Source organism: Lagenorhynchus albirostris, chromosome 6 (genome assembly GCF_949774975.1).
Source record: "Lagenorhynchus albirostris chromosome 6, mLagAlb1.1, whole genome shotgun sequence".
Taxonomy (NCBI): domain Eukaryota; kingdom Metazoa; phylum Chordata; class Mammalia; order Artiodactyla; family Delphinidae; genus Lagenorhynchus; species Lagenorhynchus albirostris.
Window position 1 is genome coordinate 18,495,356 of NC_083100.1, and position 60,842 is coordinate 18,556,197.

The 60,842-nt window shown below is 51.9% G+C and overlaps 4 protein-coding genes across 8 annotated transcripts; 2 read left to right on the plus strand and 2 right to left on the minus strand.

Moving 5' to 3' along the window:
* The first annotated feature begins 5,778 nt into the window (after positions 1–5,778).
* On the plus strand, positions 5,779–25,134 carry PTPRN (protein tyrosine phosphatase receptor type N). 3 transcript variants are annotated; one of them, XM_060151273.1, is made up of 23 exons: positions 5,779–5,926; positions 7,371–7,421; positions 7,668–7,781; positions 10,897–10,993; positions 12,695–12,956; positions 13,041–13,395; positions 13,827–13,958; positions 14,562–14,596; positions 15,288–15,562; positions 15,756–15,842; positions 16,172–16,251; positions 16,421–16,485; positions 17,140–17,358; positions 17,792–17,992; positions 18,093–18,240; positions 18,402–18,475; positions 18,683–18,760; positions 18,873–18,992; positions 20,060–20,226; positions 23,253–23,306; positions 23,940–24,004; positions 24,225–24,298; positions 24,510–25,134. In XM_060151273.1, exons 1-23 carry the CDS (start codon positions 5,812–5,814, stop codon positions 24,579–24,581), a joined length of 2,940 nt encoding a protein of 979 aa, XP_060007256.1. In that variant the 5' UTR covers positions 5,779–5,811; the 3' UTR covers positions 24,582–25,134. The 3 variants fall into 3 exon arrangements, with proteins under 3 accessions (XP_060007256.1, XP_060007257.1, XP_060007258.1); XM_060151275.1 differs by having other exon boundaries at positions 5,831–5,926; positions 7,304–7,421; XM_060151274.1 differs by lacking the exon at positions 15,756–15,842.
* Positions 25,135–26,859: 1,725 nt separating this feature from the next.
* Positions 26,860–34,091, minus strand: DNAJB2 (DnaJ heat shock protein family (Hsp40) member B2). 3 transcript variants are annotated; one of them, XR_009541064.1, is made up of 10 exons: positions 33,952–34,091; positions 33,552–33,652; positions 32,798–32,907; positions 31,687–31,740; positions 31,366–31,488; positions 30,527–30,598; positions 30,199–30,301; positions 29,939–30,009; positions 27,983–29,093; positions 26,860–27,773 (listed from the first exon to the last, which is right to left on the minus strand). XR_009541064.1 is itself a non-coding variant. In XM_060152044.1 (10 exons), exons 2-10 carry the CDS (start codon positions 33,614–33,616, stop codon positions 27,763–27,765), a joined length of 837 nt encoding a protein of 278 aa, XP_060008027.1. In that variant the 5' UTR covers positions 33,617–33,652; positions 33,952–34,091; the 3' UTR covers positions 26,860–27,762. The 3 variants fall into 3 exon arrangements, 1 of the variants encoding a protein (XP_060008027.1); XR_009541063.1 differs by having other exon boundaries at positions 30,527–30,619; XM_060152044.1 differs by having other exon boundaries at positions 28,887–29,093; positions 30,527–30,619.
* Positions 34,092–39,594: 5,503 nt separating this feature from the next.
* Positions 39,595–55,624, minus strand: LOC132522468 (tubulin alpha-1D chain-like). Its single transcript, XM_060153167.1, has 6 exons — positions 55,609–55,624; positions 55,046–55,111; positions 54,849–54,916; positions 41,822–42,044; positions 41,345–41,493; positions 39,595–40,602 (listed from the first exon to the last, which is right to left on the minus strand). The coding sequence occupies exons 1-6, from the start codon at positions 55,622–55,624 to the stop codon at positions 39,595–39,597; spliced, it is 1,530 nt and encodes a 509-aa protein (XP_060009150.1).
* Positions 55,535–59,610, plus strand: LOC132522080 (tubulin alpha-4A chain). Its single transcript, XM_060152045.1, has 4 exons — positions 55,535–55,625; positions 57,403–57,625; positions 57,937–58,085; positions 58,566–59,610. Exons 1-4 carry the CDS (start codon positions 55,623–55,625, stop codon positions 59,535–59,537), a joined length of 1,347 nt encoding a protein of 448 aa, XP_060008028.1. The 5' UTR covers positions 55,535–55,622; the 3' UTR covers positions 59,538–59,610.
* The last annotated feature ends 1,232 nt before the right edge of the window (positions 59,611–60,842 follow it).

Here is a 60,842-nt window from a genome sequence, read left to right on the forward strand (position 1 = left end):
GGTAACCCCAGAGGATGCAAAATGGGACAATAAATGGTGTCTAATATACCTTAAAAGCTGGATGGAAAAGTATCCAAAATCTTCTTAAAAGCGTCAAGGAGGGCTTCCCTGGTGGCGCAGTGGTTGAGAGTCTGCCTGCCGATGCAGTGGACACGGGTTCGTGCCCCGGTCCGGGAAGATCCCACATGCCGCGGAGCAGCTGGGCCCGTGAGCCATGGCCGCTGAGCCTGCGCGTCCGGAGCCTGTGCTCCGCAACGGGAGAGGCCACAACAGCGAGAGGCCCGCGTGCCACAAAAAAAAAAAAAAAAAAAAAAAGCGTCAAAGAGCTAGCGAAAGAGTGAGGAGTAACTGACTCAGGTCAAGATCCAGGAAAGGAGCAGAATCCAGAGGTGGTAAACCCAATGCTCACAGTTGCTTTGGACTGGGGAAATTCTCCATTTTAAGAAGCAGACAAAAAGCTGATTTAGACAGCCTATGCAGCTAGAGTAGTAGATGTCAGTGTGAAAGGAAGAATTCGAGTAAACTGCTCTCTGTTTTGGTCTGGGACCAAGAAGCTAACTCTAGAAATAAGGGGAAAATGGAAGTCAATCTACCCTTGCTCAGATCGCAGCATGTCCTTGTAATTGTATTAAGGTTATATCAGATTGCTAGTGCTTTTAGGCACCTGCAGAAGTAAATGAAAATCCTCTAAGATCTTAAATTATTTCTACAAAAAATTTTTCAAATACTATAGTCTGCACAATAGATAACAGAAACAGACCCATAGTGATCCAATGATTGCAAAGCAAAACAATTGTGCTTTACTATGTTCAAGCATATCAAAGCCTAAGTGTAACTTTTGACAAGGATCTAGAAACCACAGAAAGTAATATGGAAGATTTTTTAAAAGAATCAAACAAGTCAAAATACATGAGGCAAAAACTGATAGAACTGAAAGGAAAAACAGAAAAATTCACTTGTATAATTGGAGACTTCAACACTCCTCTGTCAGAAATTGATAAATCAAGCAAGCAGAAGTTCAGTAAAGATACAGATGACCTGAGCAGAACAATCATTCTATTTGATCTAATTGACATTTAGAATATACCACCCAACAACAGCACAGTGCACATTCTTCTCAAGCTCACATGGAACATTCATCAAGATAGACCACCATAAAACACACCTTAACAAATTTAAAAGACTAGAAATCATACAGAATACATTCTTAGACCACAATGGAATTAAACTAGAAATCAATAACAGAAAGATAGCTGGAAAATCTCCACATATCTAGAAAACAACACCTTTCTAAACAACCCATGGGCCAAAGAAGAAATCTCAAGAGAAATTTTAAAGTATTTTGAAAAAAACAAAAATAAAATATAATTTATCACAATTTGTGGCATGAAGTGAAAACAGTGCTTAGAAGGAAATTTATACAATGAATGCATACATTAGAAAATAAGAATGATCTAAAATCAATAAACTAAGTTCACACTTTAGGAAACTAGAGAAAGAAGAGCAATTTAAGTTTGAACCAAGCAGAAGAAAACAAATAATTAAAATTAGAGAGAAATCAATAAAATTGAAAACAGGAAAATAATAGAGAAATCAATAAAACTCAAAACTGGTTCTTTGAAAAGAAAAAGAATCAAACAGAAATTCTAAAACTTAAAAATGTAAGAACCAAAATTTTAAACTAATTGAATAGGTTTAATAACAGATTAGAGACAGCTGAAAGAGAACTGGTGTACCAGAAGATATGTCACAAGAAACTTAGTCCTTCCCTCCAAAAAATACAAAGAGGCAAATGGTGGAAAATGCAGAAAAAAGGGTAAGAAATCAAGAGGATTCAGTGAGGAGGTCCACTATTCATTTTAATTAAAATCCCAGAAAGAGAAGAGAGAGAATAGGACATAAGCAATATTTTAAAAGATTGTGGCTGAAAATTTTCCAAAACTGTTGAAAGATATTGATCCACTGATTCAAGATTACCAACAAATCTTAAGCAAAATATTAAAAAACTAAAACTAAGACAGAAAATATGACAAAACTGCAGGAAAACAAAGACAAAGGAAAAATTCTTAAAAGCAGCTGTGAATGTGGTGGAGGAGGGATTATTTTCAAAGGAGCACCATTTAGTCTAATAATTAAGTCCAAGACAGCAACAATAGAAGCCAGAAGAAAGAGAAATGACTTCTTAAATGTACTGAAAGAAAATAACTGTCATCCTAGAATTCTATAATTAGCAAAATTATCCTTCAAACAGAAGGAGTTCCACTTCTGTCTGGGTTGTAGGAAACTCAAAAGATAAACACTCTCATTCTGACAACAAGAAAATAGCTGGTTTAACTATAGAATCATGTTTTCTTGAGCACATCAGAGGAAATGGTTGGGGGACACAATGAGTCTTCTAGGGTGCTGGAAATGTTCAATTCCTTGACCTGGGTTACATGGGTGTTCATTTTGCGATAATTTATTGAGCTGTTCATTTTTCTCCTATGCATTTTTCTGTTTTTTATATTTCAAAATTTACAAATTTTTTAAAAAGGAAATAAATGGGGTGAAGTGAGAAAGATGGCAGGGGCAATTGTGGAGGTGAGGAGAAGACTTTCCTGAGTATATCTTATTATATGTTTGATTTTTAAACAGCGTAAATATTTTACATATTCTAAAATAAAAGTATATAAAAATAAAAGCAAATTCTAATATTGAAAATGAACAAACTAACCAAATTATATATCAGATTAGTAAAAATGACTACACAAACAAAAGAATTATTTCAAATGACTTTAGAACACCATATTTTGATGGTATATCCCTAGGGATTATAAGGACAAAATAAACTACCCAAAGTCTTAAGTGTATTCACTGTTTTATTAGTAGAGTAATATCTATATTACCATTTGTAAATTATTGTATGCCTATGGTAGGATTAAACCGATAAATGATTATGTTAGTGTTATGGGAAACCAAATTTTTCAGTGTAATAAAGAGATACAAGTATAAAATTAAGAGTTCAGTAAAAATCACAGCTAAATTTTAATTGGAAATATCAGTGTGTGTGTGTATTTGTGACGGTATCTTAATATCCTAGCTCTGTGCACTGAAAGGACCTAGAAGCAACATCAATCACCTCAGTAGCCATTATCACCCCTAGAGCCCAGACTGTGGTCTCTAAAGTCAGTTCTTACTAAAAGCTTCCAAGTCTCTTTGGAGGAATGACTGCGTCCATGTCTAGGGCAAGGAATAAAAAAAATTAACCTGGTACATGTTGGAATGATAGAAAGCAAGGGAGCTTTCAGTGATTAATGGGACGTTTCAAAAGGAAAAAAGAATGAGTTTAAAGGAGCTTTCACTTAATTACTTACTTTAGGACAATTTGAATATTACTGTGATTGACTGATACATATTGAATATATAAAAATCCATACTTCCATAGTAATGCTCAAAGATAAAAAGTCATAACAAATATTTTTTAAAACTTAGGGACTTCCCTGATGGCGCAGTTGTTAAGAATCCACCTGCCAGTGAAGGGGACATGGGTTCGAGCCCTGGTCTGGGAAGATCCCACATGCCGCGGAGCAACTAAGCCCGTGTACCACAACTACTGAGCCTGCACTCTAGAGCCCACAAGCCACAACTACTGAAGCCCGCTGCCTAGAGTCCATACTCCACAACAAGAGAAGCCACCTCAGTGAGAAGCCCGCGCACCACAACAAAGAGTAGCCCCGCCCCCCACCGCTCGCCGTAACTAGAGAAAGCCCGCGCACAGCAACGAAGACCCAATGCAGCCAAAATAAATAAATAAATAAATGTATTTAAAAAAACACAAAACTTACTTGCCACTCTTGGCGGTAACTATTACACCAACTCATTACTCTGCAAATTAACAGTTAAAGAGAAGAAACTAAGAATGTATGCTACCTTTCCAGTTGGAATTGTATCTCAGGATATAACTAAGTGCAGTTGATGAGAGAATGCTCTTCTTTATGGAATAATATCAGCTAACAAATGTTAAAGGAGTGATAGAACTAGAAAATCACATTTTAGTCAAAGATCATCAATGAATGGCAACACCACTAGGTGAAAAGTTGCTGGGGAACTACTTTATGACAGAGATCTCGCTGTCTCTACCTTAAACCAGTGATCAATTATAGCATCACTAACAGTGGGACAGCCAGACATTATACACTTCCTGAAATGATGCAATTGGAGTCATACAGCATCACCTGTAAATTTTTTGTTTTTAAAAATTTTTTACCTGATCCAGTCAAGACTTAAGTTCTATTTTTCAGGAAATACAGGGGATATACAGGATATATACAGGGAAAATACAGGGAAACATATCACGAGGAAACAGTCACAAATCCTGAAGGTAGGGAGTTGTAAAGAAAACCTGACCTGGTATCTTCCACAAGAAAATGTCAAAAAATGGCGGGGGGGGGAACACGCACTGTTTATGTTAATTTAAAGAGAATTAAGAAATGCAATGGTGGTCTTTGATTGACTGCTACTTTGAACAAAACAGCTGAAAAAAGGCATTTTTTGGAAACAATTTGAGACATTTGAACTGAGCATTAAATGATACTCGGGAATTCTCGTAAATTTCATTAGGTGTCATAATGGCATTTAGGTTATATGGGAAAATACCCTTATTTCTTGGAAATGCACATTGAAACTTTTGGAAGGGAACTATAATGTCTATTGTTTACTTTTAAGTACTAAAAAGAAGCAAAGATGGCAAAATAATCAATACCTGTTCAGCCTAGGTGATGAGTGTATGAGTACCATGCACCACCATCTTTTTTAATTTTTGTATTTTGGAAAATTTTTATGAACAGCAAGAGAGTAAAGTGATCAATTTTGACCTTTAGAAAGCTCACTCCCAAGCTTATTGGGTGACAAGAATGGAAGCAAAAGACTCGTTAGATGATTACTGCAGTAGTCATCATGAAAGAGAGAAGTCATATGGACTCCATCATATAGAGAAAAGGGGGCTGATGGGAGACATTTTGCAGGCAGAAACCATAGGATTTTGATAGGCTCGAGGTGGAAGAGGGCGAAAGAAAGGCGAGCCAAGGCTAATAACAAAAGCCAATATACATCCAGTGTTTAGTATATGCCAGTGCAGTGGTTGTTCTAAGTGAGCCACGTGAGTTTAATTCCTGTAAATCTTCACAACCACCTTGTGAGGGAGGCACTGTTGGCACCTCCATTTTACAGATCGGGAAACTTGGGCACAGGGAGGTCAAGCAACTTGCCCAAAGTTATACCCCTAAGTAGGTGGCATTGCTAGAAGTGGAATCCGAGCACACACGCAAAACCATTCCTGCTCTTAAGGATAACATCTGTACCATTAATTGAGATGCGAAAGAGTACATATTGTATTCACCTGTATGCTCCTCTTCTTAAGGTTTATACGACCCGGCTCACGTATCTTTCTTGGCCCCCACACAACTGGAACCCTTCTCGCCAACCCTGCGACTGGGTGATAGAGGTGGTGGTCCTTGGGGAGAAGCATATGTCAAGGTGAGGCCAAGTGCGAATTCTAGAGAAGCGCCTACTATTTGGGGTAGGAGGGACGGGGTGGGTAGGACCCCCGGTAAGACAGTGCTTTTACGCCACGAATGACGCAAATCAACGCAAGAGCCGGGGGTGGAAATGTCGTCACCATCCGCCTGGGGTTGGCGGAGTTGCCGCGAGAGGGGCGTGTAGACCCCGCCTCGGTGGGTGGGGAGTGGCAGGCCCCGCCTCGGCCCCGCTGGCAGGCTCCGGCCGGAGTCGCTGCGGCTCTGGCAGCAGAGCGGGAGCGCGGAGCCCGGAAGGATGCGGCGCCCGCGGCGGCCTGGGGGTCCCGGGGGATCTGGGGGTCTCCGGGTGCTCCTCTGCCTGATGCTGCTGGGCAGCCGTCCGGGAGGCTGCAACGCCATTAGCGCCCACGGTCAGGAGGAAATGGGGGGATTGGGGGAGGATGGTGCCGGGAGCAAAACTCGGTGGGGGGCGTGGGGGGAAGTGTCACGCAGGTCGCGAGCTCAGGTAGAATGTGTGTGTGGAGTGGGGTAGGGGGAGGCACTGTGAGATGAGGAAGATGAGAGGGCGTCTGCGAGGAAAGGGGCGTAGGCCTGGAGGTGGGGCTGGGAGCTCGGGGGCGGGACCTAAGAGAAGCGGGCTCAGGGGAAGATTGCGGTTTGGGGAGAAGGAATGGGGGTGCATATGGACAGAGGGACCTAGAGACGGGATACAGGACCACAGGAGAAGCAAGTCTCTCCGAGGCGCCAAAAAGTGGCGACAGGAGCTGAGGGATGGAGGAGGGGAGGGAAGAAGAGGGAGCCCTGATCTGCCGGGAGAAGTCGGGGCCGAGAGCTCCGGGGTCCCAGCTTTCCGTACTGTATCAGGCCGAGGGAGGGGCCAGCGTTTCTCTTCAAGCCCAGAGAGGCCGATGGCTGTAATCTGATCTCTGATAAGAGAGGGACAGCTGGGGGAGGGGGCCGAAGAAGGTGAAGAGGGAAGGGTCGTCTCACGTCCCCCTCCCCACGGCCAGGCCTGGTGCTGACTCACGTCTGTGCGGACAGAGACAGTCAGCGCTGACTCACGGGCAGGGGGAGGGTGGGGGCGGGGCGCACGTGGGGTAAGGGGGCAAGCTCGCCGTCTGGCGTTCTTCCCCGCCGGGCTTGGAGGCCAATGCAAGATACTTCCTGTGGCGCCGCGGGTGAGGAGGGTGGAAGATGAAGGCTGGAATGGCGGAGAGGTCACGTCCCTTGGAGACTCCTCACCCTGTTACCCTTCCCTCCCCCATCACTGCTTCCAGGCAAGCCCTCAGCGGCGCCAGGCTCAGAGCTTCAGCACCACGAACCGCCCCAGCAGTACAGGGGCCGCGGACTGCAGGGACAGCGTGGGGAGCATTGCCTTAGAGACACCCCGCCGCTACCCCTTTCCCACACGAAGGGGAAGTGTGCTGGGGTTCCCATCTCTTCTGAGCCCCAGGCCATCATAAGATGCTTGTGGAGATTGGGAAAGGAAAGTCCCCTTTTCCTCAGAATTTGGACAAAAACTACCCCATAGTAATTCTATGAGAGTAGAAGTATCAATATGATTCTCCACCATCACGATTCCCATGCACCTGGAGGGCTTCTTCTCCCCATTACTCACTTAAGCTAACAGAGGCTTTTAGGGAAAGAATCCAGACTTGCAGATCTTTAAAATCCAAAGCCAGATCCTGTGCTTTCTTCTCAAGAGGAGGACTCTTCCTCCTCTCCTCCCAGCTTAAAGCCTTCCTTAGAATGAAAGAGTGGATCCCATCTGCTTCCCCCTTTTCTAGCCTGTTCATCCATCTGACCATTCTATGTGTGTGGGTGTCTGAGCCTCTGCTCACCTGTCCTCTACAGGCTGTCTGTTTGACCGCAGACTCTGCTCTCACCTCGAAGTCTGTATTCAGGGTGAGTGAGGCCCAAACATAGGATTTACAAAACAGGGTTGCGGGGGGTGATATATAATAAGAAAGAAGTGGGGTGGGCTAGAAGGGAGAGGGGGAACTGGGCTTGGAGAGAAGGGGGACTGGACTGGAGGAGCAGAGCTCTCTGAAGCCAAGAGAGGAGATTGAGGGAGTGCTGTCTATTTGCAGCCTGGACTTTGGAAGGCCTGTTGTCCAAGCCCCCCCACTGACACCACTTTTGTGCTCCTAGATGGCTTGTTTGGACAATGCCAGGTGGGAGTGGGGCAAGCCCGGCCCCTTTTGCAAGTCACCTCCCCAGTTCTTCAACGCTTACAAGGTGTCCTCCGACAGCTCATGTCCCAAGGTGAGGTCTAGATGCGCTGGAGGAGGGAGACTGTAACTTGGTTAGATAAGGGTGGGGAAGGGAGGGGCCACCTGACTCCAGGATTTCTCTCATGGAGCATTCCTATCTCACCCACTCTGGAACCTCACCTTCCCAGACCTTACTGGAGAAGGAGGCAAGACAAGAGTGGGGGTGGAACCCTAGAGATAGGCTGTTCACACTTAGACTCTCTGGAGGAATCCAGAGGAGGCTTCTAGAAGACACCACTGGAAGAGGCCAGCATTTATATCTTTAGGACCAACCCACTCTCTGGAACTGACTGAGGGCTGAGTACTCCAGGGCCATGAATCCTGGAGTCTTCAGCCAGGAGAATACCCCACTCATCCAATTCACTCATTCAACCAATATTTATTGGGTACTTCTACGTGGCAAACATAGTTTTAGGTGCTTGGGATATATCAGGGAGTAAAACAAAGATCTCTGCCTACTGGGGTTTACATTCAGGGGTGAAGGGAGGGAATACACTAGAAATTAGAAAACACTAGTATGTTAGAAGGTGATAAGTGCCATGGAGAAAACAATTACAGCAGGATAAAGGGATCAGAAATGGTGAGGTAGGAAGCTGTGGTATTAAATTGAGTGGTCAAGATAGACCTTATTGAGACTGAAATTCAAATAAAGACATCAAGGAGGTGGGGATGCTTTCCCAGAAGGTTATCTCAGGGAAGAGTGTTTCGGGTGGCCAGGGAGCTAGATAGAATAAAAGCCCTAAGATAGGAGCATGAGTTTGAGGAACACCATGGAGAACCCCTCTACAGAGTGGCTCTAAAGGAGTGATGGAGGGGCAGAGTAGAAGATGCAGTCAGGTAGGTAATGAGGGAAGGGATGCTCTGGGATTTTATATGAGAATGTATGGACATTGGCTTTACTCTGAGTAAAAGAGGAAACCATCACAAGGTTTGAGCATAGGGGTGCATGATCTCACTTCTACTTTAAAAAGATCACTCTTGCTGCTGTGTTGAGAATAGAATGTAGGGAGTCAATGGTAGAAACAGAAACACGAAACATTAAAAACTATCACAGTAACTCATGTAAGAGATGAATAAGCATGGACCAGGGTGGTTGCAGGGAGGTAATGAGAAATGACAGAATTCTGCCTGTATTTTTAAGGTAGTGAGCATGATTTCATGAAATATTGGATAGGGCCATGAAAGAAAGGGAGTAGTCAAGGATGACACCTAGGTTTTATTGCCTGAACAGCTAGGTTGATGTACATGTCATTAATTATGCAGAAGGATCAACTTGGGGAAAGGGGTGTTCAGTTTTGAATACACTGAGTTTAAGATATCCATTCAATAACGTGGGAAGTTGAGTATATAAGAATGGGTTTTAAAAAGGAGAGGTCCGGAGTGGAGATATGAATTTGGGATTCTTTGGCATATAGATGGTAATTAAACCCATGAGGTGAATGAAATAACCAAAAGATTGTGTGTTTATGAAGAAAAGCCCTAAAGAATTCTATTATTAAGAGGACCAGAAGAAGGAGCAGAACCAACAAGGGAGTCTGAGAAGGGAGAGCCAGCAAGGTAGGAGGAAAAACAAGAGTGTATGGTGTCCTAGAAGCTAAGTGAAAGTGTATCAAGGAGGAAGGAGTGATCAACAGTGTCAAATGATGGTGGTAGGTTAAATAAGATGAGATCTGAGAATTGACCCTGGATTTAGATAGGCAGAAGCCACTGGTGATCTTGATGAAAGCAGTTTTGGTAGAATAGTTGGGAATAGAATCCTGAATAGAGTGGATAAGAGGGAATGGGAGGAAAAGAACTGGATACAGCCAGTATAGATAACACTTTCAAAGAGTCTTGCTACAAAGAAAAGCAAAGAAATGGGGTGATAGCTGGAGGGGACTGTGGGATCAAACAGTATTTTTATAAGATGGGAGAAACTGCATCATGTTTGTATGTGAATGGGAATAATTCAGTAGAGAACAGGAGAAAATGATGATGTAGGAAATAGGGGAGAATTGTGGGGAAGATGTTCTTGAGTAGGTAGTAGGGGATGAAATCTAGTGCTCAAGTAGAGGAATTGGCCTTATACAGGAACACAGATAGTTCATCTAATGTTAATAGGCAAAAAAGCAGGTATAGATCCCAGGATATGAGTTAAGAGTAGTACAGATTATTAATCCAGAAACAAGGAAAAAGGAATGGGGGTGGAGAGTGGGAGATTATCCCTTTAAAAGAGATGACTGACCTTTCCTGAGAGTAGAGTTTCATGGAGGAAAACGGTCAAACAGGAGATCTGCCTCATGATAAGATGATGTTGATGAATGTTTAAAACAGGTGTATAGTGCTTTGGAGTTTTCCAAGCACTTTTATTTTCCTGATTGTACTTAATCTTTACTACAGACCCATAAAGTATATATTATTCTCACTTTACAAATAAAGAAAACTAAGGTTCAGGATCAATAAAAAGAAGCTGAGGGCTTCCCTGGTGGTGCAGTGGTTGAGAGTCCGCCTGCCGATGCAGGGGACACGGATTCGTGCCCCGGTCCGGGAAGATCCCACATGCCGCGGAGCGGCTGGGCCCGTGAGCCGTCGCCGCTGAGCCTGCGCGTCCGGAGCCTGTGCTCCGCAATGGGAGAGGCCACAGCAGTGAGAGGCTCGCGTACCACAAAAAAAAAAAAAAAAAAAAAAAGCTGAATAATAATATTGATGATGATTATAATAATAGCACTTATTGAAAGCTCCCTATGTGTCAGGTACTATTCTAACCATTTTGTATTGTGTATTTTAATTATCGCAACAATTTTAGGAGGTATAAACCCCCATTTTTCAGATGAGAGAACTAAGGCTCAGATAGGTTCAGCTAAGGTTACACAATTAGTAAGTGGCAGAGGACTTAAACCCAGTCCCACTGGAAGCAGTCTCACTCCCAAATCTATACCTGAGTGTGGGAAAAGGACAGCTCAAGTCACCCACCACATCTCTAGACCCCCTCCGCTGTTCCTCTGCCCTGCCAAATTCAACGCACTGCTGGGTGGAGGGTGCAGTTTTGATCTACACTGGTCCCTGTTACTGGGCCCTCAGACTTTCCCAAGCCAATCTCAGTCTCACTCTATTCTGTTCCCTGGCAGGACTGTCCTGGCACGATGACCTCACCCAGTATGTGATCTCCCAGGAAATGGAGCGCATCCCCAGGCTTCACCCTGCAGAGCCCCATCCAAGGGACAGGTAGGCATCATTTCTCATCAACTCTGTCATAGCAAGGCTGGTGGATCTGTGATCATCCTGATGGACAGAGGGAAATGGGTACAGAAATCAGCAGGCTGGGGCTTGGGTAAAAGAGGTTCTGGAGTAGTCAGTCATCTGACGCGCTCACATGCCCAACACGAGCTGAGCTCATCCCTGGGGATCCAGCAGAAGAGGGCCATTAAAAACTGTTTTAGGGCTTCCCTGGTGGCGCAGTGGTTGAGAGTCCGCCTGCCGATGCAGGGGACACAGGTTCGTGCCCCGGTCTGTGAGGATCCCACATGCCGCGGAGCGGCTGGGCCCGTGAGCCATGGCCTCTGGGCCTGCACATCCGGAGCCCGTGCTCCGCAGCGGAAGAGGCCACAGCGGTGAGAGACCCGCGTACCACAAAACAAAACAAAAAAACTGTTTTGTTTTGTGTTTTTTTTGCCTAACAAAGTCTTTTTTAAATTTTTCTTGAAGCGTAATTGATTTATGGTGTTAAAAACTGTTTTGAAACATTTGGACTTTTGGTATTTTGTTTTTGGTCTGGTTTGTCTTTTAATGAATTCATTTACTCAGCAAAAAATACAAGGTTATACTATGTGCCAATCACTGTGCTACTCTTTACGGATACAAAGTAGGAGAACAAGACAAATTACTTTTTCTCTAGTACTGACATAGGAAAGATATGTTAGCAAAGTTTCACCCACATCAGACTCAGATATGAATCAGATAATGGTAGTACTTGAACTGATTTCTGGGATGCATCAGGAGATAGAGAGAGTGGAGAAGGTATAATAATTAGTACTACATGGTATTGGCACAGACACATATATAAGTACTTATAAGTACGTGTAAAATTATGTTCCTTTTTACAGTTTTTTAAAAATATACGTGTATCTATGCTTTTTCAAATTCTTTTCCCATTTAGATTGTTTCATAATATTGAGCAGAGTTCCCTGTGCTATACAGTAGGTCCTTGTTGGTTATCTGTTTTAAATATAGCAGTGTATACAGGACATTTGGTATCTTAAAAGAAGCATCAAAGTAGTCATCATGGAACAAATTAGAATTTTGTCGGACTGAAGTTGTTTAATGTTCAGTTTTGTTACTATGTGGAATTGTATATGGTAGGAGGTACCGTCATCTTTTTGTGGTTAGGGGCTCTGAAGGCATCATTCAGACCCTGTAAAGCAGAGGAAAGTAAATGACGGCTTGGGGCTCAGACGATGACACCAGGTGAAGAAGGCAGAGTGGGGCAGGGGGAACAGAGTGAGAGCGCACAGTACTGAGTGTTTGATTGCGTACTTGGGGACACGCCCACAGGGACAGTGTGGCAAGCTGCAGACACAGTTCATCTAGAGCGGTTCCCAGCTGCCTTCCCCTTCTCCTGTTCTCCCCTCTCCATCCCTAGCCTCATGCTTCCAGCTCTGCGGCTGTGTTTCAGGGATCCAGGCATGCTTACCAGGGAGGCAATGACCTCTGCCCCAGGCTTGGCCCTCTGGCCCTTCCCCATGCTACTGTCTCCTCGCCTGAGGCTACCTCATCTCTTAAGAGAGCAGGCTCATTCTATGCTAAGCCTGGACCCACCATCTCTGCCTCGTAGGCTCTATACGCCCTCCCCCACACGACCAACACACACACACACACACACACACACGCACATAAACACACACACACACACTTTGCTTTCCTCCCCAGATCTGGCTTGGCGCCCAGGAGACCGGGTCCCGCTGGGGAGCTGCTTTTACAGGGCATCCCCACTGGCTCCGCCCCTGCTCCCCAGCATCGGCTTCCTCGACCTCCAGTAGGTAGGGGTGGAGCTGGGGCAGGCTCCCCCCTCTCCCCTTTGCAGGCTGAGCTGCTGCCCCCTCTCCTGGAGCATCTGCTGCTGCCCCCGCAGCCTCCCCACCCCGCCCTGAGTTATGAACCTGCCCTGCTGCAGCCCTACTTGTTCCATCAGGTGAGCCCTGGACCTCCGCCCCACTGCAACCCCAGTCCCCCAGCCCTGATGTCTGCTCTCATCCGAATCTCTGGTTTCCCACAGTTTGGCTCCCGCGATGGCCCCCGGAGCTCAGAGAGCTCCCCAGGAATGGTCAGTGTTGGCCCCCTGCCCAAAGCTGAACCCCCAGCCCTCTTCAGCAGAACTGCCTCCAAGGGCACGTTCGGGGCTCACCCTGGCCGTTCCTATGGGGACCCTCCAGGGCCTCCGCCTGCTCAGCTTCTCCAGGAGTCAGGGCTGCTCTACCTGGCCCAGGAGCCACAAGTGCCCAGCAGGGCCAGGGCACCAAGGCTGCCAGAGCAAGGGGGCAGCAGCCAGGCAGATGACTCCTCAGAAGGCTATGAGGAGGAAGGACTAGAGGGTCGCAGGGAGAAGCCTCCTTCCCCAGAAGAGCAGCCAGGTAACAGAGTCCGCAGCATCCGCTCCCTGCCTGTGGGGCTGCTTTCTGGGAGGTGGGGCGGGGAGGGTCCTTCCTGACTACCCACGCATTTGTTAATTTGTCCTTAAAGTCACCTGCACACTCAGCTCATGTCTACCGACCACCTGCTCTATGCCAGGCACTAGGTAGGCAGTGGGGATACAGTGGGGGCAGTAGAGTTGACATGACTCTTCTTCAGCTGGGGGATCAAGGAGTCCCTGCTGGGCCTGAAGTTTGGTCTTGACACAGGAAGCTCTTTCCCCCAAAGTGTGGACAAGGGTGGGAAGGGGAGGGCATCAATGTCCTGGTGTTTGAAAAGTTCTTAAATGTACCACCGGTCCCCCCCACCCCCAAATGCATCCCACAAGTTCATCTCGGCACCAGCCCTAAGCTCCGTGTCTGGCTCCCTGCAGATGTGACTCTGCAGAGGCTGGCAGCTGTGCTGGCGGGCTATGGGGTGGAGCTCCGTCAGCTGACTCCTGAGCAGCTCTCCACCCTCTCCACCCTGCTGCGGCTGCTGCCCAAGGGTGCAGGCCGAAACCTGGGTGAGTGTCCAGGCAGAGAGACTACCAGCCCCGTGGAGGCCCCTTGCCCCACTTCTCAAGACCACAGCAAGCAACCTAGAGGGAAAGGGCCAAGGTCAGGGGAGGGAGTTCTTTTGAGACACGGAGTCATTACCAGCCAAGGGCAGGGAGCAAGGGGTGGGGTGGTGAGCCGAGGAGTTAGAGCAGGAAAGGACTGGAGGATGGAAGCAATGGGAAAAGAAGCCAACAGGGGGTGTGAGCCGGACCAGGAGGCACGGAGAAAGCTGGGCGGAAGATAATGAGGACCTAAGGAGGGGCATGGCTACTAAAAAGGAGAAGCCAATGATTGATGGGCAGAGGGAGGACTGAGCAGAGAATAGCTTTGAGAGGTGTGGCCAATAACAGAGGGAGGAGTTGATAAAACAATGAATTATAAGGCAGATGCACAGAGGCATGAGGCCATGCTTAGGACGACACCAGCGATAGGGTCTTGGTTACTGACGCGGGGAAAGAGGCCACAGCAAATGTAACAGGCTCAGGGCCTCTGGCCTTTTCTCCCACCTGCGTTGTGTGGACCTTGGCCTTGGCCCTTTGCCCAGAGTCTTGTTTTTCCTGTCTCTGCAGGAGGGGTTGTAAACGTTGGAGCTGACATCAAGAAAGTGAGTTTGTGACACCTGCCTGACCCATAAGTGCCCAACGGCAGCAAACCCCTTGACTGAAATCTAAATCTCAGGACCAGGACCCAGAATCTGTGTCCTCCAAGCCCTCATTTCGGTGGAACTGAGGCCCAGAGGCTGCAAGTCATTGTTTAAGGTCTCACCTCAAGTTGAAGGCAGAGCTGGGACCAGAAGCTAGAATTCTTGATTCACTGCTTTTTTACACTACAGTCATCTCAGACCACACTCTGAGGGTCCCTAGGGGAAGCGGGGGGACGCGAGCAGGCGGGCTCCTGACTGCCCCGTGGCTTGAGGCACTCTGTCCGTTTCACATGTTGGATTTCTAAGATTGTGTGGCTAAACAAGAGTTGAAAAACCACGGCCTGCCTGTTCGTCTTCTCCCCTAACCCCAGCTTTCCTCACTCCGGAGCTTCTCCCCACTCCAGCCCCATCCTGTGGATTATTACTGATCATGAATAATCACTCATTCAGTCCTTTTTTCATTCATTCATTCATCCACTTGGCTCACTTTCCTGGATGCCCTCTCTGTACCCAGTGCTGACCTGGGCCTGGGGATAGGAAGAGAAACATGTCCTAAGCACCCCTGTGGGAGCTCAGCGTCCAGAGTGTGGACCCCCTCCCCCCCGACCCCTCCACAGTTAGAGACCATACCTTTGTCCTCTCTTCTGAACAGACAATGGAGGAGCAGGTGCAGGGCGCAGACGCAGCGGAGCCTCCACCGCCCACGCCCTCCCTGCCCGGATCCCCCACTGCTGGTCCCACCTCCAATGAAGCCCAGCGGGAGCTGAGCTCTGGATCCTCTGAGCCCCCCAAAGCTGCCGGCCCCCCTGCCATGCCCATCCTGCGAGAGGAGAAAAGTCCACTGGGCCAGAGCCAGCCCACGGCGGCAGGGCAGCCCTCGGCTAGGCCATCAGCAGAGGAATATGGCTACATTGTCACTGACCAGAAGTAAGGGCTCCAGCCTGGGGCAGCCTCCTGTTCCCTTGGGTGTTGGGCTGGCCCGCCTGGCAGGAAGCAGAGAGCAGAAGTCCAGATGTGGAGTAGACACGGGGCTGGGCTGCTCTGCACCCCTGGAGGTTGTTTCAAGGAAGTGGCCTAGAGGGTCCCCACTTTCCTTCCTCTGCCGGCTCCCCACCTCCAGGCCCCTGAGTCTGGCTGCAGGAGTGAAGCTTCTGGAGATCCTGGCTGAGCATGTGCACATGTCCTCGGGCAGCTTCATCAACATCAGGTGGGGCTGTATCTGGCTGGGGCAGCAGGGATCTAGCAGGTAGCTTGAAGTGGGAGGTGGCTGGAGGGGCTCAGGGTAGGAGGGGAAGACAAACTGTGAGTAAGGGGCCAAGGTCGGCTCAAAGATGTTTCCAGCTGCACTGAAGGTACAGCCACACCCAGGCCTGCTGCTGGCCCCATCCAGTATCTTCCCAACCTCAAACACCCCTGTATGGCATCTCTGATTGGTTTTAGCCCCATCTTCTAACAGGGAGAGGGCCAGAGAGGACCTCTCATTTTGAATCTGGCGTCTGTGGTGGGTGAGGCAGTAACATACCTCCTATTCGGCAGTGTCGTGGGACCAGCCCTTACCTTCCGCATCCGGCACAATGAACAGAACCTGTCTTTGGCTGACGTGACCAAGCAAGCTGGTAAGTACTCCTTGACCCCAGCCTGAGTTGTATATATCCAGGCCTGTGGCTGGTGCTCCCCTTGAAATATTCCCAGCCCACATGGACCCTGCCTGCCACCTGGCATAGCATGACATGGGGTGGAGACCACATGGGGCTGGACAGAATCTGACCTACATCCTCCCTGCAGGGATGGTGAAGTCTGAACTGGAAGCACAGACAGGGCTCCAGATCTTGCAGACAGGCGTGGGACAGGTATGAGATAACTGAAGGATCAATCAAAGCCCCAGAGGGCTCATGTTGCCCACAAGAGATGCAGGCAAACGACAGGAGAATAGGAGCTGAGATCTATCTGGCTGGTCCCCCAGCTTTGCCAAAGCAGCCCTCCCCCGTGCAGTTTTCTTTCTGACCAGCAGATGGCCCCAGCAGCTCCTCCCTGCAGGTCCAGCCTTCTCTCCGAAGTCAGCTTACTTGGAAGAATCACCTGAGATGGCCATAGCTGTCCATAGATGTTCTAGAGCAAAGTCTCAAATTCCAAGGGAAAACATGACACAGAAAGGACACTGAACTCAAAATATGCTTCTATTCTGCATCCAACACTGATGCCTCACATTCTACTCTTTGATCCCTTGGGTCTCTCTATACTTCTCTGTATCCATTTTTAAATGCAAAAACTCCTAGGGAGGGTCACCCACTAAGTCTCTGGCAGTGCAACGTGGTTGAGTTGCCTCAATGGGGATTGAGAAGGAAGATCTTCGGCCTCTCCAAGTCCTTCTGCCTGTACCGCCATGACCCTGCCTCCCAGCTTTGCCCCAGGAGATATCCTAGCAGGGAGTGGGCCATGGGACGGGGGTGGGGAGCAGCTCCTAAGTCTCCCCACACCACTTGATTCTAGCCTTGTTCCCACAGAGGGAGGAGGCAGCCGCCGTCCTTCCCCGACCGGCCCACGGCACCTCTCCCATGCGCTCCATGCTGCTTACTCTGGTGGCCCTGGCGGGTGTGGCCGGGTTGCTCGTGGCTCTGGCAGTGGCCCTGTGTGCACGGCAGCGTGCGCGGCAGCGGGACAAGGAGCGCCTGGCCGCGCTGGGACCCGAGGGCGCCCACGGTGACACTACCTTTGAGTACCAGGTGTGCAGCCCCAGACGCTTGTTGATGAGAGGGAGTGGAAGGGGCTCGGGAGTCGGGGTCTCGCCTGGGATGAGGGTGGGGAGCTGGATGTCCAGGCAGGGGCTGGAGAAGCCCCAGTGGGAGTGCTGCGGGGCCATTTTGAATGGATGGGAACTGAGAGCAGATGGTTGCTGAAGTTCTCCCCAGTGCTGTGATTCGGGGGGGGGGGGGCTCTAGGCTTCTGCTCTGTGACATCCGAGGTTGTCATAGGCACCAGCCAAGTAGAACAGCCCCGAAAAGGATGAGAGCCATGGCAGAAGACCCTACCCCAGAGGAAATGGGTTTCATTCAAAAGCAATGAAGGACAAGCCTAGGGACTCTACTGAACTGAGCCCAGGACCCTGTGGGGAAGGATTCAGGAGACCTTGGACCCTGCCCCATCCTTCTTCCGCAGGACCTGTGCCGCCAGCACATGGCCACAAAGTCCCTGTTCAGCCGGGCAGAGGGTCCACCGGAGCCCTCTCGGGTGAGCAGCGTGTCCTCGCAGTTTAGTGATGCGGCCCAGGCCAGCCCCAGCTCCCACAGCAGCACACCGTCCTGGTGCGAGGAGCCCGCCCAGGCCAACATGGACATCTCCACGGGACACATGATTCTGGTCAGGACAGGGCATCGGCCCAGAGTGGGTGAGGGGACCGGACGGTGGGAGGGGCAGGGCTGGCAGTGGGGGCCAGCGCCAGGCTGTGGTGTCCCTGCAGGCGTACATGGAGGACCACCTGCGGAACCGGGACCGCTTGGCCAAGGAGTGGCGGGCCCTGTGTGCCTACCAGGCGGAGCCCAACACCTGTGCCACCGCCCAGGGGGAGGGCAACATCAAAAAGAACCGCAACCCTGACTTCCTGCCCTGTGAGTGAGTCCTGCTGACCCACCGGCCCCAGCCCTCTGTCTGCTGGGAGCTCTGGAGGGCTTGGGGGCGGGGCCGGGCTCCTGGCTCAAGCTTAGTGGCAGAGGTGCCAGGACCCCAATGACTGGAGGGGCTTCTGGGGTGGGATGCGGGGTCTGTGCAGATGACCACGCACGCATCAAGCTGAAGGTGGAGAGCAGCCCTTCTCGGAGCGATTACATCAACGCCAGCCCCATTGTGAGTGGCCCCCACCTCCTCCCCGTTTTCATCCTGCCCCCATAGACTCCATTTCCCCACCCAAGTCCCCAGAATTGTGAGCCTGATATCCTAGCATGGCAATGGGGCTTCTCAGCCTCGCCCAGAACCTGGCCCGCTCCCTTTGACCGAGCCTCTCCATGGTGGCATTTCCCATTCTGGCTCACGATGTATCTTTCCCGTCCCCAGATTGAGCACGACCCTCGGATGCCAGCCTACATAGCCACACAGGGCCCACTGTCACATACCATCTCAGACTTCTGGCAGGTGGGCTTTTGGAGGGAGGGCTTTTCCAGGGAGTAGGCGCCCTTGTGGCCAGCCAGGGCCAGCCAGGTCCCAGGGAGGTTAGAATGGAGCTTACCTGGGTCTCTGTTCCTAGATGGTGTGGGAGAGTGGCTGCACCGTCATTGTCATGCTGACCCCGCTGGTGGAGGATGGTGTCAAGCAGTGTGACCGCTACTGGCCAGATGAGGGCTCCTCCCTCTACCATGTATATGAGGTCAGCTGGACCCCGCGGCCAGGAGACGATGGGGGTGGAGAAAATGGATGGTGCAACACTCATGCATGTGTGAACATATGTGTATATAAACATATGTGCATTCACATACATGCATATACATGTGTGTATGTGTGTGTCCAGTCTAGGGCCAAAAAGCACTTGTAAGGACCTATGATGAAAGGTACAGATATAAAGCTATAAAACCACTGAAACTAAGGTAAGAAGCTAAGAGTCAGGAGTACAGTTTTGAGACAGGGAAGATAAGTATACTCAAAGGCCAAGATTGAGACCTACTTTTATTGAGCCTAACTTAGAGCTGAGTTTCCTGGAGGCCAAAGCAAAGAAAGAAATGCCACCAGTCACATATATTGCTTATTTAAAACAGAAACAAACTTTTTCATTAGGAGAAAAGTTAGGTAGGGGGGAACTGGGCAGCGGCAAAGCAAGGGAAGGAGCAACATTGCTGACAAATGGGAGGTGACATCCCCCCCCAATAAAACAAGAGACATTAATTGCACACGTCCAGTTTCTCATGAGCACTGGATAGCAGTTTTGCATCATCAGATAAGCACGCAACAGTCTTTTTAAGTTTTAAAAATTGGTCTTGCTTGTGGTTAAAGAAAAAAATCAAATGAAAATGTAGAATTTTATCAAAGTTTACGGTGTGTGTAGCACAGACACTTTGCTAGTCTCTGTGCAGAAGAGGAAGGAGAAACTTTGAATTCAAGAGGCTCACAATATTGGGAATTCCCTCGCGGTCCAGTGGTGCTTTCACTGCCCTGGGCCTGGGTTTGATCCTTGGGGGATCTAAGATCCCTCAAGCCACGGGGCTCAGCCAAAACAAACAAATGAAAACTCACAATAGTTGTGTCTAGATGAAAAAGCCACCAGTTGTCCTGAGCAGTCCATAAGTGACACAAACAGCTAGAGTTCTTGGGGACAGTTGGAACAGTTGGGGTGGGCGGTTGGGTGAGCTTCCTGGAGGATTTAGAATCTGACTGGCCTGGGAGGCCGGGAGGATTTGGAGATGCCCTGCCGCGCTCAGGCCTGCACCCCCTCCTCCGCAGGTGAACCTCGTGTCGGAGCACATCTGGTGCGAGGACTTCCTGGTGCGGAGCTTCTACCTGAAGAACGTGCAGACCCAGGAGACGCGCACGCTCACGCAGTTCCACTTCCTCAGCTGGCCGGCAGAGGGCACCCCGGCCTCCACCCGGCCCCTGCTGGACTTCCGCAGGTGAGCGCCCCAGTGCCTGGGCGGTGGGGCGGCCCGGGGGAGGCTCCGAGGAGCCGGGGAGAGAGCTGCACAGGAGCAAGGGCCCGGGAGCTAGGCTCCCTTACCTTCCGCCAATCCATCAGGTCCTCCTAGGGCCCCAGGTCAGGTGAGGCAGATCCTCTAGCCTGACCTGGAGCCTCGGCCTCAGGTCCACTGGTGCCCCCTGCTAGACACCCCAAACCAGGACTGACTCTGACCTCCTGGACCCCCTTCCAGACGCCACCCCCCAAACCAGAACTGACGCTCTGTCTCGCTGTGCCCATTCCTCCACTGCTGTAGTCCAGCCCCTGTCTGCTCTCTCTCTGCTGGCCAGCTGTCTCCTCCCTCTCTCTTGCACTCTTTTTCTCCCTGCCTCTCCATGTCCGGTGCTTTCTCCGTAACCCCATTCCCCCCAAGAAGGGCTCACTTTGTTTCTAGCTCTCTCCCTCTCCTCGGTCCCTGCTGCCTGTTTCCTCCTGTCCTGTGCTTCCAGGTGGCCAGCACTAGTCTGTGTGTCTGCTGTCCCCTCGCTGTCTCTCACTCCCTCCTGCCATCCCCCTTCTTTATCCCTCTGTGTCTCTTTGCCTCTATTTTTCTTTCCCTTTGTCTTTCCCTCTCTTTCCCTCCCTTCCTTCCCTCTTTTCTCTCCCCCTCCCTCCCCGCCCACCTCTTTCTCCATCACTGTGTCTCAAAGTCTGACTCCCTCTTCCCCTCCATCCACGTTTCCCCCTCTCTCCACCTCTCCCTGTTCCTTCTCCCTGCTCTGTTTCCTCCACCTCCCTCCCATGCCTGCCTATTTACTCTGCCTCTCTTTGTCTCTGTCTCCCCCCACCATCTCTCATTCTCTACAGGGCTCTCTCTCTCCCTGGCTCTATCTCCCCTCCCTCCTCCCTCCTCCCTCTCTCTCCCTCTCTCACGGCTGCCAGTGTCATTTTTGTGATCTGCAGCTAGTATTCTCACTCCAGTTGCATAGTCACAAAAGTGATCATTGGCAGGTGTGGCCGCTGCATGGACAGGACATGAGGACGTGTGGGCCCAGGGACCACCCTGAAGGCTGCTGGGAGAGCCGGGGGCTGGGGAGACTCAGGCAAGGGACAAATACTATCAAAGGGAGTGCGGGAGGATCTCTGGATTCTTGGGGACTCAGTGGAACCAGGTAGGGGCTGGGACAGGAGGCTAACAGGGTGACCTGCCCTGTTCTGATGCTGAAACCATGACCAGGCCAGGCCTCCAGCATCCCCTGCCTGTCCCCTCCCTAGACAGGTGGCTGAGAAGTCTGCTGCCAAGGCTGGGGCCTCACCCACACTGTGGCGGCTCCCTGCTTCTCTGCCCCTTGCCAGGCTGGCCTGAGGTCTCTAGGCGCTAGGCAGAGAGCAGAGGGGCAGAGCCGGCGGGGGCGGGGGGCAGTTGAGGGAGGAACCTGGGGATAGTTTCTGAGCCTCAGGACAATGGTTTCTAACTGGGGTCCCCAGGGCCTGAGGCACAGGCTTCTCAAAAGCAACGCTAGGGGCATCAGAGCTATTTTTTTTGTTTTCCACATTTTAAAAATCTTTATAGAACTAGTGCATGGACCTGTTTTAAGGCTGCACAGGTTAGCCAAAAGGTTATATTTCTTTGCTTTAGGCTGGGATTATGTAAACTCAGTTGGCATTAGACACCCAGAACAAATTAATTGCTGCTTAATAAATATAGTTTGGTGAAGGTCCACCAGAGGCAAGGCAAAATAATTCTTTTAAGTCCTAGAAAGTGACTCTGAGCAAGTTCCTTGACTTCTGTCTGTTTTCTTACCTGTGAAATGAGAATGATGACCCATACTTTAGGGGTTGTTACAAAAGTCAGTAGCATAAAGTCTGTAAAATCTGCTTTAAGTGCTTGGCACGTAGTAAGGGCTCTATTAATTCTAAGTACTGTTTCTTATCATTATTATTAAATGATTGGGAACCACTGTGGCAACTTCTGTTCAACCCCAGCCCTGATATACCAGCCAATATGCTAGAAAACCATGTGGACTCCTGGAAAACCTTTCAAAGTCACCTGGCCCCTGCAAGCCTTGAGGAACCAGATGGAGGACCACTAAGTTCCAAGCTTCCCCTGAAGTACTCTAATAACCCCTCAGAAGGTCCTCCCTTGCCCTGGCCCATTGGAGGTATCAGAAATCTGCAAGTGACTCTCAAAGCAGGAATGTCATAAGGGACAAGGGCAGGTTAGACTGGGCCACTGAGAGAGGAAGAAACCCCCTGCTCATTGCTGAGCTGCTGTGATCAGGGCAGAAGAGTCGGAGGTCCAGGTGGACCAAGTCTGAATATGACCCAGCCACGGAGCACCAGTGTGGAGGCAAGACTTATCCAGGGAGACAGGCGCAGCATCATATTCAGAGCGGAGGTGTTGTCCTCCCCTCACCAGAGGAACTCTGTGCCCAGGGCTACTACCCGACCTCACTGCTGGTGAGGACCACAGGAAGCCTGGGTGGTGAGCGGAATACCTTGGGCAGTTGTAGGGGCAGAGCAAGGATGTGGCAAGATTGACACCCTTGAAGTCACCAGAAAGCCTATCCTCCCTGAACTTCTGGCAGAGGTGGCTGTTAATATTATTATGTCTTATTATTAGTCATACTATCATTTAATGAGCACCTACTGTGTGCCAGGTATTGCACTTAGTTCTTTACATGGATTATTTCACATAATCATAGTAAGAACCCTAAGAAGGAGGTTACTACTCTTATCATCCCCACTTTACAGGTAATAAAACTGAGGCTCGAAGAGGTTAAATCAGTTGTTCCAGGTGCACAGCTTGGGTACATGGCTCATAAGTGATGAGGCAAGCCCAGTGCCACCTACACTATCTCTGGTTCTTTGCCTCCAGCCCTGACTCCTGTCTCCAGCCCTCTTCCCTCCTCTGCCATTGGCATGTGGGGAGAAAAGGAAGAAAGAGAGGCCCTCAGGTGTGTGTTTCGGTTCCCCTTTCCCTCTGCTGGTGCCCCCTGACCTCACGCCCATTTCTTATTGCAGGAAGGTGAACAAGTGCTACCGGGGCCGCTCCTGCCCCATCATTGTGCACTGCAGGTGCGTTCAGGGGGGCTGGGGTGGGGATGGAAGGGGACAGGACAGCCAGGCCAGAGGGCCCTGAGGTGGGGCATTCCTGGTTCCCACCCCCTCTCTGGTCCTGCTCCCTCAGCCCACCTCCCAAGCACACCGCCTGCCTGTCCCCTGGATGCCAGCAAACCACAGCCCATGGGCCAAATTCAGCATACCATCTGTTTTCTTAATGGCCTGTGAGCTAAGAATGATGTTCCTATTTTTAAACAGTTGAAGGAAAAAAAAAAAACGTTTGACAGAGACTATACGTGGCCCACAAAGTTGAAAATATTTACCATCTTATCATTTACATAAGAAGTTTGCAGAATGAAAGCCTGGCCAGAGGCTGGAGAAAGCTATTTCCTCTTGCTGCCTCTGCCTCAGGGCAGAGCCAGGGCTATCCTTTTCGGTTAGCTCACTGCCCAAGAGACACCCCATGGGTCACAGGCTCCCCACTCGAGGCCCAATTCCCAGGACCCAGGGGCTGTGACCGTTCCCTCATCCTCCACTCACTCATCCCACCCCCATCCCCAGCTAACCCTAACAGCTCCACCAGTCTCCCCCTCTCCTCCCGGTTCCTGCTGGGTCCCAAACTCAGCCTGTCACCATCTCCTCTTTCAGTGACGGTGCAGGAAGGACTGGCACCTACATCCTCATCGACATGGTACTGAACCGCATGGCGAAAGGTGACGACCCCCCTCCTCCCCGGCCACAGCTCGCCCACAGCCCAGCCTCTGATTAGCGTCTCCCCAGCCCCTGGGATCACAGGAGTTCGTGGAGGGCAGGTTGCCACACCCCCAGGCTTTCTCCAGTCCTGCAAGCCTCCCACCCCAGGATGCCCTAGGCTTTTGGGGTCCTACCCTCTTCTGGACACCCCCTGAGCAGCCCCGTGCTCCCCCTACCCAGGAGTGAAGGAGATTGACATCGCTGCCACCCTGGAGCATGTCCGTGACCAGCGGCCTGGCCTCGTCCGCTCCAAGGTAACCGTTCCTCCCTCCACCCACCCTAGCCACCACCCTTCCCCAACCAAAGTGGCAGCAGCCGGCCTCTCCTGCCTGCCTCCATACCCCTCCCCCGGGAGGGCTCCCTCCCCCCCACCCCACAAGTGACCTCCCCAAAGCACCCTCCACTCCCGGCGCAGGAGCAGAGGCCAGGACCCCCCATGACCCTCCTCCCCCTGCCCTTCCCCAGGACCAGTTTGAATTTGCCCTGACAGCTGTGGCGGAGGAGGTGAATGCCATCCTTAAGGCCCTGCCCCAGTGAGACCCTTGGGGCCCCTCCATGGGCAGCCCAGCCTCTGCTCCCTCTTTGCTATGTGAGCATCTGTGTACTCACTCCTCACTTCCCCACCTGCCACCTTGGCCCCTCTTGGGCATGTCTAGCCCTTCCAAGAGGAGCATGTAAAGAAGGGGAAGTGGGAAGGGGCACACTGGGAGCCCTGGCATCAGTCCCGTGGGGGAGCTGGCAGCTGGCCAGGAGGAGAGGAAATCAACCATTCCACCCCAGAGCCTCCTCCTGCCTGAGTTCCCTGGCCCCCATTTCCCACCACTCTGGATGCTCCCAATATGTCTGTGTGGACGCCCTCCACCCTCCGGTGTGGCTAGAATGGGGCGGAGGGGCCACCATGTCCAGCTCTTCCTGTTCTCCCAGCCCCTGCTGCCCGCTGACCTGCCTCCACGACCCACACTCTGGCCCTTGCCCTTCCTACGCCCTCCCCCGGCCCTCCCGCCGCCACATGCCACTCAACTCTCTCCCCCTGGCACAAGAGAACATTTCTAGAAAAATCTACTTTTGTATCAATGTGAATAAAGTTAGTGTGTCGTGTGTGCAGCTGCAGCCCAGACTCCTACGCATTTCTGTCTGCTCTGCTTCCAGACTCCAGCCCCGGCCTCAGCCTGGAGCCGGGCCCTGCTGCCTTTCTCAGGAGATGCAGAGAGGGTGATGGGAGGGCCAGGCTGCCAAGTCACGCTCTCCAAGGCTTGAATGGTAGCTAATAACAATTAGGCAGTGGTTTTTTTATGCTGTGCTCCCTATGTGGCTGGCAGTTTCCAAGGTGCTTTACACCCATTAACTTGTTTAATCTTCAGGACACGCTACCAATTATTAGCCCCATCTTACAGACGAAGAGACTGCGGCACAGAACTTGCCCGAGGTACCACAGCTAGTTAAGTGGTGGAGTTAGGATTCGAACGCAGGCACGCTTGACCTCTTTGCCGCCGGTCCTCTCAGTTCTTGGGCGGCTGCTTCATGTCCTTCGGCCTCAGGAATAATGTACGTCGAGCAGGATTGAGGTTAGGACTAAACGAGGTGATGCAGGCAAAGTGCTCGCCACACCTTAAGCAAAAGTAGCTAAACTCTGATAGCGACTCGCAGACCAGGCCTATGAGATGTGACAACAGCCATTCACCTGGGGGCAAGGGGCACTTTCTCCCCCCTCCCCCATAGCGTTCCACCCTGTATGGCCCCAGGGGAGCCCTCATCTGCATGTCATGAGATGTCCTTGTCAAAGATGGTAGACGTAGAAATGAGGCAAGAGAGCCTTGGGCATGGAGGTACTCAGGAGTTAGGGCCACCTAACCTTGCCAGGGTTCAGACCCGTCACATGAAAAATGGGCGAGTACCACCCGTGCTGCGCAGGGAGCGAAGGGACCAGTGAGTGGACCATGGGCCCTTCACCCTTCACCTGTGCTCTGCTGAGGTTCAGCACCACTGGTGTTTCATCTCAAAGGCCGGAAGTGGGCAGAACAGCCATTTTACTAGCAGATTCTCTCTCTCTCAAGATAGAGGCTTGAAAGTCCTCTTTCAGGGCAGGCTGCTTCCTTGCTTTGAGAAAAATACAATATAGACCCTTTGGCCACTGAAGATGAAGCCAAGTGCTCATCCCGGAATGGAAGAGAGCATTGGTGGGGAGCCACGCCTCCCTGCTTGACAATAGAAAGGTGCTTGTCAAAGGTGCCTGGGAGGACATCTCTGCAGGTATCTGGAGAGAGAAGCGGGAGAGGTACCTGGCTTTCTCCTCCCTGGGGCCCTGATGAGTTTGGGGCCTGGACCCTGGGTGGGGTGGACGTGTGCCACTCCACATGGAGGGAGGCAGGCCTCTGACACTGCCCACTGGCCTTAAGCTAAGGAGACCTGTGGAGGGGCCTCAGTCTCTGGGTCTTGGGAGGTTTTTACAGGTTTTTCACCACGTGTTCCCGGCTTTCTGTTGGCCCCATGCTTTCAGTCAAGTCATTACTCAGTCTGGTCCTAGCTGTGCCGCAGAGTATTGGGTGGTGGGACCCTGCGTAAGGGGAACAGCAGCTACCTGGGGAGAGCCAGCTGTGGGGCCCCAAGAAGTGAGGGCAGAAGAATGCGCATTTCATGGACTTCTACAGCATACTTAGAGAGGGCCACCTGGTCAAAGAGGGGACTTCTGCTGTCAGCTGGGAAAGCTTGCAACCTCTGGATGCCTGGGCAATAAAGGGAGGTGTGTCACCCACTGGTCCCCCAGGGTTCCCCACCCCGAGAAGGGAAGCACAGGGAACACGGCACACCACCAAACTCTCGAAACTCAGCTTTATTGAGTTCCAGTGGCTCCCTCTTGGTCTGAGCTCAGCCCCGCTGGCTTTGATAGGTCTCTGAGACTCAACGGTCCAGGGTCTGGCAACACCCCGGCTCCACCACTCCCCTCCCCAGCCACCAGGCTCCCCAGGGAGGGAGGAGGAGAGGCAGCTTCTGTGGTGTTGGAGAGAAAGAATGGGCAGCGGGGTCAGAGGCCGAAGAAGCCATACAAGCAGCAACATGCCCAGAGCACCCATCACACACCAATTCCAGCCACACACCCGCCCCCCACCACCACCACCACTGAGAGGGCTAGCTTCCAAGCTCCCACGCCTGTCAGCCTCCTGAGACCACGCCCTGCTTAGCCGATCAGCCGTGGCTCATTCTCAGACCCCGGGACTGCCCGCAGGAAAAGAGCCTCTCCGAGATGCCACAGGGCCTTGATGGGTACACTCCAACCCTGGCGCTAGCAAGAGGTGTCAGGGGAAACAAAGCTCAGACCATTACCCCATCATCCACATTCTTGCCACCCCTGCCAGGGACAAATCAAAGGACACGATCGCCCCATCTCACAGTGAGTTAACAAGCCGACCAGGGCTGGAACTACATGTCCCAAGATGCACAGCTCTGTAACTGTGCACCACTTCTCCCAAGCATGATCTAACAGAAAGGAGGCATTGTGCGTTGCATTCTGGGACTTGTAGTCCCCAAGAGACAGCACCAAACACCCAGGGAAGCGTTTACAGGCTAAGACTACTTCCCACCCAGCCCCCACCCACCACCCAGGCCCGGCTCTACGCTCAGCATGGGCGAGGGAGAGGAATGGAGGGTCCCCTCCCAGTGCACAGGGTTGGGCGCTGTCCTGTTGGAACTGTGCTGCCATTCTGGGTCCCGGACATCCAGCTCAGAACACATCTGGGGAGAGAGCAGGGGCGGGGTGACAGGAGAGAGGGTCAGCAGCAAGCCGTGGAGGACGGAGCTGAGCATGCAGCCCTGGGCTAGCCCTGTGGCCTCTCCCTGAGCCCTGATGCATGGTGCAGGAGGATGGGATATGGTCCCCTCCTAAGCCTCCCTCCTGGGGCAACCTGGCCTTAACCCCCCTCTCCAGGATTAGCCGGCCTCACCTCTGGCTAGTCCCAAGGCCTGGGGCAGGCTGAGGCAGCAAGAGGAAGGGAGGAGGAGTAGGCTCCGGTTCCGAATCTGGACGGCCGAGAGGCTCCCGCCCCACCCAGCTAGCCTCCCCGGAAGACCTTATGGCCCTACTGGCCACAGAATCTTCCTCGCCACAAAGAGGCCTTCTGGGGGAAGCAAGAAGGGAGTCCCAGCCAGACGGCAGTGAAAGCAAGCGTTGCGGCCCACGGGGAATTGCAGAGAGAAGAGTGCGAGGGAGAAGCAGCACCAGGAGGGAAGCAACAGAGACGTCAGAGCTCAACACTGCGCAGAAACCAGGGTGGGGTTGTCTGCAGCCGGATAAGGAGAGCCGTGTCTGCCGACTCTGGCTCAGAGAACCTCAGGCCAAGTCCTCCTTCCTTAACATCATCGGCAACACAGGTGGCAGAAGACCTGGGCACGAAAGGCCTGACCCAAGCCACTAATGCCCCTTTAAACTCCCTGTCTAATAAGAATAAGTGAATCCTGGCTCCTCAGGCCCTCCCACTGCCCTGACACCCCCCACCCTGGGCTTTGCCAGGGACCTATCAGCCGTGGGCTGAGCACAGCAAATCCTGACTCCACGCTGGAGGGTGGAGGGGGGTGGACCTGGGAGGGAGCATGGAGGTGGAGAGGGGCTCCTGCAACTCAGGCCACGCCCCTCTCTGCTCTCCTGACAGTGAACAGGACCCCTGGCCCCCTGAATCGGGTGGGTTGGGCCTAGTGATCAGAGGATGAGGCAGCGAGAGGCCTTCTCCTCCGGAGATGGGCTGGGTTTGGCTGTGTCACCCCTTGCACCCTCATGGGTCTCCCCCATGCCTGGGTCGTGGTTCTGGGCCTTGGGCTGCCCCTGCCGTCGACGCTGTGCCCCCCGCCCACCTGCTGGTTTCTTCCCAGCTGCCTCCATCTCTGACAGGCTGTAGGCCATGGCAAGCTGCAGGTCCTCGTCATCCTCAGAGAGGTCGCTGTCAGGGGGTCGCGACACAGGGGTCTGCCGGACCTGTGTGGCCCCTGATCTGGAGGTGACAGACTGTTGCTGCTCGCGACGGCTCAGCTCCAAGCCCAGTGCCAGGTCATCCGGGATACCTGTGGGAGTAACAGCCACCATGAGCCAGGCTCTGATCCAGGCTGCAGGAATCCGGCCTCACGCAGCAGCCACTCTGACCACTTACAGCCCCTCCTCTGGAACTGGTGTGCGCATTTTGGCACCTAGCGTAGTGGTTACGAGCATGGCCAGGCATTCGGCTCCAGCAGGTATGAGCTGTCTCCTCTGGCAAGTTACTCAACCTCCCTAAGCCTCCCTTTCCTCATCTATAAGATGGGAATGACGTGAGTGCCTGCATCGTCAAATTGTTCCAATGATTAAATAAGAGAGCCCATGAAGAGCCTTTAGCACACAGAGCTCCCAGAGTCGGCGGGCATAAAAGGGTAGTCATGGTGACCATCCTGTACTGCGTGGCAGCGTCGTGGGAAGAAGAGTTCAGCTCCAGGAGCCCTGTGTCCTGAGTTTCATTCCTGGCTTTACCCTTTGCTAAGTAGGTCAAAGCCTTGGGCCTGGGGCTACTTGGGAGTTAGGGCCATTTAGCTGTGCTGAGGCTCAGTCTCCTCAAACGAAAAGTAGGGCGAATGCAAACTGCCCTGCTTTCCCCCGGGTGTTTTAAGAATACAAGGGATGTGGTATGTGCGCAAGTGCTTTAAAAATAGTCAAGTGCTCTGCAAACTCCAGGCACCCCACACATGATGACGGCGATTAGCTGGCCCTCTGAGGCTCCACAATTCTCTGTCCCAGCCCCCTTCCCCGGGATCACCATCTCCGACCCTGCCAGTCTGGCTTCCCTGCCCCAGGGGAGTTCAGAGAGGAGCAGTTAGGGGAAGGGGCTTTGGGGCCTGGGGCTTCCTGATCGGGATTGGGTGGCAGAGCCGCTCCTCACCATTGATTGTGACAGACTTCAGCTGCCCGTCCTCCTCTACTTCCACCCGCTCCTGCCCGTTCTCCATGATCCTGGGGGAGACAGCACGGTTCATTCGGTGGGCGTGCCCGAGTCCTGCGGGCGCCTGTCCAGGCTCCGGGACGTCGCAGTGGACAGGGCAGTCTGTGCTCTGCCCTCAGGGAGCTGCTCTCCAGTCGTCTGCGGCTCCGCTCCACCCCCACCCACCCCACACCCCGTATGGTCCCAGAAGGAGCCCTCACCTGCGCGTCGTGATGCGGCGTCCTTGGACAAAGGTGGTAGATGTAGAGACAGAGCGAAAAGCACCAGCCCCAGGACTGAAGGAGAAAGATGAGGAGGAGAAATCTGGCATTGGGACAAAGGAGGAGGAGGAGAAGAGGATGTTAGACAGAGGCTGTACCAGGCAGGCTGCACGCACAATGGACCAGGAACCTCTGTGGGGTCTCCCCGCAGAGCTGCCCAGAGGCAGGGTTCCAGAGACACAGAGAGAAGGCGTGGGAAGGTGACAAGCTGAGGCGAGGGGCTCCAGGACTCCAAACGCTTGCAAGCATGGGAAGGGACGGCACTTACCAGAGTGTCCAGGGAAGGAGGAAGAGAAGGTGAAGAAAGGGCCCGAGTGTCGGGCACTCCGGTTCTGAAGCTCTGAGAACGGGCCCAGGTCATCTGCAACAAGTAAGCAGATGAACCATCATCTGGTGAAAAGATCCCCCCACCCCTAGAATGTGTGAACCCTGCTCTGAAGTCTCGAAATATAAGCTGCTAAGCAACTGGGTACATTTCTGATTTTTTTTCTTTTTTGCTTGGACTGATTTATAAATTAAATTCCTTTTTAGTATTATTATATGAAAAAGTTCCCTGGTCAATTCTGGCCACTATGAAGAATAAAGGAAGGGGGGTGGGGAATAGCTCCTTCAGTTTTATGCAGATAAGCCTGATGTGATGTCAGGCAGACACAGCTACAAGCCCCGGCTCCGCCATCTGCTGTGTGACTGTAAGCAAGTTATCTGAATGTGCCTCAGTTTTCTCATCTGTAAATGTGGATAAAATTATCTACCTCACAGGGTTCATTTAACCATTCAAAAAAGTGGTATCTGTTGTTGTTTGTAATGGCATTATTACTGTCCCATGATGCTCTGAGTCTTGCTTTCATGGCTGTCACTGTGGAGGTTTAACAATGAATTATTGTTATCATTTAATAAGGCGAGTCTCTGAAGTGTCACTATAGGGTCACGCGGGTTCTGGAATGTGTAAGGTTCTGTCCCAGAGCTCACTGGATCCACCCACACAAAATCTTCTGTCCGTGGAATTCTGCTTCCCTCTCAGCCTCCTGCCTAAGGGCCTCCCAGCTGATGGAGAGCAGGCCTGGAGGGAGAAGTCGAGCTTATCAGAGGCCGCCCGAGTCCACTCACCAAAGAGCTCTGCAAAAGGGTCACCACTCCCGAAGAACTCCCGGAAGACCTCCTCCGGGCTGCGGAAGGTGAAGGTGAAGCCAGGGCCGCCACTGCCAGCTTCTGCCCGACACGGGCCAGTACCTGAAGGAGAGGCAGGATGAGGACGGGGCTTAGGGCGTGCACCCTGCCCTGAGCCAGGGGCCCCCTTAAGGCACAGAGACTCCAGGGAGACTCCAGGAGCCTCGAGAGCAGAGTGAGAGCAAGCCTCCACTGCAGGAATCTGCCCTCCCCCTTCCTCCCTGACCCACTTCCATCCCTGGGCGCCCCTGCTCCACCTACCTGCCCCAGTCAGCCCTTCCCGGCCATAGTGGTCGTAGATCTCACGCTTATGCTCTGGAAAGAGAGAACAGATCATTTCTCCCTCCCTCTGGGATGACGGCCTCCCCTTCCAGGCTAGGCCCCTCAGAGGACTGGCCAGAGACTGACAATTGGGGGGCAGCAGGTTGCAGAGGGGACATGCGCTACAGGTTTTAGCAGCAGCTCAGCCCTTCACATAGGGGCCCCTTCTCATCTGTAAAATGGACACAATAACAGCACCGACCTCAGAGTTGCAAGGATTAAATAAGATAATCCACCTTGCACAGTGCCTGATACATAGCGCTTCATAAATGTTAGCTAATCATTGCTATGTTATTATTAATCAGGGCCTAGCCTAAATGTCACAGAGAGACCTTTCTTGACTACCTAAAACTGCTGCCTATTATTCCCTATTCCCTATCACATCACCCTGCTACGTTCCTTTGGAATAATCTCGTCTATGCATTCACTTGCTTAATGTTGGCCTTCCCTGAACAGACTGTGATAAACCCATCAGGACTTGTAGGGCCTGCTCGTCCTCCATCGTTCTTCAGTACCCAACAAGGGCCGGGCACCATAAGCACTCAGTGAATATTTTTTGAATTAATGAATGAAAGGCCTGGACTCATATTCCTCGAGCAAGTTACTTCACCTCTCTCAGCCTCAGTTTCCTTGCCTGAAAAATGGGGGTGATAAATCCTGTCTCACAGGATGGCTGTGAGGACTCATGGAGATTACAACTACCAATGCCTGGCACAGAGGAGGCTCGGCACACCTTGGTTACCTGCCCTGCTTCCTTCCCCTTGTCAGGATCCATGCTGCAACTAGCAGACCCTGAGGAGCAGACACTGAGACAGGGGATCAGGGGAAGAATAAAAGGGTGCTTGACACACAGTAGGTGCTCCTCTGAATTGAAACAAACGAACAAAAAAATCCCAGAGTCCCTGTGGGAGGGGGGCACTTGAATGCCAGGTTGGAAAAGGCATGGAGGAGACTGGGGTGGTGGCAGCATGGCTTTGGGAAAGAGTGTGAGGGGGCATGAAGTGGCAGTGACAGGTGCTGCCCTGCCCTGACCCCTGACCCTGGCCCTTACTGTCCGACAGCACTTCATACGCCTCGGCCACCTCCTTGAACTTCTTCTCAGCAAACTCTTTATTATCTGGGTTCTTGTCTGGGTGCCACTGTAAAGCCTTCTTCCGATATCTGCAGGAAGTGGGTTCAGAGGGGAGGGTCAGGAGACAAACGCAGGCACTTCTCACTAGGGAACAGAACGACCCACTTCCTGTTAGCCCACCATAGCCCTTCCACCACTCAGATCCCGGTCCATGCCAGCTGCCAGGGCTGCCCCTGCAGCAGTGTTTTAACGGAGTCCCCATCTCGCCCCTCTGCAGCCAGTGCTGGGACTATACACTTGTATTAGACATAAGGATGAGAAAGCCCCAGGCCTAACGCCTCCCTGGGGCTCGCTGGGGCTGGGGTTGCCAAGGACGTGGGTACATGTGGCCATGGGGGGGGAGGGGCACAGTGCTTGAGCATCTTTGCACTGCATCCCGAGACAGCCCACACCTAGAGGCGGGGGGTTGGCGTAGGAATAAAGGGAAAGGGAGGGGATGGCGGGGCTGTACTGGAAAAGAGCTCACACTGCACCTTCCAGCGGAGCTTCACGCTGTAGACTCTCTCCTACTCATCCAGGGGTCTCCTTCCTCCCTACAGGGGTCCCTCTCTGAGGGAGGCCCGCAATCCTCTCTAAGGACCTGGCTCTCTCAGCCCAGCCTCTGAAGGGCCCCAGGGTGGTGGAGCGGGGGGAGGGGGTGAGTGGCTTTCTGGTGCACAGCGGAGGCACTTACGCCTTTTTGATGTCATCAGCGGACGCACTTCGCGGCACGTCTAGGATCTCGTAGTAGGATGCCATGGCAACTCGTCAGTCGTCAGGCGGGCCTCCTTGGGGCTACGGTAGAGAAGGTACAGTCAGGCGGAAAGAACCGAGAGCCCCTCCCCGGGGCTGGAGACCCCGGGGGCGGCGAGAGGCGCTCCCAGGGGGCCGCGGAGCCCGCTGGCTCTCCTCGCGGCGCCCGCTGGCTCTCCTCGCGGCCGGTGACTCGGCTCCCTCGGGCAGCCTTATCGGCCCTCGCAGGCCGGTGCCACGGGCTATCTCAGGGCCCAGGGCCGGGGCGCCCTATCGCGGCCCCCAAACGCCAGCAGTCCGGCCCAGGGCCCCCCAGCCTGACCGGGGCCCCCCGCCCGCACCTCCTCCGCCGGGAGTCCCTGGCCTCTTGGAGCGCCCCGCCCCTGCCCCCCGCCGGGAACCGTCTGGCACCGGCTGCCCGGCTCGCGGCTGCTGCGTAGGACGCGGCAGGCCCAGCTGTGCGCGCAAGCTTGCGTCAGCGGCACGGAAACTACTAGAGACCCAGAGGAGGCCGGCTCGGCCTGTCACCTTGGGGGGTGGAGGGGGGTGTGTGCTGCTGCAGGGGCTGCCGGGAGATGGAGGCGGAGCCAGCTATTTTGGGCTTGCACCAGGACAACGTCATCCCCAGATGGGACCTGGGAGACAGCGGCAGGCTCCATCCAGGAGTGACGCACTTGCCAACAAACAAGCCACCCAGCCCCTGGCCCCTCTGTGGCTTTCCTAGAGACAGGCTCGATGACCGAGGATTACTCATCCAGAGGAAATCACCACTTCAAGGGCTCACAGACTCCTCCTCTCTGGGCCTAAATCTTCCCCCTTCTTGAGATCCCTGCTCTAAGCCCCAGCCCTCAGAAGAGGCTGTCCGCCTTCCCTGAGTAGGTCACACCTGCCTCTCATAGCATCTCTTGGCAACCTTCCTCACACTGGTCAGGGCATTTATTTGTTTGATTATCTGATTGACAGTCACCTCCCCCACTAGGATGCAAACTCCACAGGGCAGAGATTATGTCTTTTTTCTCACTAGAGTATTCAGGACAGTAGTGCGGTTCAAAAATATCCATTGGATGATTAAATAATGCACAGATGGGAACATGTTCTTAACAATTTTGACACATTTGGGAGATTAATGGGATTAATGGGTGGTTAATGGGGAAATGGGGGGAAAAAAAGGAGAGGAAGTTCCCCAGATTCGAGGTTTTTCTTTCCAAACTGATCCTGAGTAGACCTCTTCCACCTTAGAGTGTTTTCTGGCTTCAGGCCTCATGGGAAAGTTAGAGAACCTTCTAGAACTGGCTCCCACTTGCTATCCAGGCCAATCCACAAGCATTAATTGAGCATCTTCTATGTTGTAGATGCTGCCAGGATGTAAAAAGAAGACTGCGGCCCAATCCCTACCTTCACAGAGCTCCAACTACCAGCCCATCAGTATAGACCACTGGGAAACCCCAAGGCTTTGGAAACAGACCTGGGTTTGCAACCTGGTACTACTGTGTGACAAGAAAACCTCTAAGGACTCAGTTTTTCCTCCCTAAATACAGGTAACGCCTAGGGCTGTTTGAAAGTCAAATGAGGTATGGTACATAGTAGGTCTTGGTACAAAGGTTCTCTGGCATCATGACTGGCCCAAGCAATACTGGTTATGTGTATCCAGAAGAATATTTTAGGCTGGGTGACCCAGAAGTGCTTCATCAAAGAGAAGGGCTTGAGCCAGACGTGAGAGAAGAGCCTGGTGTGCGTTTGTCCAGTTTTCCTGGCTGCTCACAGCCTGAGCCTCCTACCTACCTGCATCTGGCAAATGCCCATTGCGTAGGCTTTGATGGGAGCCAGGCCACTACCTGCCACAAAACCCGACACTTGCTCTCCCAGACTTACTGGCTCCAAGGTGTAGGCAAAAGCCGGATGTTTTGCCAGTTGGAAGCTCCAACTGGGACTTGGAATCTGGAGCAAGTCACAGAGAAGCAGGGGCAGTTGAGAATTCATTTCTGCAGTGGTGGCAAGCAGAGCCAGCAGTGGCCTCTAGTGTCTGGAGGAGGAAATGTCAGCCTCGATGCCAGGGTGAGAGGAGGCCTCACTGCAGTGGGTGGAGGGGCCAGGGGCTTTTTAAGCAGTGGGTGGAGGGGCCAGGGGCTTTTTAAGCAGGTCATGTGCCCTGACCTTGACTGTGGTGCTGGCTGCCCAACTTCCCTTGATGCCTACCTGTTTGCGGAAACTTGTTTGGCAGCCCTTGTATTGATTCTGTATGCTACCCAGTGTCTCTCTAATTGTGTGTGTGTGTGTGTGTGTGTGTGTGTGTGTGTGTGTTGTATGTATATGCGTGTGTGTCGGGGGGTCCTTTTCTTTTTTTATTTTGCCAGAGTTAGTTCCTGCTGTTTCCTGACTGACCTTGGTATAAGAGGAAGGGATAGATTAGGTTAGGTCACTCCAAAATCTTCCAGATCTCTTTCTTTTTACTTTCTTATCTCAACAGACATTTGTCTAGCACCCTACCATGTATGTGGTTTCATATTAAGAGTAGGAATACAGAGAGCTTTAAGTTTCAGTCCCTGTACTCAGGGAGATGAAAACCTCGTTGGGACACAGACAAATGACAGCCAAGGGAAATTATGTGGAACACATCTAGCAAGCAAAGGGTTAATTTCCTTTGTTCACAGGGAATTCCGACAAATGTATGAGAAAAGACAAACAATGCAGTTCTTTAAATGGGTGGAGGGCACAGACAAGACAGTTCACAGAAGAGAAAGTACTGGCTTTTAAATATGAAAAGATGCTCAGTATCATTCATAGCAAGAGAATCATAAAGGAAAGCTGCAGCGGAATACTTTCACTTCCTGGATGATTGACGAAGGTCAAAAAGTGTAATGTGTTGTATGGACACAGGCGGGCTCATACATTGGTAGTAGGAGGGGTGTTTGGATATAACTTCTAAAGAGAGCAGTATGAAGTATATATCAAAAATCAAAGTATATAGGGGCTTCCCTGGTGGTGCAGTGGTTGAGAGTCCGCCTGCCGATGCAGGGGACACGGGTTCGTGCCCCGGTCCGGGAAGATCCCACATGCCGTGGAGCGGCTAGGCCCTTGAGCCATGGCCGCTGAGCCTGCGCGTCCGGAGCCTGTGCTCCGCCACGGGAGAGGCCACAACAGTGATAGGCCCGTGTACCACAAAAAAAAAAAAAAATTAAAGGTTAAATTAAATTAAAAAAAAAATTAAAGGCCTTTGACCCAGTAATGCCAATTCTAATAATCTGTGGTTGTACATATGTGCAAAGAAGCATGTACAAGGGTTGTAGCATTCTTTTCATAGCAAACGATTAAAAACAACCTAAATACTATATCATTAATAGCAGACTGGTTAAATAAGCAATGGTACAAGGTACTGTGGAATACTATATTGTCACCAAAAAGAACAAGGTATATCTATATGTACTGATGTGCACCATCTTCTAGATTTATTGTTAAGTAAAAAAAACAAGGTGCAGAGCAAAGCGTATTTAAATGCGTGTGTGCACACATTAGTATATACGTAGATGTCTGGAAGGGAGTACTAACCAAGAGTGAACAGTGGCGGCTGCCAAGAGGGGAACAAAGGAAGGGGACTTATTTTTGCTGTTTGTAAATCTCTTTGGTACCTGACAAGTACTGAAGCATGTGCACATAGTAACTGGTCAAATATAATATTTTTAAATCTAGCTGGGGAAATAGGATATCAGCAACAAGCTAAGTGCTATGGTACAAGGCAGTCCATGCCAAGTACTGAATGAGTGATAGAGACAGCCAGTAAGAGGGAGAATCTAGATGAGGCAGAGGTCTCCAGTGCCGGATGGGTTCTGGGTGACTGTGATCTAACCTGGAAAAAATGGCAACACTGAGGCCAGCAGGGGGAGGTGGCGTTCCGGAAGGAGGGAATGCAGCTTCGGAGGCAGGCATGCTCCTGACACATTAGAGGCGAGGGAGTAAATGTGCTGGGTGGAATCCAGGGTTGGGGCTCTGTCTCTTTTGTCTACCTGCAAGAGGTAATTGTACCCTGGCTTTAGAAGCCGCAGGGATGACAGCATTCCCCTGCACTGAGGGAGTCCCCAGGAGCCAGGCTGGGTGGCGCTCCCAGCTGTCCCATGGAGATCTGGGTTGCCACCTCCCCACATCCACACCCAGTCCAACCTAGGCCTGCCAGGGCTTGCCTGCAGAGTTAGTAGCTGGGAGGCCTCACGGGGTCAGAGAAGAGGTGGCCATCCAGCTGCCCAGGGTGGGTTGGCTGGTACAGCCATCAAGAGGGGAGCCTGGCCACCTCTGTGGATACCCAGCCGTGTTGGGTGGTAAAGACCTTCCTCAGGGCCCTCCCTCCTGGCCTCTCCCAAACCCTTACCTCACCTATTGGATGTCAGTGGCAGAGGGCTTTTAGAGGACACTGACAACCCCAAAACGTGGCCCCAGAGACACCTCTGCCCTTGTTCAGCCCTGGAAGCTGGGTCCCCCCTCCGCCCCACATGCCCTCTACCACAGTGCCTGGGCACGGAAGTGTCAAGCATCACCCCCTCCCTGCCTTCGAGGCACCTGAGTCACTGTCTGGGCACTGCAGAGCTGGCAGGCCCTGAAGAGTTGGCGTCTGGAGAGGTGCCTGTGTCTGCAGAGGGCAGGAGGGGAGGACACCCTAGGAAGGGGAGGGCAGCAGCATAAGCTTTGGCCCAGGCTGACCTGGGTTTCAATCCCAACTCCTCCACTTACTAGCTGGGTAACCTTGTGCAAGTCACATGACTTCTCCAAGCCTCAGTCACCACATCTATAAAATGGGCATTCATCCAACAAGTCTATTTAACAAATTTGAGAATCTATGTGTCAGACAGCATTCTGGGTCCTGAGCGTAGAACAGGCCTTGTTCCCATGGAGCTTCCAGTCCTGTGGGTGGGTACAATAACTGTATTTACCTCAGGATTAAAGAAGATAGTGTGGATGCAGGACCTAGTATACTAGGAGCTGAATAAAGGACAGTGATTTTTTTCTGGTGTTTGAAAGGCTCCCCAAATAACCTCTCTTTCTTCCCCAAATTTGAAACCAGTTAATAGAAAGACACAGGACAGAGATTTGAAATTCAATCCTTTCAGAGAGAGAGAAAAAAAAATGGGTTGGAGGATATAGCTGAGCTATTCAGGCAAAATGGGTTCCTAAATAATTAAGCTATCCTCCTAACCTAGAAGGCGTGGCAGAAAATCCACATACAAGGATTTTAGGGCAGCCACCTGGTTGGAAGTGGGGGCTTAAAGCTGTGCGTGTGGCATAGTTTGAAGAAAGGTGATTTGTCTTTATCAAAAAGTGATGAATGTGATGGAGATTACAGGGAGGCAAGCTCCCCCTTGACCCCCATTCCCCCGTTGTTGCTTCCACTGTACCACTTCTGCCTAATGCCAGCTTCCGGACTCTCTACACTCCACACTGAAGAAGACAGGAGGGTGGGCTAGTGAGGACCAGCTGTATCAGACTACCCTGAGGCACTACTTCACATCCCCTGGCCTCACCAGGCTCTTTTTGCAGCCCTGTGCAGCTCGGACCAGCTTCACACACAGACAGCGCCTCACCTCCTGCCCAGGGATTCCCTGTTGACCCTGCAGCCCAAGTGTGTGCAACCTGAAGTACAGGCAAGTTAATGTTTGATGAGGCGAAGGTTTAACCAAGGGAAGAATGGAGCCAGTGCAGAAATTCCCCACCCTCACCTCCTCTCCTGCCCACTCTCCCAGGGAATGGTCTGAGATGCCATTTATCCAGCTACATCTCTAGGGTGAGTTCTCCCTCCTTCTCTCCTTGACCCACCTCGGCCCCCATTCTGCTCCGTGGAATTGCACTCATTAATGAAATCTGAAGTCAGATCTGCTTCCTGGGGAACCCAGGCTAAGATACCAGTCTTCCTATCTCTTATGAAGGAAAAGCCCCCCACCCCCATGGTTTTTCCCAAGAGGAAAAGACATTTGTGAGACACTAAGGCCATAGCACTTTATTCAGGACAGACGTGAAGGATTCCCCCAGTATTCATCCCCCTCCTCCTTTTCTCCCTCACCCTCCACACTATCCATGCCCACCTCCTCGTAATCCTTCTCCAGGGCAGCCATATCCTCCCGGGCCTCGGAGAACTCACCCTCCTCCATGCCCTCGCCCACGTACCAGTGCACAAACGCCCTCTTGGCATACATCAGGTCGAACTTGTGGTCCAGGCGGGCCCAGGCCTCAGCGATGGCGGTCGTGTTGCTCAGCATGCACACGGCACGCTGCACCTTGGCCAGATCACCCCCGGGCACCACAGTGGGGGGCTGGTAGTTGATGCCAACCTTGAAGCCCGTGGGGCACCAGTCCACGAACTGAATACTGCGCTTGGTCTTGATGGCAGCGATGGCGGCGTTGACATCCTTGGGCACCACGTCTCCACGGTACAGCAGGCAGCAGGCCATGTACTTGCCGTGACGGGGATCACACTTCACCATCTGGTTGGCAGGCTCGAAGCAGGCATTGGTGATCTCTGCCACCGACAGCTGCTCGTGGTAGGCTTTCTCTGCAGAGATGACTGGCGCATAGGTGGCCAGGGGGAAGTGGATGCGAGGGTAGGGCACCAGGTTGGTCTGGAATTCCGTCAGGTCCACGTTGAGGGCGCCGTCGAAGCGCAGGGAGGCCGTGATGGAGGAGACGATTTGGCTGATGAGGCGGTTGAGGTTGGTGTAAGTCGGGCGCTCGATGTCTAGGTTGCGGCGGCAGATGTCGTAGATGGCTTCGTTGTCCACCATGAAGGCACAGTCTGAGTGCTCCAGGGTGGTGTGGGTGGTCAGGATGGAGTTATAGGGCTCCACCACGGCTGTGGACACCTGCGGGGCTGGGTAGATGGAGAACTCCAGCTTGGATTTCTTGCCATAGTCAACAGAGAGCCGCTCCATCAGGAGTGAGGTGAAGCCAGAGCCAGTGCCCCCTCCAAAGCTGTGGAACACCAGGAAGCCCTGAAGTCCTGTGCACTGGTCAACCTAGAACGTGAAGGCGAAGAGAAACATGGGATGTGAAGCACAGCTGACCAACAGCAAAGAACCAGCTCGTGCTGTTTGAGATTTCCCCAAAAGTTTCATAAAATCCTTGGAAGACTTTTCCAAGGACACAAAATAGACCCTGATAAGGAGGTCCCACTCTCTCCTCCTTGTCTCTCTTCCTCTCTCAAACCTCTTGAAGCCTTCCACAGACAGCTCTCTTGACTCTTGTGCCATGGTCATTTTTGTCATCATAACTTGCCAACTCCACCCGGCTTCCTACCCGTGCCCCCTGATCTAACCAGATGTTTCTGGAGGGCTTCCTTACTGAGATGAACAGCCCAGGAACCTGATCCCTGTCCTTGCTGGAGGCTGAAGTTGATCAGAGGGCCTTGAGCTGGTATTGTTTGGATCCCTGTTTTTCACAGGGCCTTCTGCCCACATACCTACAATACAAGGTGGCATTCTGGGACTGCTTATGGGTGCTCATATCTTGGCCAGGCAGCCTATCAACTGGCAGCCACTCTGCCCAGCATCGGGCCACTTACTATAGAAGATAAAAGGGACACCCAGCTCCAGGCTGGAGCCCATACTCTGCCTCCCCTCCTCACTAGTCCTGATCCTGTGTGTTTAATGCTTGTCCAGGAGACTCTCCCAAGGATGGAAGGTGCCCTTCCCCTGTCTGGTCTCCAGACCACTTCACAACAGGAATCCAGATTCCCCCAGCCCTCAGCTCTTCTCTCACCAGCTTCCGAATCCGGTCCAGCACCGGGTCGATGAGCTCCTTTCCGATGGTGTAGTGGCCACGGGCATAGTTATTGGCAGCATCTTCCTTGCCGGTGATGAGCTGCTCTGGATGGAAGAGCTGGCGATACGTGCCCGTCCGAACCTCATCTGCAATGGGCAGAATTTTAGGTCCCCCCCTTGCAGCCTGGCTCCTGGAGCCCCAGGGTACCCAGAAGGGGTGGGGTCACCAGGTCCGAAGTTCTACCCTAGAGGAGCCCCATTCAGCCTGCTGTTATTGCCCTTGATCGTAAGTGTACTTCAACGAAAAGGAAAGAGATGTGGAGTGACCTTGAGACTCTGGAGCTGAGTGACAGCAGAGCTGGAGTTCTGATTCGCTGCAGCAACTGGGGACGACAAACCAGTGCTCTCCAATTATGGAGAAGGACTTGCTGTGGTACCTGGGACAAGGCCGTGGCAGGGGCTGGTCATCACTCACCAATCACAGTGGGCTCCAGATCCACAAACACCACCCGGGGCACATGTTTGCCAGCCCCAGTTTCACTAAAGAAGGTGTTGAAGGAGTCATCCCCTCCCCCGATTGTCTTGTCGCTGGGCATCTGCCCATCTGGTTGGATCCCATGTTCCAAGCAGCAGAGCTCCCAGCAGGCATTGCCAGTCTGAACTCCAGCCTGCCCCACGTGGGCTGAGATACACTCACGCTGAGTGGACAAAGGGCAGAGAGAAGCATATCATGCCTGGACACGATTCCTGCCTTCCTTCCTTGCGTGGTTCCCCGGCTGAGAGCAAGAGTTCCTGGACTTTGTCCTCGGTGCCCCACGTCCCGGGGGTGGGGGGCAGTGGCGGCGGGCAAAACCCTCAGGGGAAGCAGAAGATGTGACCAGTTCTGAGATTATAGAGTCTTTGCTCAGTGACTAAGCATCTTGAGGAACATTGAGGGGCTCAGATGAGTCTGACAGAGCATGATAGGCAACACACCCATGTCCAGAAAGAAAGAAGGGGCCATTAGTAAGGAACACAAGATCCAAGTGAGGTTTCAGGGGTCAGGGACAAGGATGAGGTTTAGAAAAGCAGAAGGAACTCTGGATTCATGTTAAAGCTAGGAATGCCAGCAAGGAAGGGGAAAGTGGGCCTGGGATGGATGTGTGTGTGCTGTTCTTTCCTCTTGGGTGTGTGTGGTTCTGGAGTGATGAGGGGCTGGGAAGAGAGTTCTTCCTCACATGACTCAAGGCTGGTCAAAGAGTTCTTGGCCCCCAGAGCAGGACTGGGGTAACCTGCTTGGTCCTAGAAAAAGAGAAAGGTCATTGCCCTTCCTGGGGAGCCCCATGAGCATCAAAAAGACTTGACCCTCCTGCTTCATCATGTACTGAGCCTCCATTATCTGCCTGACACCGGGCGGAGACTGGGGATACATAACACCTAATACCCAGTCCCTGCGCTTCAGAAACTCACTGTCTGGGGAAGGGAGCATTTCATACGATAACAGATACGTGACAGTGTGGTAAGTAGGATCCCAGAATGTTTCTTCCTGCTTGAGAAGTATTTACGGCAGACTTTAACAACAAAACGAGCACCCACATCCATCAGATTTCCCCAAGCTTTAAGGCTTAATCATGTGGAGGATGTAGAGAAATGAGAATTCTCACGCTGCTGCTAGAAGCCCAAAGTGACGCATCTTTTTTGGAGAGTGATCTGGCAATGTCTAGGAAAGCTGAAGATGCTCTAGAGAAATTCTCACATAGGTGCACAAGAAAACAGGTGCAAGAACAGTCACGGTACCATAGCAACGGAAGCCAATTAAACGTCCTTCAACAGGAGAAAATAAAGGATGGTTCAGAAGTGGACGTGGATGAATACAGGAAAGAATCTTGGGCTTCCCTGGTGGCGCAGTGGTTAAGAATCTGCCTGCCAATGCAAGGGACACGGGTTCGAGCCCTGGCCCAGGAAGATCCCACATGCTGCGGAGCAACTAAGCCCGTGCGCCACAACTACTGAGCCTGAGCTCTAGAGCCCGCAAGCCACAACTACTGAGCCCACGTGCCACGACTACTGAAGCCCGCGCGCCTAGACCCCGTGCTCTGCAACAAGAGAGGCCACCGCAATGAGAAGCCCACGCAACACAACGAAGAGTAGCCCGTGCTCACTGCAACTAGAGAAACCCTGTGCACAGCAACGAAGACCCAACACAGCCAAAAATAAAATTAATTAATTAATTTGAAAAAAAAAGAGTCTTGCCCCCCAAAATTCTTAATAGAAAAAAAGCAAATTAAGAAGAATCATAATACTGTACTATTTATATAAATCTTTAACTTGTATGCATCGTTTACAGATAAATTTTTATATTTGCTATATATTCTTGGAATGTATTACAGAAGTAAAGAAAGCAAGGGAAAATATTAGCACCCAATTTGGAATAATGTTAGAGGAGGGAGGTGAATGCATTCAGAGAAGGATTCTGTTTCTTAAGCTGGGTAGCAGGTGTTCATTATATTATTCTTTATACCTTTTCTCATGTCTGAAATATTTCATAATGAGGATGCTTTATCCATAAATTTTACACTTCTCTGACTTTGTAAATACGACACAAGGGCCTTGACTTTTTATGATTTTTAGATGACTGGGATTAATACGTAGACCACCTGTATCCCAGCCCCATTACTCCCCCACTTGCCTCTCTGTGGGTGTCTTCCCCTGGTGAAGTGGGGCGATAACAAGAGCCCCTCCTAGAATCACTCTGCAGATGAAAGAATGCGTGTAAGTTGCCTGGCTCATTGGACGACACAAAGTAGGGTGCGCCATACCTGTCAGACCCCCTTACCAATTCCCCATCCCCCAACCCCGGGGGTCATAGTAAGAGAAAGTAATGAATTAAGCTGGGAGGGATTTCGGGACAAAGGACTCCAGAAATCCCCAGGTCCAGGAGGGAGGGCTGACTCAGCTCACCAATCACCTGGCTGGCAGGGCCAGCACCCGCTGCTGCACCTCAGAGCCTGCCCAGGCTCTGTGCACAAAGCCAGACCCTGTCCTGGCTGCCACAGCTGCTGGCCCACGCAAGGTGTGTCTGACCTGGGGTATGCCGGGGTCGCTGGAAACGATGCCCCTCACTCTGGGTTTGGGCAAAGAATTCAGCCCGTGGAATCACACAGACTTGACCTCAAACTGCACCTCAGCTTCTCCCATTCCCTTTTCTTGCCGGTGAAAATAGTATAATCTCACACTCAGCAGGCTTTGTCATTAGGCTGTTTAGTTCTGTATAGTGAGCATTAATTAGGCGCCAGGCACCGTGCTCAGCGCTTCACACACACTATCTGCTTTCATCTTTACAACAACCCCCTTAGGTAGGTGTCTTTATTACCCTATTTTACTGACTCTCAGAGAGGTCAAACAACTTGCTCAAAGTCACGAGCAAAACCAGGAATATTCAGAGAGGGGACAGTCTGGGTCCAACCACACCCCTAACTGCCCTTCTATCCTGCCTGTCGAGGATCCGGGTAAAAGATATCAAATGAGCCCCATACACAGCACCCTCCCTCTCCCCACTGATATGTAGCTGAAATGAGGGGTCAGACCAAGGCACAGCAGAAGAACAGGACTATGAAGGTGTGTCCTTACAGCCGGGAGGTGGGACCAGAGGCCAGCAGGGGCCCAAGGTTTGCAGGAAAGTGCCTACACTTGCTGCCCCTGTCCTGCTTACCCCACTCTCCCTACCCCTAAATTCAGAGCCCTTCAGCAGCCCCTCAGACTCAGACCATGTCCTAGTTACCATGGCCTGTCCCTCTCTATCCCCTGAACATACCAGCACATTTGGGGGGCTGCACTCACATCTGGAAGTTTCTCTCCCTCTCCCCCACCTGACCTGCCCACACGCTGTAACCCCATGAACACCTGGACCATGGGACCCTCGTTTGCACGCTCAGCCCCACCTCTGCTTACCATGCTGCCTGGCTGGGGGCTGGCTGGGGTCGTCTGTCTGTCTGTCTGCTGCAAGATGGAAGGCAGGGACAGGCCTGTGACGGACCCACAGCTGCCGGCCTCCTTATCCTCTCTGGTCTGCTCTCGGGGAGGTGGGGGGTGGGAATGTTGTTAGAAACGGCTCCAAGAGGCAGGCCTGTTGATGTGGTTACTGTGCAGCCGGCAGGCGCTGGGCCTGGGCCTAAGCAGGGGAGCGAGATGGGGCAGGCAGAGGAGGGGCCTTCTGGTAGCCCCACATCGCTGGGTACACGGTGTCTGTTGCTCAGTCACACAACTCCATTTCCTGATGGTTCAGCCTGGCCCTCACAGGTGAGAGGGGATTTAGAAATCAAGCCCCCTGAGCTCCAGCACTGCCCTCACCCCCAAGGTTGGTGAGGATTGGAAGAGGAGTAGGCGGGGCTAAGAAAAGTCTGCAGTGGACCAGAAATGATGAGTCCTAGGGCAAGAGGTCAACTCAGGGCCTTCTGGGTGGAAACTCAGAATATCACAGAACAGAGGGAACTAGAGCTCAGGTTAGCCCCGTCTCAAGCACTTAACTTCTTTTGCCTCAGTTTTCTCATCTGCAGAATGGGGAGAGGTAGTAATGTGAGATTAAGCAAGATAAACTTTCTTACATGTTTAGTCCAGAATTGCTGTTGTTCTCCACAGGCAAAGCAAGATGCTGAGCATCTTCAGGGCTATTCCTAAGTGTCTCTCCCTGTTCCAATCCAAGTCTTTGCTGTTCCAGCCTGGCCTTATTTCTCCACAGAAGGAGTCACCATATGGCCTTGGGCAAAATTATGAGATAAAAATGTTACTCTCGGGCTTCCCTGGTGGCGCAGTGGTTGAGAGTCCGCCTGCCGATGCAGGGGACACGGGTTCGTGGCCTGGTCTGGGAAGATCCCACACGCCGCCTGTGCTCCGCAATGGGAGAGGCCACAACAGTGAGAGGCCCGCGTACCGCAAAAAAAAAAAAAAAAAAGTTACTCTCTCACATCTGTATCCTGCTCTGTAGTTCTAAAGGCAGCTTCACCCCTTATCTCCTTTGAGTCCCTCAACAACTTTGTGAGGTAGGCAAGGTGAGGCCTCCACTCCCAGAGGAAAAGGAAATTGCAGCCCCTTATGTTTTGCCCAAGGTCACGTGGGAGTTAATTAGTGGTGGAATTAAGATTCTTCTGGGACTCAGGCTCAGTGACTCTCCCCTTTCCACATGGCAGAGTTTTCAATGTCCCTCATCCCCCTGCTGCGGTTTTTTTTTAAATAAATTTATTTATTTTTATTTATTTTATTTTTGGCTGCGTTGGGTCTTCTTTGCTGCGCGTGGGCTTTCTCTACTTGCGCCGAGTGGGGGCTACTCTTCGTTGCGGCACGCGGGCTTCTCATTGCGGTGGCTTCTCTTGTTGCGGAGCACGGGCTCTAGGTGCGCCGGCTTCAGTAGTTGTGGCTCGTGGGCTCTAGAGCGCAGGCTCAGTAGTTGTGGTGCACGGGCTTAGCTGCTCTGCGGCATGTGGGAAGCCCCCCTGCTGCGTTTTTATTTTCTTTCTTCCCATCCTAAATTCTATGGGGCTTCCCTGGTGGCGCAGTGGTTAAGAATCCACCTGCCAATGAAGGGGACACGGGTTCGAGCCCTGGTCCAGGAAGATCCCACATGCTGTGGAGCAACTAAGGCCGTGCGCCACAACTACTGAGCCTGCACTCTAGAGCCCGCAAGCCACAACTGCTGAGCCCGTGTGCCACAACTACTGAAGCCCGCATGCCTAGAGCCTGTGCTCTGCAACAAGAGAAGCCACCACAATGAGAAGCCCTCGCACCGCAAACGAAGAGCAGCCCCCGCTCACCGCAACTAGAGAAAAGCCCGTGCGCAGCAACGAAGACCCAATGCAGCCAAAAAAAAAAAAAAAAAATTCTATGGTCAGTGGTCAACACTCCCTTGCACGTCCCTCAACTCCCCCTCCTCCGTCTAGCTTCAGTTTCCTCGTTTGACTAAACCACAACCCTGGTTAAATCCATTTCTTCACCAATTCTGTGCCTGCACTGACCCAGCTAAACAGTGGCTGTAGAAAATTGACTGATCTGACTTCAAATGCATGACCACTAACCTCAAATGGACCCTAATGCTGCCTGGAAACCACATTACCTGTCTCCAGTCACACTTGCAGCCAGCACCGTGACCAGGAATAGGAATGCGAGATTTAGCAAACAGCAGCCCTATCCAGGAAGAAGATGCTAATGTGAATTTTCAGCCAATGTGGCAAATGGTGAGAGAGTTATCCTGAGGTTGGGTCTTTTTTCAGAGCCCTTCTCACCACAGCATACAAGGGTGCGACCCAGAATATTAAGACGGTTAACTCTGATTTTGGCTATGGACTGAAGTCTTCTCTCTCCTACCTGGAACTAAGAAGCCAAGATCCCTGGAGAGAAGACACAGCCAACCAACACTTCAAAGGTAAGGAAGCCCAGTCTACCCTGGGTTGATCCATGAAGCCATAGACCTCAGAAATTATTATCCAGATGAATGGACTTGGGACCTACTGGGCCCAGAAGTCTCCTGCTAGCACTCCAACTTCTCCCAACTGGTCTTTGAAGTTGGGCATCTCAGATTCAACCTAGACAACACTAATTCTGGAAAGAAAATTATCCCAAAGGCAGGCAGGGGGAGGGGTCTTATGTAAAACAGAGTAAAGAGACTGAGATTTTTTGATAGCATGTTAATGTGTCTGAGTTATAAAATGAGAGGTAATCTATACTCTTCGTTCCTTCAACAAATATTTATTGAGTGTCTGCTATGTGCCAAGCACTGTTCCAGATACCAGAGATACAGTGGTAAGCAAAAAGAGTCTGTGCTTTTTTATTTTATTTATTTATTTATTTATTTATTATTTTTGGCTGCGTTGGGTCTTCGTTGCTGCGCGCGGCTTTCTCTAGTTGTGGCGAGCATAGGCTACTCTTCATTGTGGTGCTTGGGCTTCTCATTGCGGTGGCTTCTCTTGTTGAGGAGCACGGGCTCTAGGTGCGTGGGCTTCAGTAGTTGCAGCACGTGGGCTCAGTAGTTGTGGCTCACAGGCTTAGTTGCTCCGCGGCATATGGGATCCTCCCGGATCAGGGCTCAGACCTGCGTCCCCTGCATTGGCAGGCGGATTCTTAACCACTGTGCTACCAGGGAGCCCCAAGAGTCTGTGCTTTTAAGGAGTTTATATTTTTGTGGGAAGACATAATAACTAAACAAACAAGAGAATTTCAGATAGCAATGAACACGTGAAGAAAACAAAACAGGATAATGGCCCAGAAAGAGATGGAGGGCTACTATTGACAAGAAGCCACTCTCTAAGAAGGTGATATTTGAACTGAGCAATAAGGAGATGGCCACACCAAGATCTGGATTGTAGTGGTCCAGGCAGAGAGAATAGCAAGTGCAAAGGAGCAAGCCTGGTGTATATAAGGAAACCGAGGGAGGGAGGGAGGGGGCTACGCAAAATGAGGTCACAGAGGTAAAGGGGCCTGGCAAGGAGAATGGCTTTTATTACAAGTGCAATGGGAGGGTTTTAAGCAAGCCTCATTGCCTACTTTGTGTTTTGTTTTAGTGAGATTATTTCAGCTGCTATGTGAAGAATGCATTATAGGGATTCAAGAGTAGGAGAAGGAAGCTGGTTAGGAGGCTATGGAAGACATCCAGAAATGAGGGGCTGGTGGCTTGGACTAGAGTGGGGATGGGGGAAGTAGCTGGGTTTTAAGTAAAGTGATAGGACATGCTAATCTGGGGTGTGCAGACCTCACCAACAGCCTCCCCTGACCCCTGCCTCCACTTCTTCTTTGCTGGCATGGTCCTGATTTTGTATAATTATTCACCCTTCTACTTGGTCATGCCCAACTTGGTAACTTCCACTTGGCCTTTCCCTAGACCTAGGGCTAAGTAAAGGTTAGTCCAAACCATTCCTAGTAGTTCCATTCCCTCCTTCCAGTGACTAGTTTAGGCCTGGGGCCAGTGAGATATAAGTCTGCTCGGGTGCTTTAAGGAAAGGTTTTTCTCCCTGATAAAAAGAGATGTGGGAGGAAACCAAACCCCTTTCCCGCCCTAGGATGGTGTCATATGAGGGCATAATACTTGGAGCTGCTGCGGCCATCCTGTGATTAGGAGAGAAGATGCCGCCAGCCCACTGAGGATGCCAGAGCAGAAAGCTGGAAATACCGGATTTTTTGGTGACATCACTGAATCCACCCTGGACCCACCCTACACTCAAGGCTTCTTGTAGGATAATAATTGTACCCATTGTTTAAGCTGCTGGTAGTTAGGCTTTCCATTACTTGAAGCTAAAACATTCTTACTAATAAAAGAGGGGAAGGAGAGAGGGAAAGAGGAATGCAGGATGATCCTAGGTTTTTACCTAAGCGCTTGGGTGGAAGGTGATGTTGTTGACTCAGACTCGGAAGCCTAGGATAGAAGCAGGTTTGGCAGGGAGTGGGATGAGGGTAGTATACTGAGAGTTCTACTTTGAATGTGTTATGTTGAGCTGTCTAATGTGCTTTCAAGGTATGATGTCAAGAAGGCAAAGAGTCATGTGAATCTGAAGTTTAGAGGAGAGGTCCAAAGTGGAGGTATACATTTGAGAGCCATCAACATATAGGTGATATGTCTTTCTTTTTGTTCAATTCTTGCACTTCCGTTTGGCAATGTATATACTCTAGGTATTTTTTTTTGAATAACCCTAAATATGTTACAATCACTTTTTTATTAAGGACACTTAAAAATATACCCCAAAGTAGAGATAACATAATAAAACCCCATATACTCATCACCCACCTTCAACGATTGCTCCTTCAGGGAGAAAAGCACATGGAGAGCCTGGGACTGAGCTATGGGGAATACCCTTTAGAGGTAAACCATCAAAGACCACCAAAAAGGAGTGGCCAGAACAGAAACCAGGAGGGGAGGTGTCATCGAAGGCAAGAAGGAAGTGCGTCAACTACAAAACACTATAAGGGAAGGATAAGCTATGTCAAATACTGCTGAGAGGCTGAGAACGATGAAGAGAGAGACGTGACCTTTGGCTTTGGCAAGATGGAGGTCACTAGAGACCTTGGCAAGAACATCTAAGTGGAGCATGTGAACCAGGTCTGCGTGGACAGCAAGAAGGAGAGAAGACATGGAGATATTCCTTTGGAAAGATGGGTCTGTGAGGAGGAGGACAGCTGGTAGATGCTCCATCTGAAAAAGTGTAAGGATGTGCACCAAGGCTCAGCTCCACCTCTCCCAGATGGAATCAATGGAGACATTTTAAACTTTGATGACCTTGCTGCACTGCTCCAAGGTTGTGGTGAGACTCTGAGAAGGAGTTAGAAAAGACAGAGATAACAATGGGCATGGTGAAGAGGGAGAGCGATCCAAAGAGAGAATGGACATCCATGTAGGGTAAATGGACTAAGCAATGCGTCATGAGGAAGAGTGAAGAAGTGCCTGGCATCGTCTTCTAGATTCTGTACATGTGAATGTCTAAGAGTTTTCCATCTGGTAATATGGACTGTTACCCTAATTCAGGGGATCTGTATATACCCTGAGAAGATACATACACTCTCACAGCCATGCACATACACACATGAGGGTGCACAAACACACATGCACAATCAGAAGCAGAATCTATGTTCCACTAACACGCCTTGGGCATGTCTCCCTGAAACTTTGTCTTCTCCATTTTTCCTGCCAGGAGGCCTGCTCAGTGGTTGTGAACTCCTCGCTACAGGGGCCAGCGTAATGTAAATGTGTGATGTGGGTTGAGCATATGATGCTAAATGGCAACAGGCACTGGTCTTCTGTGTCAGGGAGACACAGAGTGATGAGGGCTGCCTGAAGTGGAGCAGCTTGTTGCCCATCCTAAGAGAGTAGCCGCCACCCAGCTGCATTTGTTGCCTATTGGTTTCCTATGGAGGCTGTAAGAAATTGCTACAAACTTAATAGCTTAAAACAACGCAAATTTATTATCTCACAGTTCTGGAGGTCAGAAGTCCAAAATTGGTCTTATAGAGATTGCAGTATTATGATTTAAAAGAAAACAATATATATGGTTACTCAGATGACCAAAATATATTTCTTATATATTATTTGGTGTTTGTCCACTCCTCCCGGCTCACAGTTCCCCAAACCCTGAGAATTCCCTAAGTGTTGAGAGTGATCAAGGTGTCTTTTGTTATGTTAATGAGGTGACTTTTGGACCCACCTAAGGAGGGGGGATGCTTGCCAGTGGAGCCAACTGAGTGATTAGAGGGTTAGAAATTTCAGTCCCACCACCCGCTTCTGACCTCCTGGGAGGGGCGGGCAGCTGGAGATTGAGTTCAATTACCAATAGTCAATGATTTAATCAGTCCTGCTTATGTTATGAAGCCTCCATCCAAACTCAGAAGGATGGGGTTTGGAGACCTTCCAGGATAGTGGACACATGGAGGTGCTGGGAGAGTGGCGCTCCTGGCGCTATGGAAGCTCATGCCCTTTCCCCGTACCTTGCCCTCTGCATCTCTTCCATCTGGCTGCTCCTGGCTTATATCCTTTTATAATAAACCAGTGATCTAGTAGGTAGAATGTTTCTCTGAACTCTGTGAGCCTCTCTAGCAAATTAATTGAACCCAAGGAAGAAGTAATGGTAACCTCTAATTTACAGCCGGTCAGTCAGAAAGAGGTAACAACCTGGACTTGTGATTGGTATCCTGAATTGGAGGGGGCTGTTGGAACTTCCAATTTGTAGCTGGTGGGTCAGAAGCATAGGCAACAACCTGGCCTAGCGACTGGCATCTTAAGTGGGGAGTGGGTGACAGTCTTGTAGGACCAAACCCTTAATCGGGGAATCTGATGCTATCTCCAGGCAGAAAGTGGCAGAATAGAGTTGTTTTTTGTTTTTTGCAGTACGCGGGCCTCTCACTGTTCTGGCCTCTCCCATTGCGGAGCACAGGCTCCAGACGCGCAGGCTCAGCGGCCATGGCTCATGGGCCCAGCCGCTCCGTGGAATGTGGGATCTTCCCGGACCGGGGCACGAACCCATGTCCCCTGCATCGGCAGGCGGACTCTCAACCACTGCGCCACCAGGGAAGCCCTGAGTTGTATTCTTGAACACCCTGCTGGTGTCTGAGAATTGCTTGGTGGTGTGTGGGGAAGCCCCCTGCCCCACACACTGGAATTGGAAGCCTGCTTAGGGATAAACTCAAGGTGTTGGTATGGCTGTCTTCCTTCTAAAGACTCTAGAGGAGAATATGTTCCTTGCCTTTGCCATCTTCTGGAGGCTGCCCACATTCCTTACCATGGCTTCCTTTCATCTTGAAAGCCATCACTCTGACCTCTCCTTCCCTGACTCTGACTCTCCTGCCTCCCTCTTCCATTTATAAGGACACTTGTGATTACTTTGGGCCCACCCAGAAAATCCAGAATAATCTCCCATCTCAAGACCTTTACCCTAATCACATCCAAAAAGACATGTAAAGTAACGTAGTCACAGATTCCAGGGGTTAGGATGTGGACATCTTGGTGGGGAGCTATTCTGCCTATCACAATTGCTAAATGGGAATGCAGGCCTAGAATAGTCATATCTTCCAATTCTTTTCAAGATAAGCTGGAAATCTGGATTTTTACATGATCGTGCAGAAAAGAGTTAACATAGCAGAACTGAGACTTAGAAAGGCCTGCTCGCAAGGTTGGCCCTTGGCTGGCATCTGGGAACTTGGCTCTTAGAGTGCGCCCAGTCAACAGCTAACTGATAAGGATGGTTCATTGTGCCTAGATGGTGTGTGTAAACGATATGATTTATGCTGAACACCTGCTTTTCTTCTAAAGAGTCTGGAATTTTGGTAAGTGCAAGGCAGAGGTGCCTATGCAACCAGACCCCACTAAAAACCTTGGGTGCTGAGTCTCTAACGGGCTTTCTTGGGCAGAAACGCTGCAGGGAAACATTGTCCCATTTTCATTTTGGAGGAAGAGTACACTGTGTGAGCCCTTATGGGAGGGAGAGGGCATAGATTCCTTCAGACTCTGCTTGTGTCTCTTCCCCTTATCATCCAGTTGTGTATTGTTCCTACATCACTGTAATAAACCTTAGCTGTGAGTACAAGTTTATGCTGAGTCCTGTGAGTCTGTTTGGCAAGTCTCCTAACATAGGGGTGGTCTTTGGGGATGCCCCAAAGACAATTCCTGATTTTTTTCATATTCTAAATGCTATGGGGGTTAACACTGTGGGCGAATTTGGCCTCCAGGCTGCTAATTTGAAACTTCTGACTTCTTAGAGTTTCACCTTAATTTTAGTCCCATCTCTGTAGTGAAAAAATTCACCTGACACACACTTAGCAAATCTTTACCACATGCTAAGCGCCATACTAGGAGCTACGGACACAAAAGTGAATAAGACACAATCCTTACCTTCAACAAGGTCGCTATCTAATAAGATGGACGTGTACAAGAATAACTGCAGCATGATATGCTACACACGCTAAAATAAATGAATAAAATGCTCTAAGAGTCCAGACAACTGCATACACGGTGCTTTGCTGTGTATGTACACATCCCTCACTTCATCTGGTCCTCACAATCCGAAGTTATTATCCCAGTTTTACAAAGAAAGAAGCTGAACCTGAAAGGCAAATAGGTTTTGGATTTTGCCTAAGATAGCGCAATCTTCTTAAAATATTCATTCTGCTGAGGTTGGGGTGCACAAGGAAAAAAGAGGGCCAGGGAAGGTCTGCAAGAGGCCGTGTGTTCTGTAATCACCAAGGCTCCTTGCTCTGTAGAGACCATGACCCCATTTCCCAAAGCAGCCTCATTGTATGCCCTTGCCAGTTTTCTTTTTAATGAATGAGTCTTGTTCTCCCAACCATATGGTTAGTCTACTGGGAAAAGAGACCTTGTCATATTTCACTGTATTCCTTTCCATGCCTTGCCTAAGTAAGGTGTCGATTAGCTATTTTGTTGGTAGAAAGTTGCCATTGCTAGTTATTTTATCCTGATGTGTTGTTCTGTCAGGCAGCTCTGGCCCTAGGAAACACTGATAGGAGAGGCAGGTGAATCCTTTCTAAGTGACTAGCCTGGGAGACAGGTTTCTTAATGTGACCAATAGGCACATAGGGCACTTCTGATGATTTCCCCAGTGAAGGGAGACAGCTAGAAAATGTAAGGCATGCAAGGGAAAGCAGAAGTAGATTGAAAAGCCCATTCTTGCAAGAAATGGAAATGAAACGTAAAAAGAAGGAATAGCTTCAGCTGAGACCTCCACCTGAGCTCTGAGGGCGTTGAGATGCATGTCGCAGATCCTGCCTATGGCTTAGGGACAGAAGAGGGTGGGGAAGTCAAAATCAGCCATGATATCTGAATCTCCATTTCCTTTTTTCCTCTTTGGAGTCAACAAACGTTAGGATACCTCACAACAATGCTTTCTGGGGGTGGAATCATTGTCTCACCGGTGAAAATGCCAAGGACTCAGTGAGGTTAAGTCACTTGCCCAAGGTCACATAGGGCAGTCAAGATGCGAATCCAGGTACTGAGGGCTTCGGTCCAGAGCTCAGGCAGTTCTGGCAGCAGGAAAACGGGCAGGTGACGATGGCGAGGGCCGGCTAATAGTGACGGCGCTGATGACGGGGCCACTGACCGGCGTGTAGCCTGCGAGCCGCCGGAGATTCCGGGGGTCGGCCCTCGCAGACAGACTGTGGGGCTCGGCTCCGCGGAGCAGCCTAAGGGATCGGCAACCTGGGGCTCAGGCTGTGCAGCTCCTGGTCCTCGGCCGCCCACGGGCGTTGGCGAAGGCCAGCCATCCCGGCCGGGGACCAGCAGGCCGCTTGCAGCTGCAAGGGGTTCCTGGGAGACAGGCCAGAGCCAGGCAGTTGGCCGGAGCCTCCAGGGAGGCGGGTCGGGGAGGGCACCGGCGAAGGCTGGCTACAGCCACTTCGGATAAACAGTCTCTACAGCACCCGCCCTAAGTCAGAACACCTGAGCCACAGGCGCCCCCATGACGCAGGCGAGACTCGTCCTGGCACTGCGCCCTGCGTCGCAACAGCGGAGCTCAGGAGGTCTGAGTGTCGGCTCAAAACCCGGAGCGAAGGGTTAAAGCTCCGGTCGCTACCCCTAACCCACGCGGGACAGGTGAGGGACGGGGGCACGCCAGGGGGAGGGGACTCGCCCTGGCCCCACCCCTCCGGGCCGCCTATCTTTTGGGGGCGTGGCCTATGGGCTGCCCAGCTCCTAGTGGGAGGTCGGAGCGCGTGGGCCCGCCCCCCGCGTATAAGAGCGGTGCGGCACTGCAGCTAGCGCAGTTCTCACTGAGACCCGTCACCCGGACTCTACGTGAGACCCACCGCCTGGACTCACCATGGTGAGTGCGGCCCTGCCGGCATCTCGCCCGTCCCTTAATTGCCCCTCTTCTTCGGGGAACCTCCCTCCCGGGATGCTCGGAGCCCTCCATCCGAAGTTCCTGGTCTCGAGGAGTTGGGGGAGTGGGGTGGGGGGGTGGGGGGGTGCATTTCCCCCACCCCACCCCCTCCCGGTGACTTTGGCTGAGCCACGTTGTCCACTTTCGGAGGCTGGGGAAGGGAGTGGAGTGGGGTGGGATTCTTCACGAGCAGAGAGGAGTCCTCCTGGAATCCCCTCCTGCTCCACCAAGCATTTTGTGCCCTAATTCTCCTGAGGGGAGTCACGCGGTCCCGTGCCCAGTCCTTTCCGCCGGCGAGGAGACCCGCTCGGCTGCCCTCCGCCCCTAGCCTCCCCCTCACTTCCCGGTCCCCGGAACTGACCAAACACGTGCTTGGCGCAAGAAGGTGGAGGGGGTCAGATTACTTGGTGCAGCATCCCCCTTTCCTCCGACTGTGTGTATCCCTCCTACCCACAGTCCCCTGTGACTCAGCACCCCTCTTCTGATCCTGGAGGGGTGGCGAGAATGGGGTTCAGCCTAGTCAGGCGAGCCGGATTCTCTCCAGCCGGAATCAGGGTGCACGGACGGGCAGAGACAGCTGGCGCTGAGCGAGAGTGCGGCCGGGACCAGGTTGGGGGGAGGGGAAAGAGGTGTGTGTAGGGGGGTGGTATTTATAGCCTAGGGACCGGGACCGAAATCCAATCCTCGCTTTCCGCCGGGATGTAACTGGAAAGAATCTAGAAGGGAGGGGGCGAATGCAGGGCCAAGGTTCAGGATGGCGCTCACCCTGCCCAGGGCAAGGCGGTTACCTCTGGGGCCTCACCGCAGGTTCCGCTTCCTTTTCTCGGTATTTGGAAACCGTCACCCCGCCATTTCGGTCTCGAAAAGGGAGGCTGCGCCGGCCCTGCGTGGCACCACTTTGGCTCTTCAGAGGTTAATTTCACACTGGCAGGGATGAGCCTAGGGCAGCGAGTGCCCCAGTACCCACAACCCGTATTGCCTGCGCCTGCCGTCTTTTGCTCTCTGCAGTCTCGGTGAGGGCTCCGCAGTGGACGAAGGTGGTGAAGACACCCAGGGTGTGGGGGTGGAGGTGACGAGCGCAGCCAGACGGGCTTGAAAGGCGGTGGGGGGAGGGCATCCTGCTGGCCAGCGTGGTCAGTTGACGCCTGGCTGGAAGGCTGAGACACCTCTGCAGACCGAAAGAATGAAAGGGGGAGAGGGTTATACGAAATACTAGTTGTTCCATCCTCAGAGCAAAGAACTAATCAAGCTGGGAACCTCTAGCTATAAATTCATAGCTCCGGAAAACCTTCTGTCCCTCCTCAGGCTCTTGAGAAGCTGATTTGTGGGAGTAGGGATTGGGAACAGCTGAAAAATCGCTTGTCCTTGTCTCAGTTACTGCAGTGTCTGCCTGTCTCATACGCACTTGCCCTCTGCGTCCTCCCTGAGTGTCCTGTGAATGTAGCAGGGTCATGTGGAGCCACAGCTCTTACTTGACAAGGTCCCAACGGAGAAGTAGGCTGAGGGACTGGCCTGCCCTACTGGGTGCCTCCAGTTGGAAAGTCCTATGCAGGGGAGCCTGGGCAGGCTGCCAGCCTCTTTGACCTCTGCCCAGCCCCAAGCCTCCACTTTTGCCAACTGAGTGATCCTAACTGGTAGGTGATAGGGTGGGAGAGAGGCTCATGAGGTAAGGACTTATGTATGTGGAGCTTATGCCATGTCCCCTCTCTTTATCCTTCAGCGTGAATGCATCTCTGTCCATGTGGGGCAGGCAGGTGTTCAGATGGGCAATGCCTGCTGGGAGCTCTACTGTCTGGAACATGGGATTCAGCCAGATGGGCAGATGCCCAGTGACAAGACCATTGGTGGAGGGGACGACTCCTTCACCACCTTCTTCTGTGAAACCGGCGCTGGAAAGCATGTGCCCCGGGCAGTTTTTGTGGATTTGGAGCCCACCGTAATCGGTGAGAGGAAGAGAGGGTGGAATTGAGGGGATGGAAAGTGACTCTAAGCTTCTCTCTGGAGAGAGGGTGTGTAGACCTGGCTTTCCTGGCCCTAAAAACCCCTTGCCCTGCTGGAAGCTAAAGAAGGCAAGCTGATTGCAGGCTGGCCTGGGCAGCAGGTCTGGGTTTCCCACACACACTGGTATCTCAGGCTGGCAGAAGGATGAGCTCTTCCATACATCTGACCACAGTTACCAGGCTGGGGGAGGGAGGTATGTGCTGAGCACAGCCTTGTGGTTTCTGCCCTAATGATGTGGTTTATGCCCTTCCAGATGAGATCCGAAATGGCCCATACCGACAGCTCTTCCACCCCGAGCAGCTCATCACTGGGAAAGAGGATGCTGCTAACAACTACGCTCGTGGTCACTACACCATTGGCAAGGAAATCATTGACCCTGTACTGGACCGAATCCGCAAGCTGGTGAGAACTTGGGATGGAAGGAAGGGAGCGTTTGAGAGGATGCTAATGGTCAGAAACACTTTTTCCCAGATCCATTTCTTTTTCTTTTCTTTTTTTTTTTTTTTTGCGGTATGCGGGCCTCTCACCTCTGTGGCCTCTCCCGTTGTGGAGCACAGGCTCTGGACCCGCAGGCTCAGCGGCCATGGCTCACGGGCCCAGCCGCTCCACGGCATGTGGGATCTTCCCAGACCGGGGCACGAACCCATGTCCCCCGCATCGGCAGGCAGACTCTCAACCACTGCGCCACCAGGGAAGCCCTCCCAGATCCATTTCGTGGGGTCATCTCTAATTGTACATGTCCCAGAGCATGCTGCAGCTATGGGATACTCATTAGTCTTTGCCTTGACTCCTGAGAAATTTTAGGCGTTTGTGAAGCCAGAAGATAAGAGTTCCTCAGGCCCCTTCCCTGCCCACATTGCTCTTTACTTTCTTGCCTTTCAGTCTGATCAGTGCACAGGACTTCAGGGCTTCCTGGTGTTCCACAGCTTTGGAGGGGGCACTGGCTCTGGCTTCACCTCACTCCTGATGGAGCGGCTCTCTGTTGACTATGGCAAGAAATCCAAGCTGGAGTTCTCCATCTACCCAGCCCCGCAGGTGTCCACAGCCGTGGTGGAGCCCTATAACTCCATCCTGACCACCCACACCACCCTGGAGCACTCAGACTGTGCCTTCATGGTGGACAACGAAGCCATCTACGACATCTGCCGCCGCAACCTAGACATCGAGCGCCCGACTTACACCAACCTCAACCGCCTCATCAGCCAAATCGTCTCCTCCATCACGGCCTCCCTGCGCTTCGACGGCGCCCTCAACGTGGACCTGACGGAATTCCAGACCAACCTGGTGCCCTACCCTCGCATCCACTTCCCCCTGGCCACCTATGCGCCAGTCATCTCTGCAGAGAAAGCCTACCACGAGCAGCTGTCGGTGGCAGAGATCACCAATGCCTGCTTCGAGCCTGCCAACCAGATGGTGAAGTGTGATCCCCGTCACGGCAAGTACATGGCCTGCTGCCTGCTGTACCGTGGAGACGTGGTGCCCAAGGATGTCAACGCCGCCATCGCTGCCATCAAGACCAAGCGCAGTATTCAGTTCGTGGACTGGTGCCCCACGGGCTTCAAGGTTGGCATCAACTACCAGCCCCCCACTGTGGTGCCCGGGGGTGATCTGGCCAAGGTGCAGCGTGCCGTGTGCATGCTGAGCAACACGACCGCCATCGCTGAGGCCTGGGCCCGCCTGGACCACAAGTTCGACCTGATGTATGCCAAGAGGGCGTTTGTGCACTGGTACGTGGGCGAGGGCATGGAGGAGGGTGAGTTCTCCGAGGCCCGGGAGGATATGGCTGCCCTGGAGAAGGATTACGAGGAAGTAGGCATCGACTCCTATGAGGACGAGGATGAGGGAGAAGAATAGAACAGCTGCCTGGAGTCCACTCACTATGTTTATTGCAAAATCCTTTCGAAATAAACAGTCTCCTTGCACGGTTTCTTGTCCCCTCTGTGAGTGATTAAGCTTCTGCTGCCTCTTCCCCTTTTGTGCTGCTGCTGCTTCTGCTGCTGCCCTCACTATGTGCTGCTCATGACTTTTTCCCTTCCATGGCTGAAAGTGAGACCTTCAGGCCAGGAAAGAAAGACCTTCCTTGCCAGGCCCAGGAAACATGACCCCGTGTATGATCCTAGAGGAGCCCAGGATAGGGGGGAGATGAGGACCAAGTCTTGGACCTGTCTGTCCAGCCATGAGCTGTTAAAGGATCTGAGGCTTCACTTCTGTTCCAAGTAGGAGTTTAAGCCCAGCAGTTTCTGTATTTGAGAGTTAGACGGCTACCCTATTCTTCCCGCTGCTCTGCATTCACTGACTCTGGAAGCAAGGCTTGGCCCAGGTACCTTTGTGCATTATAAGGGCTTGGGAGTGGGGTTGAGCTGGCCCAGAGTTCCTGGGCATGGAGCCTAGTCATAAGCTTGGGGGATGGGAGGGAACAAGGGCGATCTCCTAGAGTTGTTTGTGTCACTGCACCTCCTAGCAGCTTTGCAAAGCTTACTGTTGGTCTTGCTGCTTTGCTGGGGCCTAGGGTTGTGCCATTAAAAGTCAGGTCATTTCCCCTGTTTGTGCTTTCTTTCTGGCCTCAGCCTCTGTGTTAGCTGGTGGGAGCCTCCTGCCAGGGCCCTGGGGAAAACTTCAACTTTGCTAATAGGCACCCTGGGACCCACACTGACGTCAGCAGTTGGGGGTGGGCACAGTGCGGGGAAGAAGCTTCAATCTCTGGAGCAGGAGATGCGAACCCTGCCCTTGCCTCCCCTCCCTGGTGATCCAGGAACACAGTGCCCTTCCCAGGGGAACAGCTTTCAAGCCCAGCAAGGGCAGGGCCCCTGTTTACTCAGCAGAGTAAGCAGGAAGTGGCAGCTGGATACTGCCACACCACACTGGCCTCATTAATCATTAACCATGTGTGAACTAGAACCATCTGGGAGAGATTCTGGGCCAAAATGGCTGCCACCTCCACTCCCCTTGCTCCCAGGCAGAGGCTAGAGACCAGTTATGTAGCTGTCCCAAAGACTCCTCAGGTGTCTCCACCCAGAAGCCGTTGCCTGGAAAACCAGCCGGGCTGCTCTGACTAAGCTACCCAGCCCTGGGAATGAAGAAATGAAAGTACGAATTGAGGGTGCTTAAGGCGGCCCTGGTCACAGTTCTTGGCATAGAAGCCAGCTCAAACCAGAGCAT

Excerpts from the sequence above, each read along its gene's own strand:
- LOC132522080 (XM_060152045.1), top strand. Across the intron at positions 57,626-57,936 it reads TTTGGAGCCCACCGTAATCG|ATGAGATCCGAAATGGCCCA; the intron begins GTGAGAGGAAGA and ends ATGCCCTTCCAG. Across the intron at positions 58,086-58,565 it reads TGGACCGAATCCGCAAGCTG|TCTGATCAGTGCACAGGACT; the intron begins GTGAGAACTTGG and ends CTTGCCTTTCAG.
- LOC132522468 (XM_060153167.1), bottom strand. Across the intron at positions 42,045-54,848 it reads GGCCCTCGCCATCGTCACCT|CGTGAGTGTATCTCAGCCCA; the intron begins GCCCGTTTTCCT and ends TTGTCCACTCAG. Across the intron at positions 40,603-41,344 it reads TGGACCGGATTCGGAAGCTG|GTTGACCAGTGCACAGGACT; the intron begins GTGAGAGAAGAG and ends TTCACGTTCTAG.
- PTPRN (XM_060151273.1), top strand. The coding sequence starts at position 5,812 with ATGCGGCGCCCGCGGCGGCCTGGGGGTCCCGGGGGATCTGGGGGTCTC. Across the intron at positions 16,486-17,139 it reads TGCAGACAGGCGTGGGACAG|AGGGAGGAGGCAGCCGCCGT; the intron begins GTATGAGATAAC and ends TTGTTCCCACAG. Across the intron at positions 17,359-17,791 it reads ACACTACCTTTGAGTACCAG|GACCTGTGCCGCCAGCACAT; the intron begins GTGTGCAGCCCC and ends CTTCTTCCGCAG.
- DNAJB2 (XM_060152044.1), bottom strand. The coding sequence starts at position 33,616 with ATGGCATCCTACTACGAGATCCTAGACGTGCCGCGAAGTGCGTCCGCT. Across the intron at positions 31,741-32,797 it reads GTATGAAGTGCTGTCGGACA|AGCATAAGCGTGAGATCTAC; the intron begins GTAAGGGCCAGG and ends CTCTCTTTCCAG. Across the intron at positions 31,489-31,686 it reads GGAAGGGCTGACTGGGGCAG|GTACTGGCCCGTGTCGGGCA; the intron begins GTAGGTGGAGCA and ends CCTCTCCTTCAG.